The sequence below is a fragment of the Haemaphysalis longicornis genome, unplaced genomic scaffold (assembly GCF_048455015.1).
Source record: "Haemaphysalis longicornis isolate Haplotype H1 unplaced genomic scaffold, Haemaphysalis longicornis Haplotype H1 scaffold_7, whole genome shotgun sequence".
NCBI classification, from domain to species: Eukaryota; Metazoa; Arthropoda; class Arachnida; order Ixodida; family Ixodidae; genus Haemaphysalis; species Haemaphysalis longicornis.
In genome coordinates this window covers 94,726,808-94,797,853 of record NW_027526422.1, presented here as the reverse complement: position 1 = coordinate 94,797,853, position 71,046 = coordinate 94,726,808, and the positions used below count along the sequence as shown (strand labels likewise).

General features: G+C 47.4%; 2 protein-coding genes and 2 non-coding genes across 4 annotated transcripts; 2 read left to right on the top strand and 2 right to left on the bottom strand.

Moving 5' to 3' along the window:
• Positions 1-3,191: 3,191 nt before the first annotated feature.
• Trnaq-cug (transfer RNA glutamine (anticodon CUG)) lies at positions 3,192-3,263 on the bottom strand. Its single transcript has one exon. It is a non-coding gene; the product is annotated as a tRNA-Gln (tRNA).
• Positions 3,264-3,269: 6 nt separating this feature from the next.
• Positions 3,270-3,341, bottom strand: Trnae-uuc (transfer RNA glutamic acid (anticodon UUC)). Its single transcript has one exon. It is a non-coding gene; the product is annotated as a tRNA-Glu (tRNA).
• Positions 3,342-31,594: 28,253 nt separating this feature from the next.
• On the top strand, positions 31,595-40,830 carry LOC144146116 (EEF1A lysine methyltransferase 4-like). Its single transcript, XM_077678065.1, has 3 exons — positions 31,595-31,960; positions 33,791-34,074; positions 37,006-40,830. Exons 1-3 carry the CDS (start codon positions 31,792-31,794, stop codon positions 37,288-37,290), a joined length of 738 nt encoding a protein of 245 aa, XP_077534191.1. The 5' UTR covers positions 31,595-31,791; the 3' UTR covers positions 37,291-40,830.
• Positions 40,831-43,316: 2,486 nt separating this feature from the next.
• Positions 43,317-66,809, top strand: LOC144146115 (ceramide-1-phosphate transfer protein). Its single transcript, XM_077678064.1, has 4 exons — positions 43,317-43,549; positions 44,457-44,693; positions 49,659-49,800; positions 62,524-66,809. The coding sequence occupies exons 1-4, from the start codon at positions 43,440-43,442 to the stop codon at positions 62,656-62,658; spliced, it is 624 nt and encodes a 207-aa protein (XP_077534190.1). The 5' UTR covers positions 43,317-43,439; the 3' UTR covers positions 62,659-66,809.
• Positions 66,810-71,046: the final 4,237 nt, after the last annotated feature.

Genomic DNA, 71,046 nt, shown 5'->3' with positions numbered 1-71,046 from the left:
CTCAACGTTATTATTCCCCCTCCCATGCAGACTCCAGGGGTTGGCCAGTGAAGATGAAAGCTGCCGACGGAGGCCCACGGCCAATTCGCCATTCCTATTGGGTTCGCCGTTAACACAACCCACCCACACATACGCTTTCGCACATCACACGTGTAAGTAGTTTTGTGCCGATTCGTGTAAGCTTGAAATATAAGTTGTCTTGGACGGCGTGCTAGGAATTCAGCGGTGACCACTTGCCGTCGCAGAGGGGGACACACAAACGTAGACGTTTGTTTTACAACGTCTCGCGCTTCGGAGACACGTGGACCCTCAGGGGAGTGAGTGAGTGAGTGAGTGAGTGAGTGAGTGAGTGAGTGAGTGAGTGAGTGAGTGAGTGCTTTATTAAAATAGAAAGTGGGAAAGAAGTGGACTGCGGATATTTTTAACTCACTTGTGAGTTAACCAGCATAAAACCCAGTCCGGGGTAAAGGGAGAGGGGGAATGAAAGAGGATAGGTGAGAACAAATGGAAACAGAGAAAGAGGAAGAGAAAGAAAGAGATAAGGAGTGCGTAAGGCTGGCCGGCAGGCATTGGGCTACAGCCGTTTGATGAGGTCGGTATCCTCGAGGAAGGCTAGTCGGAATGCCTCCCGCCGGATGGAGTGGGGTCCTGTCAGGAAAAGCAGGTCTATCAGGGTGTGGCTGGGCAGCCCGAGACTCTGGAGTGCAGCCCGAAGCTCTGCTCTCGGGGTGTCGGGCTGGCGGCAGGAGCAGAGCAGGTGCTCCAGGGTTTCGGGTTCAGGGCAGTCAGCACATGAGGGCGACAACCGGTGGCCTTGTCGGTGCTGCCGAGATGCCAAGTTGCAGCAATCTAGCTGCATGCGGAGGAGTATGGAGCGGGCTTTCCTGCTGATGCGGGCAGGCAGCACCTGTGTAGCTTGGCCGCTGATGACTCTTGGGTCCGGGTGCATCGTCTCCACCTCCCGCGCCAGGATGGGTTGTACGGCGTCGAAGGGCCTCAGGTCGCGGAAGCCTCAGGAGTCCCGCCAGCGTACGAATCCCTCTCTTCTCAGGTCCTTAACCTTATTTCTTGCGCACAACTCTGTGTGAGCAGTTTGAGTGCTGAGCGCTTCAGGCTTCGACTTCAGCGTAAGTCTGAACTATCAGAGCAAACCATGTCGTGCGCTTGAACTCGCAATAAAAGTCGTGGTTCTGAACAAAATCAAGAAGAGAGAAAGAGAGAGAGAGGGCTCCTTAATATGAACTGGGGGGGTGACGTGACGTACACCCCCCCAGGGTACAATGACGTGTGGTGTACTAATTGCAATGCTCTTTTCGTGCTTACCATTTATCTAGAAGTTCTGTTCGAAGTCTTTCGAGGTCCCCGTGGACTTTGTGTCACCGGGAGTCGACAGCATTGCGAAATTGCGATTCAAATCGCGTATGTAATTAATTTCGTAACTTCATTTTCATTGGTACCCAGTCGAAAATGACAAGGAAATTTCCTGTAGTTTGTCGTATTTTTGCGTGTCGTACTGTCGTCTTGTCGTATTCTTCTGTCATGATTCTGGCAGCTGGCTATGTCACGACAGCATGATGGCTGTCGTAGCGGTAAGGCAGTTCTGTTGTGACTACAGGAATGTTTGTCGTTGAGAAAATGTACTTTGTCGTTAGCGCATAAATGTGTGTCGTAACAACAGGGCTTCTGCTGTAACAACAAAGGTTTTTGTCGTACAACAGGAGTCCTTGTTAGATTTCTGCAGTATTCCCGTTGTCATTTTAGACTGGGTATTCAGCTTCACTGACGAATCATTTGAGCAGGACTGAGGGTCAATTTTTTCTCCCGATCGAAGCTGCCGTATTTGGTACCAAGTAAGCACAGCGCTGCTAAGGTTGTTCGTTCTGACTTTCTGCGTTCTCTAAATAGACGCATCCAAAAGGTTAAAATATTCCTGCTAATATTCAAGAAATAAACAGACGTTTTTTGGTAAGGCAGCATAACCATCCGCTGGCCTAAAATAACGCAGAATTGCGAACAAAAACATTGTAATAAATAGGTACGGATTGCGTGCGTGAAATAGCGCGCGCCGCCTAAAGCGCTCGCCTGAATTCGGTTTTCCGTGTCCCGAAAGGTCCGTCACCGAAACGCCCTGTACCGAAACGTCCTGTAGCGAAAAGACCTATTGTAATCGGTTAGTTTGTGCAATTAAATAATTATATCCGGTTACTTTTTAACAGCAGAGCTGTTTAGGCCGACACAAATCCGACCGGAGTAGACTGAAAACCCTGAGCGCACGTGAGCGCGTGCCTCGAGGCGACCGCCTGGCGTCGTCCAGGCTTGCGCGTGGGCTTGCGCCACATGATGTGCTCCCGCCTTCGTCGTCATCGTCGTGTAGCGACCAGCGCGCCACGGATCCGCTGCGCCGAAGAATATGACGACGAATTTTTCAGGCCAACCTTTCGCAATCCACACGTGGTGACGGCCACCGGACCAGCTGATGAAGAAGTGGAGGCGTACCGACGCGGGGACGCGGTACAAGAGGATTTGCCTACACGCCTGTACTGTCGGGAGACGACGACGAAAGGGATGACGGCTATCGCTACTGCATAAAACACTGTACATAGTTTAGTGGTTTTTGCTTTGCAGTGCACTGCTGGGTTCTGGCTGCTTCCTCTCTCCTAGGATCCGCTGTCAGTTTGGGAAGAAGCTAGGTCGACCCGCAGCTCTGCTGTTTCTCCAGCCTTGCACCACTGGTGCAAGCTGCCTCGAATTTCTTTCAGTAACGTGTACAAACCTGTTTTCAAGACCGCATAAAAAAACGCGTGGCTCAATGGCCCTTCAAAACTTTTCCAGAGTTACCCCCTCTCTTCGGGCGCTCAAAATTACTGTTTAAAATCCTACCAATCAGCACAACGAGACATCAAACAACGCAACTCGAGAACTGCCCTGCATGTGGCTTGAAGGACACCCCCATTCATACTATGTGGGCATCTAACAAACATCCTTTCCCATTAATCCGTACGACCGAGCAAGGGGAGGTGGCGCGGGGTATAGCTCTCACCCACATATTCGGAAAAGTCTGATGGAGCGGGCTGCCTTGGTCACCGGCGAGCTGCAGCTATCGGTCATCGCCCCCTCCTAAATGTCATTTGCAATAAAGTCTATTTCTATCTCTCGCTTTCCCCGTAAAAGGCCCAATGAAGGTAAAAAAAAGGTCTCACCGAGATTTGAACTCGGATCGCTGGATTCAGAGTCCAGAGTGCTAACCGTTACACCATGAGACCAAAGCGTTCCGACGCCGGGAATCGAACCCGGGCCTTCTGGGTGAAAGCCAGATATCCTAGCCACTAGACCACGCCGGAGACACTCGTCGGCCGCACGTGGTCTGCATTAGGTCTGTCTTCATTGCTAGGGTTCGCGTTACTAATTATGGTCTATACAATTATCGCCGCAGCATTCACACATAACCCCCTCCCTTCCTATGCAATGATAGAGCTTATTACAATAAAGTTATCCGACAGCCTGCAGCTCCGTGTACGAGGTGGGGCCCAATCGTCACACATCGTTATTACCTCACGATTGTAAGTGGGCCGAGTGGTACGCATTCATACTGAAAAACAATCGGCGCAAGAAAGACAAGGACGAGGAAGGGTACAAAGACAGCCGTGTGCTTGTACTTTTTTCCGTTTTTATCTTTCTTGCGCTGGTTGTTTTTCGGTACATCTTTATTACATCGCCATTACATCGTCATTACATTTCGCCTTACATCTCTCTCAGGCGGCGGATCAGAATAAAAAAACGTTTATTGGAGCGACAATCAAAGAAATGAAAGAAAACGAAGCGGTAAAACGTATACGAGCAATTATCTTTGGCTTCGGAATTATTCGCAAAAAAATCATAATTCGCTCCGTACGTATTTCAAAGCCAAAAATCAATATGGCACACTCCTAGCTATCAGACTGTCTATGTCTTACGGCCATCAGCTAAACTTTTACAACAATCAATATGCCAGTCCATACAGGTTGCACTGTTCCTTCAAGCCTTTGTCAGCATGTCCTGGCTTGTTTCAAATTTTTGTCACGAGGCTTGGGGTCCTGTTTTCGACATTGCTAGCGGGCCGGAATACCTAGCGCGTTCCCGAAAACCTGCCCTTACTTGGGCCAGGAACCAGAGCAAAACATTTGGGTATCGTGATCCCGTTCTGTCCCTGTCCAGAAAATGGCCGGATTCTAGGCTGTTGGCTTTTGGCTGGTGTATTCTGGTGCGCGCGCCTTCTTTATCAGTGCGTTTTGGGCGAAACAGATTCCATTAGCACACGTTTCTCCTGCGTGAAACTACCTTTATATTGTCACGTGTGGAACTGCGATCCCTCCTGGTTCCAAACCCCCAAAGACTACTGCGATGCCGTGAGGACCAGTCTGCTACCCTCCGTGTGGGTACGAGTCATGTGAAGTCAAAGAACAGACGGCGACGAAAAAGCGCGCTGGGCAGGCAGCAGGGCTGGCGTGCTTGGCTCTTCGCCATTTTACAGCTAGCTCTATATCACCAGCTGGTTAGTGCCGTCATCAACGGTCTTTTTTATTTGCTTCGAACAGTTCCTGGGCAGCCCAGAACTTCTCCCGCCATGGTAATTCTATGGATAAATAAATTACGGAACTGCTCTGGAGTAGTTCAGAGCTGTCCAAACTGAGAAATGAAAGAGGTCTAGTAATAAATAGTGCCTTTCCAGCGCCCATCCAATATGCGCCATTGTTAGGCAAAACGCAACAATATGCGCATAATGTCATCTAGCCAGAGTGCGTTTTATCTGCCTGAAGTCGTCAATCAGTTCCGCTCTAACATCCCCTAAATTGCACTGACTTAATTTAATAGGAATATGGGTCTGGTCTTGCGCACAGCCATCGTGTGGCCTCATCTCAAGCGGACCAGTACATACCTTAATTAAGCAAAGTCAAAACACAGATTGTTCTACCTTAACCTATACACACAAGTGCCACCTGTGGATGCAAGCGCATGTGCAGAAAGTCTTGTGAACTGTAAATGGTTCAACATCACCACCGCACCGTACTCTCTTTTTTTTCCGACCCTGGCGTCTGTCGGTGACAGCACTCACTGCGTTTCAGTTTGGGCAGAATAAGCTTACAAACAGTGCAGCGGCGCTGTCGGGGGAACTCGAAAGAAAGAGCTCAGAGTAGTGTTCACTGGCGCGTGCTGGCGTACACAAAAGCGCAGTCACTGAGCCCTGGACTTCAAGCGTCGGCGTGTCAAGGCACTTTCACGGCCGGCTTCCCAGCGAAATGAGGCGGCCAGGCACGTGCGAAAGTGAAGAAAGACAGTCGCCCTCAGTTCGAAGTCGTTTTGGCGCACTGTGCGCGCACACACGTTCGGAAACAAAGTAAAAAAGGGGCCACGCAAGCGAAGATCAGAAGATCAAAACATTGTAAGAAATGGATGTTAATTTTGAAACGCAGGAGGAAAAGGAGGAGGAGGAACAAACATTTATTTTACAGATTTAGAGCAGATGGAAAAGACAATTTTTTCCCGAATTGCTACAAGTCTTTGCCAGGCAAGAAAGGAAATAACCGCGTTAAGGAGACCAAAGGCACAAGAATCAGAGGTACATAGAAACCCGAAAGGGACACTGAAACCATGGGCAGCTTGAAAGAAATCTTTATTGACCTGATCATCGTAATGCGTAAACAAATTGGCATGGTAGGAAAGCAGAAGCAGACGTAATGCCAGCGGAAGTTCAGAAAACACTTGGAAAAACTGGAGCTGTGTTCCCACCCGTTATGACTGGAACGCCTACTAACCAAAGGGAAACCATCGTATACAAGCAGATCTCAGGAAGACGAAGCTTTTGCGCTACGCAAAGCGAACGTCATTAAAACTACCAGGCTTCCTGGACATGACTGCATATGTACTTATTTTTGTCCGGACTGCCATTTCGCCAAGGGACCTCGATGACGAGCTCAACAGCTCAATGATGCGCTTTGGAAGATGCCTTTTCTTCTAGACGAGCAGAAACAAAAAAAAAGAAGGGGGAGTTGAGTGGTCAAGCATTTCTCAGTCTAGACAGTCGCGAGCTGTCGTTGCTTGCTCGGACCCGTGAGATCAGGTGTTCTTGACCTCCAAGCTGCGAGTTGGTCACACATATGCTCCGAGGAATAACGACAATGTCTACGCGCATGAAAGAGGCGAACACACTTCCGCTTGTCGAGGCCTTTGTGATATCCCCACTGTCTTACACCACTCCATATGCCATACTCAACAAGACGGAAACTACTAAATTGGATGCAATAATGCGAAGGCATATAAGCAGGCTCAGGGACTCCTAGACAGCATCTGGAATGATAAACTTTTAAAGCTGGGTATTCAAAACACAGTGGCCGAGATCATCGAGGCTCCTCTATCAAACCTGCGACAAAGATTGGGGTCAACTATCACTGGGAGAAGCCCACAAGACAGACTAGGAATGACGTTCCCGTAAGAGAACCAGTATCGGGATGTGCCAATTGAACTGCGAGAGAAGATTGCAGTAGCGCTCATATCGCGCAACATGCATCCAATACACCACGCAGGCAGAAGAGAGGCAAAAGCTCGTGCACTCGGAAAGGCCCGCGACAACAGGGACCGCACGGTCTATACTGATGTGGCAGAGTACTGCAGAAGGGGATCAATGACTGTCGTTGTGACAAACGCAACGTCGCATATTACCAGCATCACCTTACCCTGCACGATTACTGATCAAGCAGACGACGCTGCCATTGCCCTGACCGTCTCTCAGACGAACGCAGATACAGTTATAACAGATTCGCAACAGGCATGCCGAAATTACCTCCATGGAAGAATATCGAAATGTGCCTTAAGCATTCTTCTTCAACGTCCGCTTCACCGACGAGTCAAAATACTCTGGACTCCAGCCCATTCGATTCTCCAGGGCAATAAAACCGGCCATAATAGGGCCCCAGAGCTATCCCACCGGGAACCACGAGGGATAGAGGCTGTGTGCCCACTACTCACCTACCACGAGATCAGTCAACATTACAAGCTCGAGTGCAGGATTTACCACCCGGCCCACGAATGCTTAGGCTGCTTTAAAAGAATACGTTTCCCCAGTTCACGAAATTGCGCCTAATGTATCCGACCCAGCATTCCGCTATGTGTCAGTTTTGTAGCGAACCTGGCACGCTCTACCATATGGTGTGGGGTTGTCAGAAAAACCCCAAGTTAGAAAGAATTCCTCGTCCGTCTTATGAGCAGTGGGGGAGCGTGCTGCCCAGTTCCATTCCTGAAGAGCAGCTTCGGTTGGTTGAAAGGGCAGTCGCAGATGGCACCAGGAATGGGGTCCTGAAAGGAGGACACCACTCCACTTTTTTTTTTTTTGCTAATAAAGAAGTTTATTGTCTCTCTGTACCCATCCCACTGGTCCGTGGACGGGGCGCGGAGGGGCGCTGTGTGGTGGGGGCATCCCTACACGTGGGGGAAAGAAAGAGATAGAGATAGAGAGAGAGAGAGAGAGAGAGAGAGAGAGAGAGAGAGAGAGAGAGAGAGAAACAACTATTTGGGATCGAATGACTGAGATTTGGCTACGGGCGGGTCCCTCTGTCCAGGGCCCCGATCTCCTCCGCTCCTCTCCAGGCTCGAAGAACCAAGTCCCTCTGATCCCCAGGGTCGGAGCTGGTCAGAGCCGCCTCCAATAGCTCGAGAGTGTTTGTGGTCCCTGAGCCTTAGGAAACGGCTGAGGTGGCGTATCGTGGAGGCGGCTGCACCGGGGCACGCACGCTCGCACGCGCGCACACACACACACACACACACACACGCACACACACACACGCACGCACGCGCACACACATGCACACGCGCGCACACACACACACACACGCACACGCACGCATGCACACACACTCACACGTACATGCACACGCACACACACGCACACATACACACACGCACACGCACACATGCACACGCGCACACACACGCGCACACGTACACGCATACGCACACACACGCACACACACACGCGCGCACACGTACACGCACACACATACAGAGAGAGAGAGAGAGAGAGACGAAGACAGACAGACAGACAGACAGACAGACAGAATGAATGAATGAACATGTAATCGAGCAAACGGCAGTGGCTGAGCCGTCACACGGGCAGTGGGGTGGGTTGGCCTCAGTCCAGGTACCCTTTGACCTTGGCTGCAGCCCTGACAATCTGGTCAGCGTGATGGGAGCTGGTCAGAAGCCTCCCCCCCCCCCAATGCTTGGGGATGGGTTGGGGTTGGGGTGAGTGATGGGGTGTTTTGACAAGCCCACACCATTCGGCAGGTAGTTATTAAGAGAGGGGCGGTAGTCACCCATCGTTGAATTTTCTACTTTCCCCTCTTTTTGTGAATTACCCCAGAAGGAACCTTTAAATGTGCTGTTTTGTCCTGGTAGACGCAACCACAAACAGCGGAGTGGCGATCTGGCGATGCACCTATACATTAAGCGTGGCGCGTAACTGGAAAGGCCAGGCAGCAGCGGTACTCGAACGGCGAGTCTCAGCAAAGAAGGTGGTGGTACCAAAAGTTATGGCTCATACCCACTCAAGGGGATTGGCCATGAAAGGGGCGCTCATCGAGAGAGAGTGAGAAAAAAAACTTCCATTGACACGACTAGCCTAGGGGGCCGCCATCGGGCCGCCACCACCGCTTGTGCTCGGGCGACCAGTGGGCGCCGGAAGTCTTCGTCCGAGCGGCCCAGGGCCTCCGTCCAGTGGTCAGGGGAGGTTATGGTGGGGTGGGGATCAGAAGGGCAGGCCCACATGTAGTGTTGCACTGTAGATTTAGCGCCACAATGTAGGCAGAGGGGATAGGGGTAGGTGGATGGGTAAATGTGATACAGGAGGGCTCGGTTGGGGAGCGATTCAGTTTGGAGGCAATAGCTTAATGTGGGCCAGTTGGTTCGACATGATCACAGGGTTTAAAGGCGCAAGAAAAAACGCGGACACTAGAAGAGAAAAAAACAACCAAGACAAACGAAGCGCCTTGTGATCCTGTGATCAGTTTGGAGGAGGCGCCACAGTCGTTCCTCCGGGGGGTTAGGGATGGGTGAGCCGGGAGCAGCGTGCTGCGGGAGAGGCGGTAGCAATTAGTAAACTCCGTGACGGGAAGTGGTCTCGTCAGGCGCACGGGTTACGAGTGCTCATGCCGCCTTATGAGCCCACTCAGCGCCGTCTAGTCCCGTGTGTGCCAGTAACCCGAGGAGCTCGGTTGGATGCTGGGGTGCTTAATTTTTAAGGAAAATTTTGCAAGCTAGCGTGAAGATTGTGCCGCTAGCAAAAATTTTGATGGCCGTTTTTTAATCGGATAATATTAGATCAGGGGGAGGCCGGTGTGCGAGAGCCAGAGCCAAGGCCACCTCTTCCGCAATGGTGGGAATAGTGAGGGACGTGAGAGTAGTAGTAGTCGGCGGGGAGACGACAGCGACAGTGAAGGCCGGCTTGGGCCTGTGTGCTGCAGAATCTACGTCGGAGCTGTTTGGCGAGGGGGCGCACGAGGGCAAGTGCTCGAGCAGCTTGTCGGTTGTGGGAATGCTGAATTATTCCCGCATTCCTCCAAGGAGGTCCCGCTCTCGCGACGGGTGTCGCGGCGCGCCTGAGCGGCGGGAGGCGAGACACGGCTGTTTCGTTTTCCCGTGCGCCGCGTAGCCCGCGGGGTGCGCTGCTGTCCGTCGAGGGAGCGGAGGAAGTGGGGGGTGGTGTCGTCTTCTGTTTTCCGCCAAAAAACCCGAGGGGACGCCCTCTCGGGTCCTGACCACGGAAGAAAACGGACGTAGGCCACCCCCGCTCCGTCGACCAGGGTCTTTGTTCTCCATTGGAGCGCCCCCAGCCCGGGTAAGCCTGACCGACCTTTTCTCTCCTTTTTATATTAGCCTAATAAGATTAGCCAGTGTATATTTTCTTGTACCTTTTAGTTTAATAAATGTGTTTGATAGAGTTCAGGTCTCCGTTTTCGCCCGAACCCGCCGTGGCCGCTGTCAAGCGCGCCGCGGGTTGGGATCGCTAAGTTTTTCGCGCGGGAGCCGCTAGGCGAAGCCCGCTTATCAGGCTGAGCGAATAAGGCGATCCCATACGGTCAGTATGATAAGTAGGGTGTGAGCCGGGGGGGGGGGGGGGGGGGGGCGTTGATTTCAGAGGAGTATGTCCAGATGTGTGTTTAGCCTGGCGATGTATCTGGTCCGTACGGTGCGCTTCAATAATTTCGACAAGGGAGTTGTAGGTGCCGATGGCCCATATTTTGGCAGTGGGTGCGGGAGGAGGCAAGCTGAGAGCAGCCCTGTAGGCATTACGGATGGGTCCGTCCATTTTGGTGACCTCCGTGGTAGAGAGGGACAGACATGGCAACAGGTAATCCGGCTCAGTAGAAATGTCTGGATAAATCGGCAGCGGTCCTTCTCCGTCGCGTCGTGGCCCCTAGCAGTTACGCGCCTCAGGAAGCCTATGATCTGCGTTATATGTGAGGCAAGGGTGTGTAGGACCGATGTGTTTCGGCAATTGGATTGGATGACTTTTTATGCGATTCACAGTTGGCATAGGAGCATTGTCCAGAAACACATGCACGCTGGGTGCTGTTTTAGGGGTGGTAGCGTGTGATGATAGCAAGGATTTTGATGGCGAGCATGTTAAACCAGCTTCCTGGGCTACCGGTTGTACCGCTGAGACTCCTACTTGAAGTGTTGCTTCTATATTTGCGTTGTTGGCCCCAATTACCCAAAGGGTGATGTCATGAGGGTACATACTATAGCATAGCCGAGGGACATTGTCCAGGATGGGGGAAGATGGGAGACGGCGAGATTAAAGAGGAGGGGGAGAGGACTGAACCTCGTGGAGTGCCGATTGGACGGGAGCTGCTAGGTAAGCGATTGAACGTCACTGAATTCGTAGCGTGTCGTGCGATTTGAGAGGAAAGCCTTTACGTAATTGCATTTACGATCACCAGGAGCTATGCTGGCAAGGCCTGGAAGTATGGCTTGATGAGCCACCTGATAAAATGCTTTTTGTAAGACTAGGGCCAAGATGGCGGAATAGTCGTTTTTGGGTGGTTGCTGTAGGAGATCAGTTCACAGACGGAGGTGTACGTCATTAGCCGCAAGGCATGCGTGGAATCCATTCATGTGTGGGGAAAGTAACTGTTTGTCCTCAAAATAGTCATTGAGCCGGGAAAGTACTATTCGCACCATCAGTTTTCCTAAGCAGGCAGTTGTGGTAGAGGGGTTTCCCTGGTTTAGGAGTGAGAGTGACCTCGGCGTGAGTACACTCGGGAAGGGGGGGGGAGAGAAGTGCCTGCTCACCGAGAGAAACTGTATGCTGACTCAGTCCCACGAGCGCAGGATGTGGGTAGGTTAACGTCTTCTTCCGGAAGAAGACAGCGTACCAGACACAACACGTACCCTCAACATGGGGATTGCATGATGTTGACATTACGTTAGGTACATACCCACGGAGGAGATTGTGCTACGCACGCGACAGTATATAAACGATGATGATGGTGGTGGGGATTGTGACGTCACCCATGCTCACAAAAATGAAAAGTATCTAACGTATTATGTTTCAATTGATCTGCTCCAAACGGACTAGTATATCTCTCGTAGCCACCGCACAACCATTCATTTGGGGCTGTCCCAGTTAATCGCGCGAGTTTTCTCCAGTGCCATGGCGGCAGTGCAAATAAATCCAGAAGCATCTTTAGTAAGATATTTCCGCATTAGTATGCGGAAGCCTTATATGTACCATTACAAGGCAAGGCGGCGGCATCGTTGCGACCGAAAGATGGTCGCAAAAATACGTCATCACACACGCGCCGTGTCTCAGAAATGGAACACAAACAAAAGAAACACGAGGCTCCGTTGCTAGGAGACGCCCGGGAATGCGCATAGCCACGTGGAGGAGCGGAAAGTTCCCATCTGGTGGTGGTAACGCGCATTTATTTTATTTACAAGGGATGCAAAGACGCCATGTTACGCTTCAGGAAATTTTGGTGCCTAAGGGAGAGGGATTAGTTAATGGACATCGGAAAAAAATTTGATTCATCCAATGGGTACGAAACTAATGGAAATGGGGGAGGCCAGATGTATCGAGAAAGTTCCGTAGAGAGGCGAGCAGACGTCGTTCTTCCCATCCGTCGAGGGCGGCGGAAGCGACCAGCCGGGCTGCGCATGCTCAAGTGAACCCATAGATGGCGCCACGCGTTATGGGCCTCCAGGGGGTACGGTTTGTGATTGCGCAGCCGGGATGGCCTGCTCAGCAAGAAAACGCTATTCTTTTTTCATTCCCCGCGACGACACCTGTGAATAAGCCGTTTCGACCCGGCTACGTTGGTTTCGAAGTTACAATGGAGTTTCGAACGGAATTTAAGCCCGCCCGCTTGATGCGGCGTTTGCGAAATGCTCTCGCTAAATCATGAGGAATACCTCGACAAGTCTTGCTGCCACGGATTCCGGAGCACCTGTGCAGGTAATGCATGCAAAACATCACTCGATAACATTTCACCAGCAGGACTACAAAGCTTTCGGATTCCTTCTCGCAAGCCGTTCTGCGAGCCTGCTACAGATTTTAACACGACAGTGTTTTATTCCGGGATTCACGAAAACTTTACTTCCATCATATTCGTCACCGAAATTACACCAGTACAACGAAGCAGGCGGCCTGTAAAGGGTGCACCCCTGCACACAGGGTATCCTTGCGGGCAAGCAAACCTAAGTACTAAAGAGTGCGTTCTACTTCACTGACGTCATATCCGTCATGGAAATGACGCCAGTACGCCCTTGCCGAAGCGACCCGCCAGCAGGACGTTGCTAGCCAAGCACACCCACAAGAAAGCCGCCGCCCCGCAACTCATGCTCAGCTGCTAATTTCCCTGAATCAATCACAGTTTTTTTTTATATAGCCCACCGAGACAAGCAGTGCCCATGATCATGAGGATGATGATGATTAATGGCTCTCCCTTTGAATCGGGACGTCGGTCCTCAGCAATCGACTTGCCTGTTTTATTCCACTTACTTGCCCTACTCTTAGCTAACCTAATATATTTGCCCCACCCCAGCTCGCCCACCCCTGTTTTAAACTCCCATCACTCACACCCCCTTTCTCCCTCCCCCCGCTGTTCTAAATTCTCATCTGTATGATTACTCCCCCTGCGTACCCATCTCTTCCTTGCTTTTCTTCCACCCCCCCTCCAGTCGCCTCTTCGTTCCCTCTATGGCCTTGAAGTTGAGGTTCCCCCTCACCCCAAATCCCAAAGCCTCCGCCAGCGTCGTTTCCCCTCACCCCGCGGGGGTCGTATCTCTGTGCAGCCCCTGCCAATATGGTCTATAGTTTCCCGATCACTGCCGAAGCATGCACATGTTTCGTCCTGCTGCCTGTAGATACCCGTGTATGCCCAGGTTCTCAGGCACCCCGCCCGTGCTTCGAAGAGCAATGCACTGCCTCTCGTATTGCCATAGAATCCCTCCTTCTTAATTTCCCGTTTCTCTGCTCTATAAGTCTCCAGGGTTTTTTTCTCGCTTCCATTGATTGTGCCCACTTTGTCGTCTCTGCTGCCTTTACCTGCTTTTTAACTGTTGTGTAAACCCAACTTTCCCATACCGACTTTCCGTACCGCTTGGTCGGCTGTCTGGTCCACCGACTCCACCACTCGTCCATGCTCCTCATGTACAGGTACTTAAATGCCCTCGCACCCCATTTTTCGTCCTCCATATCACGAAGTCACTCCTAAAGCTTTATCTTGCTCTGCGCCTACCTTGCCTCGAAGGACGACCAGTCTATATCCCCCTGTACCGCTACGTTTGTAATCTTGCCTACCGTCCTCTCATTTACCTCCAGGCCCGCCTGGGTCTCTGGTTTAATCCAGAGAACGGAATTTCCGAAAGCCAATCCTAGTACCATGACCCCTTTCCAGGCTCTCTTTACCACGTCGTGTTTGTTGTAGCCCAACAGTGATCTACGCTTAATAATAGCCGCGTTCCGGCTTCCTTTCTTCTGAAAGTGAGCCTCATGCGCATGCGTGTAGTCCTCGCCGTTGTTAAGCCATACCCGTAAATATTTATGCTCTATTACCCGTGCTATTTCTACTTTTTGCTCTATTACCCGTGCTATTTCTACATAGACCATGATCTATGATTTTTCTCTGCTGAAGGATAGCCCCAGGTGCATCGCTAGCCCCGTGACCGGACTAGTCGGGACACCTTTTGGAGGGCACAAAAAGTATTCGCTGCGGCGGAAAATACAGGTTGGCCCCGCTAAGTTTGAACACCCGAATATAAGTTCAAACACAACGGCGGGAATTCGTTGTGTAGTCGTAGTGGTGTGGGTACCAGAAGCAGCACCGCCGAGCCAAATGCAGTTGTAGCTGCTGCTTTCTTCGTCTACGTCCAACTTTTATACTGGTATGCTTGCTGGGACTATTACGTGAAAGAACAACAGCTGCAACTTTTCGCCAGAAATCCAACTGTGATACGAGTTCTAATAAACTAGTTTTGATTCTTGCAGCTGGCATTATTATGCATTTATGCTGGCGGTTTTCTTCTGACTACAATGGGAATGATGGTTTTGGCCAGCGCGTCAAGCCTACGCCGGGTTCGTTTTCCGTCCACCTCCCGTATGCACCGTTCGTTCATGACCGGTTATCTCCTATTTTTGCCAGTATCCCTGAGAGAGAGAGAGAGAGAGAGAGAGAGAGAGAGAGAGAGAGAGAGAGAGAGAGAGAGAGAGAGAGAGAGAGAGAGAGAGAGATGGACATTTATTTTTGAAAATTTTGGGATGCGGTGGAGGTTAAGCGGGCAAGGGCGGCCAGCCTACTCCGGTAGTCCGCGTGCCACTACCGCTGACGTAACACCTTGAGCTGACCGCTGAGCCGGTACGGATTGGATTGGATTGGAAAAACCTCATTGGGGCCTTCCAATAAAGTCCAATGGCATTCTTGTCTTTACATCAACACCGCACAGATGCGAAACCCCAGAAGTCTGCCAATAAGCACTATCGCTGCGCAATTGTGGTGTTCAAAAGAATCGAACTGAAAAGAAAATTGGGGAGATTTGTGACTGGATGAGAGTGCAACCCAGGACCACCGGAATGCGAGTCGAGCGCGCATACCCGGCGCCACTGGGGGCTCCAGCTGACTAAGAGGGGACAAAGCGAATGCGTTGTTCCTTGACTTAGAAAGCATCGGCCACCGGCACGCGCAGCTCCATGGGCAACGAAAGCGACGTTGCGTTGCAAGGTGTTAGGCTCGAGCTTTGGTTAAGGCTGAATAGGCATAACAAAATACTCGCAATGCAGGTGGAGGTTGGCCAGTGACATGACGGCTGCCGTAAAAACCTCGCAGCCGCTTCACCAATCCCCATTTGTCTGCGGCGACGTCGTATACCTACTCCAGGGGATAGGCAAATCACGGTGGCAGCTGTTAGGAGCACACGTCCGACTCACCACTTCTTTATTTGGCTGCGATGTCAACATGAAGGATTAGAATTCTCACACAAACGCTCAGTGGGATTAGCCAGGGACAATACCACTGCCAGCAGACGCTCAAAGCCGATTCTCTCATTCTTACTGGCTGCGGGTTCAACATACGCACTCGGAGGAGGATTGTTATATCGGACATAAATGCGTTCGCTTCAAAACTTGTTAAAAGGGCTTAGGTGTCCTCCGTAATTTTATTTTAAGGGCGAAGCTCCTTAAGGCGTGGGTCTGTCCATCCTCGACGTATGTATGTAGCCACCTCTAGTTTAGTTCTTGTATTGTTTACTAGATGGCGTGGCTACCTCTAGTTTAGTTCTTGGATTGTTTACTAGATGGCGTGGCTACCTCTGGTTTAGTTCTTGGATTGTTTACTAGATGGCGGGGAGCGTTGTAATAAAATCCGTTCGCTGTTGGCGCGCGCTCGGAGTCGCCCCCGATGGATAAGGCTGCAGATGTGCGAGCCCGCGAGGCAGAAGCGCTCCGTGAAGCTGCGCGACGCCGCCGCCAAGATCCTGCCGTACGAGAGCGGGAGGCCGAAGCGTGTCGTCTGGCTGCGCGACGACGCCGCCAAGATCCCAGCGTTCGAGAACGAGAGGCCCAGGCGTCACGGCAACGGCGCGAGGACCCTGCCGTACGCGAAGCGGCACGGCTGCGGCGCGAAGAGGATCTCCAAAACGTCAGAGAACGGGAAGCGGCGAGAAAGCGCGCGTATCGGCAGGCAGACCCCGATGCAGTGAGAGCTCGTGAGGCGTCTGCAAAACGCATCAGGCGAGCTCAGCCCCAAGGTGCCGACGCGCGGTTTAAGCGAGACTTTCTAGACGTTACGTTCGGACACAGATGTAGTGGGCGAACTTTCACTGAAGAGTCACGGTTTTACCGATGATTTCCCCTCAGGAGCTTCGCCCACTCATCATCATTCACCCCGTGGATATGCTGTGAATTTTTTTTTTGGCGGATGCACCTCCTACCAAGAGGTATTGTGCAGCTTGTGGTTAAAATAACATCATCACCCAACGTATTTCTATAAAAATATCAGCAACAGTAATTCGATGGAACCATAAATAGCGCCATCCTTATGAGCACGCAAAAGAGTTTCGACCACCCCTCCCCCTCTACCCTCACCACGGACTTCTAGCAAGGAACACAGCTTTAATCGGACGTATCTACCCATTTATCTTGTTCTAATAAACTATTTCATCAACACTACTGCTCATTCCACAGGGACTAAGCCATGAAACCTCGGCGGCATGGACCAAGCGGGACAGGAGCTTTCCTCGCTACAAAGCAACGTTCGTTGCATGTAGTCCCCAGTGTTTTCTTTTTTTTTTCAATAACGCGTGAATTTTCCTTAACAACAACATTTTGAATCGGGTACCGATGAAGTTACCAACGGTACGATGTGGAAGACATCACCAAAACTTCGAGACCGCAATTCAGCGGCTGATATACGAGGGATGCAAAACACCAAAGCAGGTGAGAGTAGATATGCATTGGATAGCCACATATACACCCGATTAGTTTTGTGCTATAGCTTCCGGAATTGCACGCTGACCTCCATCACTCACGTCGCTGACGACACCGAAAGAAATTTTTACGACAGCTACATCACCGCCTCCTTGCAATGGTAAAATAATCCAGAGGACATTGTGCCATTCCTTAAAAGCATATACACACAATAAGTACAATGGTGCAGACGTTTTTACAACTACAACCATGTCCCATCAAGGGCACGTTTCAAGCTCTTGAAACCATCAACGTTCGGTTTTGAAGGAACACATAGCAAATGTCCATATGAAAATCAAGGCGGGTGGTCCGTCGTCAACACTTCATCGCCTTCAACTCACGGCAGCGAAATGCTTTGGCGAATTCCAAAGAGTACGAAGTCTTGAATCGACAGGCGCCCGCCAAGGTGCTCTGGTCCCCGCACAAGGTATGACAGAAGCTCAAGTAAAACAGTTTGAGGCTGATTATCCGCGGAGACGAGTCGTCGGTGTCTTCGTCCGTAGCGTCACCACTACGCGCATCGGCACTGAGATTTCGCCGATGCGCCTCAGCAGACATCCAGGCCACGTCCAGCGCCCAGTCTGCGAAGGCCAGAATCCGTCCTTCTTCGTTGCCGACGTGTCTGCCAAGGACCGCAGCCGCTGCATCGGTTACGCAGCGAACTCGTCGTCCCAGGACTGCCGACTGATTGGCTGACTCGGGCTGGGCGGCGAACTTGGCGACGAGCCAGTCAGTCATCAGCCGGCTGCCGACCGAGGGGTAGTCGAGGCTCGGTACGGACTCGTCGGCGACAAGCGCGTCCACGACGAGAAAGTTGGCCGGTACGGCGACGAATTGGTGGTCACCGTGTTGGTAGAAGGCCATTTCACCGCTCAGCTGTCGCTCGACGGCACCCTCATCGTAGTCGACGCCTACATGCTCTCGACTCGCCCGGACAACGTTCAGGAGGAACTGGTCGTCGTAGTTTGTTGGAGGCGACGCTGAGTGCTGAGCTTCATCGCCAGCCGAAAGGCTGCTCTCGCCTGAGATAAAGAAAGACTAATATTGTGATTCTACAAAAACATGATCAGGCACATGTGTTGGCCTCTGAAGAATAATCATGTCACTTAGACTGACGCCATGACATACACTTTTTTTGCCGATAGTTCGTTTAACAAGCTACCAACGCGAGCTACAAAGGCTACACAGCTCTCAGTTGTAAGAATTCGCTGTAAGAATTCTACAAAGGCTGAGGAAGAAAAGCGACTATAGACGTTTATCTCTAATATTTGCGGTCCCTTGTGTGCAGGTGAACGCCCACGGTGCACGGCGGCCTCGGTATATACTGCGAGAGAGTTAGACGCGTATTACCTGAGAACTAACTCTATAGCTGCTGCATGCAGTGTGTGAAATTAACAATATTCTGCATGCCTGCGCCTTTTGTTATGCCCAAATTTCACTCGGCGTCGTGTGTAACTTTGGCATGCACTTTCGCTTATCTTTTCTTATCTTAGAAAAGCGACTTGGAGAGACGGACGAGGCTATACCTCCAACAATAATTTGAGCACGTTGATTGCAAAAGTAGCGATTAGGCGAGTAGCGAAGTACGCTATCTCCAATTATCCTCATTTCTTGGCGCCGCAAACGCACCTATGGGCTGGCCTGACGCTAAGCCTAACAGTAGGCTTAGAGCTTGAACATCGTGCCCGCAGCTTTCCTTGTCGTTGCTTGGCACGTCGTAAGTTACGCCTAACGTAAAGCATACATATAGACCCAACAAGGGCGGTCATTCAAGACCCTCAGTCATAATAGAGAGAAAAAACACAAATGAGAAACGACAGCAATGACGAGAGTATATGCGATTTCAGAACGCGCAGCGCCGAGCTTCGCATTCACACCGCTGCCTCGCCCCGTGGCGCTGCAGCCACCAGAGATCTAGGGCGCTGCGATGGCGCCCACATACTAGGATACCCGCTCGCCATGCATGCAATTCCACACTTATGCTTCCGTATTTGCTACATCGTAAGAAGTAGTCCTTAGGTGGCCTCGTACTTTTGAACACAAAAATGCGTAACCTATAACTTTTCAGTTGCGTCAATATTCGTACGCATTAAAGGGACACTGAAGTGATATGTAAACATTGCGGGATTACTAGCGCAAATTGTAGTCCGGAGTCCCCAGGCCATGTTTCGACCACTCTAGGCGCGTTTACGCGATTTTATTTAGTAGAAAAACTAATTCGAAAATGCTGTCCTCCTCTCTTTACGCTCTCCCATTTTCTGTGGCGTTTTCGTGTGACGTCAGGAGGGGATGAGCTGGCAATTGGCTGCGCCACGGCTGCGCTACTGCACGGCTCCCCGGCCGACAGAGTCAGTCGGCCCAGCGTTTCGTCCGCCGGCCGCCGGCGGGTCGTCGCAATCAAGGAGGTTTAAAAAAAATTGCTTGGTCGCAATTCGTTCGCTTAGTTGAAACGAAGCCAGGACACGTTTGTGAATGGAAGAATGTGCCTTTCTTTACTTGGTTTGTTTGTACACTGTATCTAGCTCCAAGTCAAGGTCGCTTCACACAAGCGCTGCACAAGCGCACATGCGACGCTTCGCTGACTGGTACGCCAGTAGGAAAATATAAGGCCTCTTGAAGGCGGGAGAAGAGTCAGCGAAGTCAATATAGGTACTAAGGAAATAAAATCAACTGATATTTTTACCTTACAGCGTAAAACTAGGGCGCGGGAAGCACTTTTTTTGCGCTGGGCGAACAAGCACAGCGGTCAGCAGCACGACTACGCATCTGCGAACGCTTTTCCGTCTACGAAATGCAATTGCTAGACGAGCTACTGTGGAAACTCGGGCGACGCTTACTGCACGATCTCAGTACAACAAATAGTCACCTAAGCTGCTTGAAATGCCAAAACTAAATAAAAGTGTAAACTGGTTGTACAATATATACCCTATATTACCTAGGCCTCCGCGTCCCGCTCCGTGGCTCAGTTGTCTGGGGCGCTAGGTATGTCACCGCAAATGTTTTGCAAGTCATGAGTTCGAATCCCCGTGGGTACGTGCTTTTTTTTTTGTGAGTTAACTTTTTTGTTTTCCGCCGATGTTTTCTATATTGAGTTCACCTTTTTTTGGGCCGCAACGTTCATGGCTACACGAACTAGTTCACAAAACGCGCGCAGGCTGGCACTGGCGCGCTAGCGAGTTCTCGTTGGCGTGCTGTTGCCATAAGCACCGACTGCTTGCAGGAAGTGGGCACAGGCCAGAATCAACAGACCCTTGGCCTGGTGCGAACCCGCTTTTTACGATACAGGCATGAGGGAGGCAAGCTCCAAATATGAGGGAAAAGCGCATGACATTTGGGCGTCTGTGGGTACGCGGAGGGCGTTCATGCACTGCGTAGGTCTCGGCTAGTGAATGCTACGACTACAAGCCGTCCTGGGAGCTTATCTTGTGCATTTTACAGCCGACAACATGGCAGAAGCGCGGTACGATGATTACTGAGATATTGAGAATGCCCATCCAACAACACCATTGGTTATGTTTTACAGAACCGAAACCGAAACCGAAACTTGTGTGATTGCTAACCTTGGGCATCGTCCAATCACGGCGCCCCTCCTCCCAACGTCACAGCCTTAGTTGGTGCGGCCGCCGCAAACCGCGCATGGTAGTTTTTCTTCTTTCGCGCTTTGTAAAATAATTACCGATTTGTCAACCGTATAAACGATGAAAAGTGTGCTAATTTGAGCCAGTCTACGCAGTGCAAGCAAAAACGGGAGCTTGACAAATTCACTTCAGTGTCCCTTTAAAGGCCTACGCCCGTATACTTCCCTTGTTTTGTTTATAAGGCCCTAAGAAAATGGCGCGTATGTAACGGTTGCAACAAAAGTTCAATCGCTGCACCGGAGCCACAGCTTGCCACAAAACAGATGTAAACTTCCCTAGTTAAAGTACTTACCAACGATAGTCACGTCGAGTGAAGAAAAGTTGCTGGCGTTGAAACCTATCATTTCGGCCTTAACGGGGCCGTGGGCAGCCGTGTCTTGCAGGTTCTCAACCATGTCCCGGAAGGCGCTGACCGTGCCGTTCGGTACCAGGGCAGTCTTGATCCAGCGCGGGAGCAGGTCCTTGAAAAACGTCCCCGCCACCTTGAGGCATGCCTCAATGCTTTCGATCGAGGAAGCACCCGTCCGGTTGCCTGCTTCGAACCTTCCTCGAAGCAGGTAGGTGTATTTCATCACCTGTGCCAGCAGCACTGCGGACACGTAGACGTGCGCTTGCTTCAATCTGACGTTGGAGAGCAAGGCCATGATCTTCGAGAGCTCTTCCATGCCCCTAACATACACGACACTTTGTGGTGTGTACAGTCGGCCATTGCTGGAGGCAGCCACGTTCAGAGCATTCACCCATTTGGCTCCGGCGAACGCCGGCTGTACGTCGCCGAGAGCAGTCCTGGAGAAAGGCATCGACCTGCTCACCCGCGATCGGAATTCTTCAGCGCGGAGATCCAAGCCCTCCAGAACACGCACCATCGGTTCGTCATCGCTGAAGTCTGGCGCAGTCGCGGTTAAGAATTCCGTTACCAAGTGGCCCGAACCGAGCGTAGAGTTCAACGTCTCTCCCATGTCCAGGTATGTCCTGCCGCCCCTGGAAGTCACCGAGACTACAGACGCCAGGCCACTCCTGAAACTGCTTGCAACGATAAACTCCAGCAATCCCTGAACACCCGCTTCTTCCGGTCCGTAGTTTCTAAGCGCCCGATGCGAATACAGCGACATGAACTTAATGACGTCAGCTGCAGTCGTGTTCTGGCCTTCCCTCGCTTCCAGAAAACCGTGGCAGCTTCTGTAGAATGTGGCCATATCACCCGCGTCACCAACGATATCGCTATTCCGTCGTGCTCGATTGCCGGGCGCAGCAGGTGTTCTGAAAACCAGGGCCTCATGGATGCTATGCATGTAGTTTTGCAGCATCTCGACGCGGTAGCTGTCTCTTTGGGGATTCCTGGCGCGCCAATTGCCGCAGGCGAACCTGTTGAAATCGGAGCAGGGGTCAGCCGTGAGGTCCATTGAGCCTGCTATGGTGTTCACAGCTCGGATGCACGCAAAATTGCTTCTGCAGGCCGAGGTGAGGGCTTCGGGCAAGCGTGTCCTGTTTCGGCTGGGCTTCTTCGACAGGACGAAAGCGACGAGGAAGGACACGAGGATCGTGGCGGGGATGGCTATCACGGGAGCTACGTAGTACAAAATCTCGACACCACGGCCTCCTCGCGTCCTGGGTGTGAATCTCGTAGACGCTTGCCTGGAAGCTGAAAAAAAAAAAAAGACAGCATACACCTTCTTCATACGCAACTATAGGCAGTAATATATATACGGTTTAGCTTGCCCGCATCGGACGTGTCAGTGCATAAACAGTTCATAGTTTCTGCGTTGCGGAAGGTTTTTCTCAGTTGAGGTACGATATGTCAGCGGAGCACTGCAGCCACTGTGCTTCATCAAAAGGTGCGAAATTAGTCGTTTTAACTTAGTCATTTAATCATGAAGATTTTCATAATCAGCTGTAGAGTCGAATCTACTACCTGATTGGTTACACACAAAATGCGCAGCATAATACACTCTGATACAAATTGAACGGCTTTCCGAGCCCAGAACGGAGTTTCGGTACAGTTTCGACCGTGTTCTCTCTCTTGCAGCCAATTCATAGTATAGCCCTTGTCTATTCAGCTTATAGCTACAGGCTAGGGCAACTACACCCAGGAGTACCGCTAGAAAACCATGCATATAGGCATTAATGGTATACGATTTCTGCTAATATTCCCCACAGCGATGCTGGGCGTTTTACCTACTTGGATTTATTTATTGCTGCATATATTGCTATGCAAGTGACCTTTCGTGGCTCATATTATCACCTGGTCAACAACATCGGATCTTACAAACAAAAAATAAACCTGAATGCGTGTTTTAACTGCAGTACCTGAACAAACAGAATGACAGTCACTGTCCGAGTTAAAGCAGAAAAAGAAGTTCCTGCTGTTATAGTATTTCTGTTGAAATACCGTTTCTTTAAGTAATCCCTGACGAAACCCACTTTCGTAGAACTCTTTGCTACAGCTGCATAACCATAACGGCTTTTTATAAGCATGATGTCTATTCTTTACAGGTCTTCCCAAACACCCGCTGAATTGAAAGGCTATAGCGCCGAATAAATATCCTCGTGGCCACCTTCAATGTCGACTGTACACGTAAGACTCCATGGTCTCGCAGCATTGAAGGCTCGCAATCCCAACAGCGGGAAGCGAAAATGGCTCACTTACATCCCGGCTGTAAAGATGCGACGAACCGCAGGGGCACGTCGGACACGTCGGTGGTGTTGTGGGACATCGGTTTCGTGACCTTTGCTCTCGTGTCTTCGGCCTTTTCGGCTGGTTCCTTATTTCCGTACTTCTGCGAAGACGGCTGCGTCACCAGTGGCTCGTGGCTCCTCCCGACCGCTGTTGTAGGCTCGCACGCTGGCTCGTAATTGAGCCAGGAGACATCAGACATGGTCTCCAGGGGCCTCGCGTCTTCCACGCCACCGCCTGACGTCGGCTCTTCGGCCATCGCGTACGGAGGACGTTTGGCCATTTGCTCCTTGAGCTGCGCGAGGACGCCACTCCGGCGGGGAGTCCAGTCATCCGCCATCTCGTTCTCCACGTGAGAGATCCACGATTGGCCGAGCGACCTCAGTTGAGACAGGTTGAGCGAAAATGCCGTCGCGTCCGCAGAGAGCGTCCGACGCGCCTTGAGTGCGGCCGCCGTTGAGGTGTTATCGGAGCCTGAAACGTCGGAGTAGTCATTCTCGGCTGCAGCATCTGCCGCATCTGCATGGCTTGCGTCGTCTGAGGATGGCTCCAGAGCAGGCATGCCTGGTGACGTCGTACCGGCTATTGGGCTGTACGGCGGGGGACACGCTGTGTCCTTTCCCGGAAGCTCGTTGGGCTGAACGATAACTGGACGAGAATCGGCTCGCTTTGCTCTGGCTTGACTGGGTGATGGGGTCATGGCCTGGACTTGGCCGCCCTGTGACTGTGCTTCCTGTCGTAGTCGACCCTGGAGCGCACGTCGAAGTGCGTGCTTTCCATGTCTCCAAGAGGCAAAGCGAGAGCTGCGTCCACTTGGTGCTACGTCTTCAGCAGGCGGTTTCTTATCACGAGAAGAAACTTTGTGTACGGTGGCTGGTGGGCTTGAGGTGACGGCTGGATTCTCTGGCCATCTCGGTCTCGAAGCGGGTGGGCCTTCTCGTTGCTTGCGGTGCCTCGAGCGATCCAACTGTTTAATCACTGGATGCTTCGTCGGCGGCGGTGAGTACGCGACGTCCGATGGGCCGGCTTCGGCGGAGGGCACGAAGTTTTTGTCAGAACCCATGAGTTCGTTCTGCCCAGCCTGAGAGTCCGACAGGGACGCTTCATGGCTCAACGGCGCCGGTAGCGAAGACTTGGTAAGGCTAGATTTTTTGGACGATTGTCGACTCCTCTTGCCTTTAGAACTGTGCCTTTTCTTGCGGGAATCCATGGTTGGTTCGAGCAAGACGACCGCGACGAAGAGGACCAGTGCTAGTTCGGAGCCACAACACATCGAATGCCGCGAGTGGATCTTTCTTCTTCTCTTTGGCCGGTCGCGAGGCACGCTCCAACATGAAAATATAATACACTTCTATTGACAGGTTATCGATGGAAACAAAAGGGGAAGAATGAGCGTAATTCTCTTTTTTCCAATACGGAAAAGACAGCAAAATAATGCGGTGTCGGGAAAGCGCTCTCTTGGGATACGGCGGGGAATCCTTGATGTTAATCTGTTCAGGCACTGCGATTTTCAACGCTGCGATTTTCAACGTTGTTTCACGGGTATGCCGTGTTGAAAATCCCATTTATTTTCTATAAATACTTTTTAGCTTAAATCATCAGTCTGCTTCCCTGTGTTTTTTTTTTTTCTTTTCACTAAAATTACACTCTGTCTGGCACTTGCGATCCCCGTGTTCTTGCTGCTGTGATGACGATGCCCTCAACGAATTTGACAAGCGCTAGCAAAGACAGAGAGAGAGAGAGAGAGAGAGAGAGAGAGAGAGAGAGAGAGAGAGGAAGGGAGGGGGAGGGAGGGGGAGGGAGGGGGAGGGAGGGAGGGAGGGGGAGGGACTGGCCAGTCTGGAACTTTGTGGCCCGGTTGTAGCTGGTAGATAAACTTTAAGCGATTATCTGGCGACCGGCGTCTGTAGCTGTGGAAAGGCTGCTAAATCATTTAGTGGCTGTGAGGCGAACCCATACCCGCAAAGGTGTATTGGCCAGCGCTTTCTCCCAAGATTGATAAAAAATCACAAAATGGAGCACGCCCATTGGCTGTGAACGTGGGTATGTGCCGGCAATTGACATCGCCATTGGCTGCAGCGACGCTCCATGCATGTGGCTGTGAACTCGACACAAAGGAGAGGCGCGCGGCGTTCACTAGGACCCAAAGCGGCATGGGTTCGCGCCACGCCACACGAATTCGCGCTACTTCCGAGCCTCATCAAGCGGCGCAGCAGTTACCAGCGGTCCAGGGTACACACTACCGTCATATACGTTCACCTAGTCACAACCGACACAAAGCGCTGAGGTTTCCTCGGACTGTCTTCTTCCGGGTGCTAAACGGAACTGGCCATGATTCGCAGGTACTGTGGATACGAGGGCATGCCAAAGGTTGGGGCAAGAAAGGATGCGAAGAAAACGCAGAAAGGCAAAGGCTATACAACCACAAGGCCATACACCCACAAGTGTAGTTCAATAAAATGAGACTCCTCAAGTCTCGGGTAGTAATCTTGGGTAGAGGTAGCGAAGGCATACGGCCCTGGGACCCCTTTTGATATATATAAATGATTTGCCGTCTCACATTTCATCTTGCATTCGTCTCCTCGAAGACAATATGACACCTGTACTCTTCAAGAAGACCTTAATGCATTCAATATCGGTGTGACATCTGGGCATATCTACAAATCTCCATACAGCAAAACAAATATATTTTTGAACATCGCCGTATTTGTGGGTTACCAAGTTATTTTATCGACTTTACCGATTACCTTGGTGTGCGTATTTCATGTGATCTAACTTGGTCCACTCACATTAATAGCACAACCAATCCCGGTAACCGTACTCCTGCCCTCACGTCTCCTACTACTCGCATACATAACTTTTATCCTACAAAAGCTTGAATATGCTAATGGTATTTTCAATTAATACGAAATTAACTGGATTATGGTATCGAATACGTCCACAAACGCGCAACACGATACTCTCGTGATTCAAGCATCTCGGCTGTTAAAGCCACTAAAGAGACATAAAGGCTGAATGAAATTTTGTTTTAGCTGAAAGATCACATGTTTCATAGCTTTCTCGGCTTTTGTTCGACGAGCAAGGATGCGTTATTTGCTGAGAAATAAGCATGGAGTAATAAGTGAATAAAGATGGCGTTCCCTCCCCTGCTTCCCTTTCATTTTTTCCGTGACGTAGCCATTGCGTCACAAAATAGAAGCGAAGCCCTGGTGCGGTCTAGAGCGTAAACGCTGGCATCGGTAGCTTTTACGTCTCCAAGCTCTGGCCAAGGAGGCTTGCTTTGACTTTTAGGATTTTTCACCGACGAAATGAGAAACGCGTTTAGATGCTTGAGTGGCCGGTGTGCCCGCCTACTCCGGCGTCCCAGACCAGACCCCATAGAGCCGGCTGCGAGCATGGAGGGCTGCGGGGAAGCAGCTTTTGAAGCAACAAGCGCCGTTTCGAATATAAAGCGCGGCGTCCCAGGTTGCGGGCTGGCGCCGTTCAGGAGCTCGGGCGCCTTCACTTCACCTCGTCTGGCGATTACAGCCATCTCATATTATCTTCTATCGCGCGGCGAGAACCTAGCGTGAAACAAACACTCTTCACAGTAGCCGTGTCGAGTAGTCGTCGTGGCCCGCGCTCCCCCTGGCTCAAACGTAACAAGGGTGGAGCGACGCACGCTTTACGGATTATCAACTGCGGTAGGGTGGCTAGAATGTTTCTAGCCACCCTAACTGCGGCTCGAGGGGAACCGACGGATCGGTCAGCTAACCACTCGCAGTGAGTTTATTTATCGGGCGATCATGTTCCAACCGGGCGCGCTTTACGAAAGCAACATTTTAAGTAAAGTGTGTCTCCTCCTCCACGGGCGCGGAGATGACGATGATGATGGTTGGATGTTTATGGCGCAAGCAAGGTCAACTAGGGCAAAGAGCGCCAAACAGTGGTTATTAGCGGTGAGCGCGACCACGGGCGTCGTTGCAGAGCACGCCTCCGTGACGTCACCTTAGGGATTCTCGCATTTGTCGTCTGCTTCACTCCCTGCTGTTTCTTTGCGCTCGGTTGACGCCTGATGCTTGTCCGCACCAGATTTTGCGTGTGCGTAGCTTTTTATCATAATAATAGACTTAAAATCGCATACACTAGCTCAATGCTTGAGTTAAAGTATAGTTTTGGATACCGCTACGGAAGAAACATCGCCGGCGTCGCCCCATTCCTTGCGAAGCCGCTCCTGTGCGAAGCGCGAAGAGTCGGAGCTATAGGCGTCAGCTTCTGTATTAAGCCCTCTTTCGAACAAAGGGAGCATCCAGCTGCTAGTAACCGACAAAAGCGAATATACAGGATCAAAACAAATTCCAGGCCTTCGGGGCTGTCGGCTTTGGCAGAAGGCATTACTATTCCCGGTAATCATATGTAAGGTAAATCAGTTTTGCAACCTCGCCGAACGCTCCAAAGTATAGTATTACATGGCATGAAAGTATGCCGGCATGCACTATGGGCTGCAAAAACTGTAGGTTAAGTTCCAAATAACCCACTCTGTGTATCCTCGGTATTCAACGGCGTGGAATGCATGCAGGCAACCAAGTGTGCGCCGCCATATCTGTGGCCAAGCGTCTGTTGCTAGGCGATGTTGTGCGCACGGCCCGCAGATCAGGCACCCCTCTCCTCCTCCATGCAACCGTGTGAGTAGAAATATTCTGGGCACTCTAGTGTGAGTGCGCCCATGGCCTCCGCGATCACCCCGCGCGCGTTCGGGGGAATCTCGGAGGCCATAATGCGCCGTCACTCGTTACGTCGGGCTCCGCGGGATGGCGGCACTTGTCCGTGCTAAGCACGACTGTGAAACACATGACTGTGTTTCACATTACGAACTCTTCATCGAACACAAAGTATTGCGTCGAATTCACTGTGAGTGCGATTAATAACACCTCTGTTGGCGCCACAGCTTAGAATCGGATTAGAACGGAGCAGATGACGAACGCCGGTGTTTTTTTTCTTCGGCGTGCGGCCGCAGTGGCCCAGGCTACGCCGTGTCCGTGGCGCATCGGTCATGTCTGTGGCCGTTTCCAGTGTTGCCAAGCGAATAAATTGACCGCTAAACTTTTCAACGAATACCGTCTATAGGCGCGTGCTGGTTTTATACCAGACTTCTAACCAGTATGAAGAAGTTTATTGAGCAAAACGAGTCACGTCTACGGTAAAGATACAGTCACACTCTGCTTGTTCAGGCCTGAAGGAATATTTTGCCACATTTCCCACAGCAATGTCTTCCCGATATTCAGATATGCGATATAGGAAAAATATACTCAAAAGGAGGAGGAGGGGGTATAAAAAAATTATTTAACAGTAAAATCGAGCTGATTAGTGGGCCGGTTCCTCAGTCCAGGACAAGAGAGTAAGAGTAACTTTCTTCAATTCATAGACCGCCACCCCGAGTAAGCCAGGATTTGTTCTGTTGGAATACAATAAAGAGCTGCTTAGCAATATTCATAGGTTTCGATTCTTGTAATATACACACGTATAGTATTTATTGCGTTCGTTAGCGAGTATATCAAGCCTTCAGCACCGTAATCATGTCATAAATGTTCGGGTTGAGAGCCAGTTAGTTATGATAACGATAGTTACGCTAGAGGTTCGGAGCACAAAAACCACCTCCAAGTACACTCGACAACGTCTGGGGCGTGATCGCGGTGGCGTAGCACACACCTTCTCGTTGTATTTGCATGTGAATGAACAACGCACGTTGCGGATACGCACCTTCTTGCACACAGCCATAACGAAAGCCAATTTGTGAAGAAGGGAATATGCCATACAGCCTGAAAGAAATATCCACATGATCTTAGTGAGCCTCCCAAACATTTCCTAACCTACTCGCAAGACGTTTGTGACGGTGCAGAAAAATTAATGCGTTGGGAACAAAAATAAGGTTCACCTGGTACAAGTAAACAACAACGAAAGAAGTATAAGACAATCGATTTATTTCCTGATTTGCGATGCGCGTGCAGGGGCCGGCTGCTTGGTACGTAACATTAGACTGTTTAGTCTTCATAAGAGTATCTCAAATATGCTGTAGGGAAGCCTACGCATTTTGACTACTTGTCGAGGAGCTCTGAGGGCTGAACCTAGCGAATAAGCTAGAAAGGACGAGTTACACACGATTTTCTGACAGATGCTCTGAAGAAAGTTGTTCTCTCTCTCCTCGTGCGTTGCAAACTTGTGGGGGATACAGCTTGAAATTATTCAGATGTGTCAGAAGCTGGCAAAAATAGATGAATTACTAGAAATACGCTTTTTTATGCACTAAAGCATCAAAGCGGGTGATTTCAAGCACAGGCACTGCTGCCCTTCACTAGCGGAGTGTAGCAGACGACAGCAGCGCGAATCCCCAAGCCCACAGAGTTCTGACGTCTAAGCTCTAAGCTCTGACGTCGGCTTAGAAAGCGATGTCAGAGCCAGGGGGCGCCACTCAAACGTCTCACCGCCAATCCCCGCGCGCGTACAACGGGAGCTTATTGAAGGTACAACGGGAGCTTATTGAAGGTCAGGCGGGTCGCTTAACCACCTGCCTTTCTTTTGCCGCTTCTAATTAAGGGACTTTAGCGGCTTCATGCCAAGTATATTGCTTGCAGACGTGAACCAATTGCGAACCAATGCTTTTCGAAAACGAAACAGAAACAGGCTGACTGAATAGTGAGGGGAACAGCCTGCCTCGCAGTGTATAAAAGCTGTAGTCAGTGTTTTTTAGATATGATGAGCTCACGGAAAGCTTTTATTTAGGTTTATTTCACGTGCTCAACCACTTGGGAACTGTTTACTTCAGGTGGTGAACATCTATAGATGGTTTTCACCACTTGTGACGTCCCAAACCGTAGTACCCCAAAGAGGTCGTCGTGCATCGTCTCCTGATTTCACATTTCTGGCTTTTTCTGCCTTATTAAACAACTTCTTGTTGCGAGAACAGTGTATTTAGATTATTGGCACCGTAATACATCTGTTCAGGCCAACTTGTTCCCGCCCTTTAGTGTAGCTTTAACCTTTCCACTCTTGTCTCCCGACGCAGGATAGCGCTTCATCACCAGATTTTAGCAGCGCAGCTGTTTAGGCTTGAGTTCCACCCGTGTCTGGTGTCGCTCAAAACTCGGCGCAACAAGGACGGAAATGCTATGCCAAGAAGTGTGAGGCGAAGTGGCGAAGAGGCAAGGAGCCGACGAGAAGGTGTGGGTAGTGCGGGTTGCGGCGCAGATGTACGGGTGGGGAGACGCGCGTTGGGTTTTGGCTGCGCCTAGTAATGACGTAAGCTCTGACGTGCAGGATTTCTAGTTGGGAGAGGTTGGTCAATTGGTATCAATTCATTGGAGTGGCGTGCCCTCGGCGGCATCAATGTCCGATCTACTGATAAGATGGGCAGACCTAAGAAACGCAAAGTTAAATCTAGCGAAGACCACCAGTTCCGCTGTTTCCTCAGTTTTCGCATCTCAACTGCGAACGGGGCCGATTTTTTTAATTTTTTGCCAATCAAAAATCAGCTCACAGAAGGGCCCATTGCAATTTTTTTTGCACCAAACAACTCAATGCAGTGTATACCCTGAGCATGTACACACCACTACTTTTCGGCGGCGGTTTTTTCTGCGTACTGCTGTAGATTGGATTGGCCTGCCTGCCTGCCAGAGCTGCCATTATTTTTGGTGAGCCATCGAAGCGCGCTTATGTTCCGGGATTTCTGCGATGTTCTGCGATAGTGTCCCCACCCCTCATGCAATTCCCCATGCAATGCCCCAAGCCGGGGCCCTCGAAGGAACAATAAATAAAGTTAAAATATAAGGAACGGTATAAGGAATTTGTGAAAATTGTATATTTTATTTCAAAATATTCATTATTTGGCTGTTTAGCGGAAGTTCGCGGCCGCCGCCCCACCTACTGCACTGACGGCACACTGGTTTGTAATAAGTTTGCATGCTATCTCAGCCTTCAAAATATTAACTTCACCATTTAGTGGTTTATGTGGACGTTTCGTTTGTTGGCGTACGAATTGAACTGTAGTTATACAGCAACTGCTACTACGGTGCTCTAACCCCACTCCCTAAACGCGCTGATCCGTTCAGGGAAAATTCATTCCTTTAAACATACATTGAAATGTGCGGATTTAGACATATTTTTATTGGATAATTTGTTTTATCACTTTATGCTACTGCAGTTTTAGCAAATGGGGAACCTGATTAGTGGTAACATGGCTTTACGCCAGCGTACAGTGGCATAGCCAGCGTAAGTGTGTCACAAACATGGCAGTCAACAATGCGGCAAAATGGCGGCAAAACAAAAAGCAAAAGGAGTTTCAAGTTTCCCGGCGCCCAAAACTTGTCCGTACTCTGCAGCTGCTGTATACCATGTTCGCGTGCGCGCGTGGCACGTGTTGTCTGTCAGCTGCGGTTGCACACACGTGTTTGTGGTGTTCAAGTGTTGTTTACTAAGCGAATTCGCAACGCCAGCTTGAGAAATTGTAGGGCAGTATGACGAGCTTATCGGCCATTCCGAAGGAAAACACAAGCTACTCCGACGTCGCTTATTGGGACGACAGGTATCGCAATGAGGCCACATACGATTGGTTGCTGCCGTACCATACTTACGACCACCTTTTAAGACAGCACGTCCAGAAAACGGACCGAATACTCATGATAGGTGAGCGATTTTCGAATACTTTTTCTTCTTTACATTTCATCCTTTTGGCTGTTGTGGGCTTGCATCGATCGGGCAGCCGGGTTTTTAGGGTGCCAGTTGAATTTTGTGGCATCAGTATGTTGTGCAGAAGAAAAAAAAAATTGAAACCTTACTGCATCTCTTTACACATGGTGATAGGAAACATGAGTACCGCTGCGGAGAACGTAACATTTAAATGTGAATTATTATGCAAACAGTGATTTCACCTCAAATTTTCCACGCGGCATGTATTAAGGGCTTGTGCTACCTGCATAATAATCTGCATAATACTTTTGAAACATTCCAGCTAAGTTGAGCGTATTCCATGTTTGGAATGCACTTCCGAAGGTGGCTGAACGCTGAGCATTGGGCGGGGTACCGGGAAAAGCCAGTGAAGGCTGCTGGAACAGGTCTGTTGCACAAGCTGTAGATTGCAGCCCAAAGCAGCATGAATTGTTCCAGCACCTTGCGCCAACCAGCGCTAGCCCCAGCTGCCAATTATAAATCTAGTTTGTATCGAGATTAGAATGCGAAAAAACTTGCGGGCATCAATTCATATCATGGCAAGCAACCGAACTTCCAGCGCAGTGCCAGCAGCAAAACCGTTCAATACGATGATCTGGGCACAACATATTTTTTTTTTATCGCGGCATGGCCATTAATAGCTTGTTGGCTGGAAATTATGGCGACTGTGTTCTCATTGTCGTATCTGTAGACAGATAGCTTTTCCTAGACTTGAGCGACGAGCAGTCACATGACACAACTCAGCCGCACTCCAGGAGAGGGAGTTATGACCTGCTTTTCAGGACGTGGACGCGGATGATGTTAATAAGGAGTGAAGTCATTGTCGCCATATTTTTTATTTTTAGATGCACTCCTCCTCATTCAGTCTCTCCTCTCTTCTTAAGTAACACATTGAGCATCCCTTGATGCAGTAGCAATGTGCACAATGTTTTGTTTGCTTACAAAACAGCTATCGTTTATTCAAATAACTCGTCTAAACTTGCTTGCATAATCGTGCTATCTTTGTTTCACGTTGGAGGTGAAGTGACCATACAGTCGTCCATGGACGTAGCTGAAAGATCAGATTCGACTTTAGCGTGAAATATCTCGAAATTTCTAACAAAAGGCCGCTCAAAAAAATTAAGCCCATCTTCCCGCGAGGGAACCCTGATGTGATGCGACGCATCAGGGGGGAGCGTTTGGACTGACGCTGGTGTTGGATTGCGTCAGTCCACTCGCTGAAGGGACTGTCGCTTCCATCACGTCTTCATCGGAAGATCTTGCACGGAGGTATCGTCAAGCACAGTCAAGTCAAGTGCGAGAGCGAGCGCTGGACTGATCCGGCGCCGTGCGCTCCTCCGCTTATATTCCCGCTTTTGAAAGGAGAGGAGCCGGGGGGAGAGTCGCACACATGCGCGCACCCAGAGCAGCGAAGCACACACGCGCAGCTGTTGTTATGATAATGAGACAGAGTGAGAGTGTTGCGCACAGCTATCGGAGAGAAGAACGGAGGAGAGTTGCGCATGTGCAGTGATCATGCGGACAACGCCGCGGCAACGACGCTGGAGGGACATACCCGCGAGCAAGAGATGCGTCGCATCAAACAAATGTGGAGGACTTAAGTGCCCCCTTGAACTTGAGAAGGATGCATCTGTTGTGACTAAATTACGTTACACTGAGGCAGGAGGAGACAATAAGTGGATAAAGTGTTGCTCCAGCTAAGCAGTGGACGGCTGTACTAAAGCATTGTGTGCTTTTGGGTGGGGCATCTGAAACTTAGCAACTTCCGCATTTTCTTTTCTTTTGCAGGTTGCGGGAACAGTCCCCTGAGTGAGCTGCTGTTCAGGGATGGCTTTTGGAACATTGAGAACATCGACTACTCCCAGGTGGTCATCGACAGAATGGCTTCGCACTGCGGCGACTGCAAGCAGATGAAGTGGCACGTGATGGATGCCACAGAACTACAGTTTCCGGATGGCTCGTTTGATGTGGTCATCGAAAAAGCCACCATTGATGCGATGATGGTGGCCGAAAAGGACCCGTGGACCATTTCGCAGCCGACCCGATCAATTGTGACAAAAGTGCTCAGAGAAGTAAGTTGCCCGGGGATGAAGCTTTCTTTATTTCTAATTTCTTTCCTTTGTTAGGTATGCCTGTCACCAAAAAAGACCAATAACCCAGTTTTGAAACATCTGTATCTAAACAGCAAATTGCAATTGAACGAGTGAAGAGACACCTTTAGAAGGGGCACAATTTCAGTTTATTAGCATTGGGCAAGGCCACAAACGTGAAACTGGTGATTGAAACGTGACATCTAAAACGCTCCGTTGGGTGTTCAGACTCACACATGCAAACTTCTATCAAAATAACAGGTTGGCAAACTTGCTCTCACGGTAATGATTTTCTGACTATCAGTCACAAATTAAAAACTTGAATCAGGCTTTAAATACCTAGCTTGCTATAACCACTTGCTACATTACATCAGAGTTTTCCGCAATTGAAGTGCACAATCACCAATGAGGCCCAGTCACTGACTACTTTTAGTCTCCTTGCGTGTGCATAATTCGATGCTACGTTGTCTCCCAGTTTCATAGGGAATAAGAAAACATTCCAAACAGGTCGACGTGCCTTGTTGACAAAGCCTAGAGGACACCAGCTATAACAATGTGTACTGACAGTTACTACAGCAAGTGTATGGGATGAATGAAGCCTGTTACGGGCTCCAGGACCGACCCTTTTTGCTTCCTCTGTTGACGCTTTAGCCATCCATAACCTGACACTACATTAACTTTTCTCCTCCTGTTTCATTCCCTAGTCGCATTCCCGTTCCCTTGTCGCGCACAGCAGAGGCAGGTGATGAAAAATTGAAGTTGCTAGTCCCATTCTTAGCCTCTGCCTCTGTTATTACGACCCATTTCTCACCATCCCTATTCTTGAACGTCTTCGAACAACAGCGTGAAAACACAGGCACTAGGTGAAGAAAAGGACAGGACGACGCTGTACTCACTATTTTTTTTCCCCTGTTCTGCCTTCTTTACACTGTTATACCTGCCGGATCTCCAATGTGCATGGAACACTGTTACGCTTTTAACCACTCTGGCAGCACCCAAGGCCTGCTTTCTATGTGCATCGCGGCATCTCCATCGTCATCAATATCACCTTCCATGAACACTCCTTGTTTGATAGGAGGAGCATTGTTATAAGCAGGACCCCACCACAGATGAGAGGCAGTGGGGCTTGAGTAAACAGAAGTAGAAGTATGACGTGCATGTCTTTGTCCCAGTTGAAGAATGGTACCGCTAGAGAGGTAGAAATTCATCTTCCAGTAGAATGAGGAGCTGAATCACAATTCCTCTCGAACTCGAGACAGTTAATGGGGGTCTTTCACTGACCACGTTAGTGGGGGTAGGTTGAGGAGGTGTGCGTTTGCACGTGTACAGACACATTATCACCTGCTGTTGTTCTTTAAGTTCTTATTGGCTGCTTCGACGAAGGAATTAGCCCAGGTTTTATAAAATTCTGTTTCAGTTTAAGTGGCCATTTTTAAGGCTTGATGCTAATGATGGTCGCATCAGAGCAGATGTCCTGATTACTGTGAGATGGATGCACATTGCATCTGTTGTTGTGAATGGGATGAGGCCTACTGCAGCTTGCCTGCAGATATTTGCGACAACGCATGCAACGTATTGAGCAATCCCCGAGTCGAAGCCCTTGTGGCGAGTAGCATTCTTGCCGGATCCACTCTTCACTTGACTGTCACCTTGTTTTTAAACAAAATGGGAAAAAAGAATATTTTGCTGACACTTATCAGACCATGCTCTGAGCGTAAATGTTTCAGCACTGTATTCGACAACAAGCAAGGTTTTGGTTGAAAGAAGGGTACTACCATAAATACAGCTTGGATTTGATCCATGGTAGCCATTTTCCTGATCGAGGAGCAAAATGAACAAACCCATATGTTGAGGTTTTGGCGCATGGGGAACTGGTTGAAATTAATTCGGAGCCCTCCACTATGGCACGCTTTGTAGCCATAGTAGCTTTCACACCAAAACCCCCCTACATTTTTGAAAACATTTTAAGAATGGATGACCACAGTTACGTTCAAATATGGTTTTTTCGTCTCAAGATTAGTGGTTAATGCTTTGTGTGGGTTTTATGAGGTAATGCAAAGGTTAAATTCAAATAATTTTTTTATGAATGTGTGCCTTCCTTGTTATTTAATAATGTACTTTTCTAACCTGATTGGTCATTCATGCATCAATACTTTCCCACTTCAAGAAAAAGCCTCTGGGCGCCTCTGTAACCATTGAAACATTTAAATTATCTTTATTAGGGAATGAAAAAATAACTGAGTGCAGCACTTAAAGATGTGCCTCAGCTTTGCTTGTAATTTGGTTATCTCTAATCGTTTGGGTTGACTATTCCTCCAGAGAACAACGTCATGGCTTGAGACAGGCAGCAGTAAAGAAAGGCTAAATATTGTTTGGAACTTTATTTTAGGGCCAATATAAAAACACAAAAATTAAACTGCTCTGTACTTCAGAGTGAGTGGCAGACGGCAGCAACAATTTTTGGCCATCTGGGCACCGTGAGTTCCCTGTTTTTTTCTTCTGGTCATTGTTGTTGTAACCAGCGGTAACTTTCCTTGTAAAGGTTCATTTACTTTTATGAATGCAGAGAGTTAGAAATAAAGTGGTAGAATAAGCACACTTTGAGACTTTCAGCACAGCTAGAAGATGGTGCACGTGTGAATGCTGAGCAGTGAATTGCAGCAAACACAGTCTCAGTAATTCCTGGATTCGCTGCAACTATGATGCCTAGTTTTACGCATCGACATGAAATGGGAGGTGTGGGTAGTGTTTGATAACGACTAGTAGTTACCAGTTCTTTTTTCAGAATCACAAAAACGAAAAGCTGAGTTCCTTTTATTCCTTCATTTACCTTTCCCGTGAAAGGCCTTTTTTTTTTTGGTCACCTGTGAGTATTACTTACTCACAAATACTTACGTGCTCATTTCATTTCAGGTCAGCCGAGTGCTGTGCCACGGAGGCCGCTTCATCTCCATCACATTTGCCCAGCCACACTTTCGCGGTCCGCTGTACGCTGATGCCCAGTTCGAGTGGTCTCTGGATACGTTTGAAATCGGCAACGGCTTTCATTACTTTTACTATATCATGACCAAGGGCCAGGCACTTTCTTCCGACGCCACACCCCGCTATCAGTTGCCCGTCTTCCGCAAGAACTCTGGTGCCAGCCAAAGTAGTGAACCAGAAAATGAAGACTTCCTTCTAAGGATTTTAGCCTCATGACATTAGCAAAAGCTAGCTGCGTTTACTTTTGTTGTTAATTGTAACGAGTGCAATGTTTTTAAGCTGTGCGAAAATTTACGGATAGAGCTGCCTTAATGTCACTTGATATCTAGATTGCCGTTTAGTAAAAGGGGCTGATGTGACGAAGGATTCCACTGATCTGTGGCTTTAAAAGAGATGCTGGAAAGAGTTTGGGGAAAGTATGTTAGGGATCTCTTTTTGTAAATGGAGTGGTGGCCCTGTCCAAAATTGTTTCGTATCTACCGGTTACTTTTCAAGAGAAATATAAACACAGGTGGGACGTGCCTTTCCGTCCAATGAAGAAAACTGTCATAGCGGCGTATTGGGTGTGCATTTTACTGTCACTTTGTCTAGTTCTTGTTGCATCAACATGGGACGAAAAAAAAAGCCACATCAAGCATGCTTCAGTTTCAAATGTTGTATGCTGCATCAGACTACCTGAACGACAAAAAGTGACAAATGATAACATTTTTAAATGCAAATTTGTGGTCTCGTATACAAGCAAGAAAAAAGAAATGGTGCTGCCTTCAAAGTTCCTGTGCCCTAGTGCCATACTGCCTTGGCTATAAGACTGTTGTGCGCTGTGGTTTTATGCTCTGACGTACGGTTATGTGCGGATGTACTAAATTAATTCAATGTTCACTTACCATCTGTCTGCCACATCCAGCATCTTTGCGAAATTGTTTTGATTGCAGGCTTGGCAGCTTGCTCTCTACTACAGGTGGCTAGGTTAGGTAGTAGTCATGTTAGCTGGGTCTTGCCAAACCTAGCCGTTCTTCAGCTTTGCACTTAATATGACTTCAGTTCTGTCACCATATATACTGAGAAAGTAGCTGACAGGAAGGCGGCACTTTGTGTGCAACTTTTCTCTGTCATAAGAAGCACTGAACATGTAAAAATTTTGAGACTGGATTGGTAGCCCTGACCTTTGATTAGGTCCATCAGTTACCAAATGTTTAATTTCCATTTTTGCATCCCGTTGCATTCTTTCTCTGGTATTGGGCCACTGGGAAGCTGTCTGCGCATATTTGTGCCAAATGCACCTTATGGGACCACTTTTTGTGAGGGTAGTCCTGGTAAACATATAGTGGAAAACAAAAGTGTGTGTGTTTATAAAATTGAGTATGTCTGATGTAAACGTACCACGTAGAGTCAAGACAGAAGTATTTGAGACACGCGTTTCACCTTCTAACAATTCATTTGCTGCCTGATGTGGCTTAACACTCACTAAGGGTAGAAATAGGCAATATTCGGTGTCATGCATCTCACCCAAACACAATCCGAGCTCTGAACAACGACAGAGGTGTCAGTTTTTATGGCCAAAAGCACCTCCCGTAGGCATCTCACCCCAAATTTTGCACTTGAGGACTCTTAGGGGACGTGACCTAGGTGCATTTTGTCAACTAAGCATAACATGTTTTAATTTTAACTTTGCTTATGTACTTTTACTTACAGTAGAACTGTGATGATACAGTCTTTATGAAAAAACACCGTAAGATTCAAACACGTTACGTGAACACACACTAACCTTAGAAGCAACAGCAGGACTTCGATTTCAGTGGGCCACAGGCAGGAAAGCGGTGTTATTATTATAACTATTAGTGTGTCCTCCATGAATGAGTCATATGTGCAATGAATGTATTTTCGTGCTTTATGTATCTTTTAAGTTGTGGCTTGCTGCTTACAGTTTGCTAGGTTTTGACACTGCCTCAGGAAGACAAGTTGAGGTGACAACTTTCTGCGTAGCAAAGATTGCCTTTATTTCTTATCAGCTGTGTCAGGAGCACCTTTATGCGAGTTGCCCTCACGTGAAGAAGCTGTCGACAGACTTAAGTGTGCTTATGATACAGTGTACTCTACTCTTGACATTGTTTATTGCCACAAGGGTTTTTCTCAGCTACTTAGCGAACATTTGATGTTCATGCTCACATTTGCATTTTCTTTCTTGCATCAGGGTCAGGATTAAAACCTCTTTCCTGATCCTGCGGTTGATGTCAGTGAGGGGTGGGATAAAATGCCCCCCGCAGCAAAGGGAATTATTCTTTCCTCTCTGGAACTCGTTTGAGTACTATGTAGCCATTTTGCTCTCAGAGATGCAGAGGCCAGTCTGTTTAGTGTGAGGGCACTAGATCTGGCATTCCTGAAACGCTGTGTTTCTGAAATTGCCTGAGCGAAAAAATGTGAAGCTGGCAAGCAAGCAAGCAGCTCAAGGAAAACGGCCCTATCGTTTGCTTCCAGTGGCTCCCTTCACATGTAGAAGTGCTAGGAAGTGAAGCTGCTGACAAGTTGACCCAGGAGGTGACGTTGTGTGCTTGTTTTTTGAAAGTGGCTCCAGATGAATGGCGAATTTCAAAGACCATTATTATAGACCATTATAGACCATCATTATAGACCCCTTTGGCTACCACAACACCAACCTTGTGTTACCAAAGGAATGGAGAGGACAGGGGCATCATTACTGTCCTGTATATGGACGAATTCAGCTTGAACACCGGCATGGCTTCTTCATAAGCTAAATTTTATCTCCTCACCTCTGTGTCCAACGTGAGGTGTAACAGGTGATGTCGGACATTTTTTTATGGATAGCCGAGAGTGTGCGGTGAAGTGGTCAGCTTTGTTTAAAGAGCTTCGAAAGAAAGCTGCCCCGCAGGCCTCTTTGGACGGCGTCATATTCCCTAACTGGCATTGGATTGCAAGGAGGTAATTTTGCTTTGGTCCTCCAGTTTTTGACGGACAGAAGCCTGAGTGGCTTTTGGTGATTTGCCGCACAAGTGTTAAGAAGTTGCTGATCGGGGGAGAAATTTTCAGCAGACCATGCAAGGCTAGGTCCGCCGCGGATTAACACAACAAGCAAACAAGAAAGAGTAAAGTTTGTCTCTGTTGCTAGGCGATGCCCAGGCTTGGTGGGCATGCACAGAGTGGTTCACATGGTGCCAACAAAGACACACCTCCCTTTATTTCCTGTTCTTCCTTCTCGGTATTGTTTGTTCTCTACTGTTCTGCCTGTCGGTTGCCTCTGCTCACTGCTGTCGGTCATTCTAGTGTGAACGTGTGTTTTGCTGCTCTTGCACTGCAAAAGCATTCCCCAGTGAAATGGCTCTCAGTTTTCTTTTTTGCCTGTGTTAAAATTTGTGATTTCTGTGCTCACGTGCATTTGTCATCGCTATTTGTAATGTTCCGATCCTCACATGCATCCTTGTGTGTCCATATGGAGGCCTGTGTTTGCATCATTACAATCAGTGCACTGCCCTTTAGGCTTTCTGGCTGTTTGCGGGAAAATTAAAACAACAAATGGAATCATAAGTATATGAACGACTGCACGCATTGTGACTTGAAATGTTGCGGCTCTGTACGTGATGGTTATTGAATGAAACATGTTTTATGAATAGTTTGTTTCACTTTCGGAACCCTGTTACTGCATTACACTGAAGTTAACTGGAAACACTCATATTCCTGTGACAACTTACTGCAGAGGTGAGACTTCAGGGTCTCATTGAATTAAGTTTTATTTTTGCTCTCTGTTAGTTTTGCCATGGTGGTCACTTATTTAAAAGAAGTTTTACGGAAGCATGATCGAGCTTGAGACTAAATGTGGGAACAATTTAGAATGGCACTTCGTTTTTGTGCTGTACAGTTTAGTACATGTTTTCTTAAAAATGGCACATGCTCACTGCATGGTCAGGAAATTTTGTCAACAGGTGTGGTAGCTGTCAAATCAAGCAAAAAAAAAAAAACAAGGTAACACATAGAATAAAGAAGTCGCCTCTCTTGTTTGCTTCACCCAACATGAAAATTTTGTGTAAATTATGAAAAACTTTGTACATTTCTTTTTTAAACCAAAGCTTTCTACCTCTACCAGTATACGGTTCCTTTGTGGCGTGTGCTACAAGAAACTCTCAACGCGGCTGGGAGGACGGCTTTCACTCATGGAGCACAGTTTACTAGATGGCACGGCGAATGGTTACCTAGCGTTCCCCAGACGCTGGTGCCTGAACACACCAACGGGCACGTTAGCAGGACGGCCTTGGTGTCTGCTTTAGTGACGGTTGTTTTGGGCCTGTTTTGGCACAACTTCGTGTCCATTGCGCGCTTCCTTCGCAAGGCTTGATTAACTTGTTCAACACCTCCTCACTAACCCAGACACAACGGAATTAAGTGGTTGTACAGCAAAGATACGTTAAGGATTGGTTTGCAGGGCGGGAAAACAAAATGTACAAACCATATACAGACATCTGGCCACTAGAGAAACGCCACTTTTTGCGCAGTGCTTGCCACGAATGGGACTCCCTTTTATAAATTGGTGAATACCAATTCGGTTGTGTTTTAAGAGGTATTGCAAAAGGCAAAAAGAGCAACTGGTCCTGATAAATTATGATTATAAAAGTTCCCTCAGCTTTTTTGCAATTCTCAAGCGTACCAAACTAACTAGTTTCAATCGGTATAAATGGGAAGCACTAATCTCGCATGCCGAATTGTTTCAGTGTCAGCACTTATGTCGCGCGGTGGTGTAGCTCCGAGCTAACACATCAGGATGGCTAGGTTCCGCTGTCTCGCCCTTTGAAAGACGCTCCTCTCCGTTTCCTTTCTGCTGGCACACAGCTGGGCTACAACGGGGGCGTCCGTGGCTCTAGCTTGGCCGTCGCCGATGCTGCTGCATTCGGGACGCCGCCTCTGTGAATTCGAGGTAATGGCTGGCAAAATCTCTGGTTTCACTCTTTGTAGGGCCATGTGTGTAAATTCAAGTGACGTCGCTTGGGCAGTTGTTGTGGGTGTCATTTAAACTTTGCTTTCCAACCACGTTCACAGTGGATTGGAGCCAATTTTTTTCTTGCAACGTGGAACTCTTATGACGGCATTGGTACAAAATTTTGACAGCAGGCAACTACTGGTTCTGATGTCTGCCACCTTAGCTTAGCCAGAAATTCCCTTGTTACAGATAGGAGACTAAGCTATAGCCTACGGGGCTGTGGTAAAAAGGGGAAGAAAGCAGTTGACACACCTAATGAGGCACATACCTAACGTTGCACAACCACCACAGCTTGAGCTCACTATCTAAAAAAAAAAAAAACGAACATACGGCACACATAAGGTGGGCGATCAATCAAATAATAAAAAGTGCATGAAAAAAATGTTTCGTGTGATGCCAAATTCATCACGGAAGCTCCTGTAAATAAAATTCAGTAATTGGTAGAAACAAAGGCTGGGTAAGATGCGAACAAGGGGTCTCCGGAATGTGAGGTGAGAGTACACATCCAAACACCACAGTACCGGGTTAACAGTACCTGCCAAAATATGAACTCTGAAGTAAATGTGTTGCGGCGTTCGACTCACAAACATGTTAGAGAAATGTACCGATGCCTTCATTGAGTAATTTGAGAGTAGTAATGACGAAGTTAGCACGTCCCCGGCAAACGTCTCTGCTTTATGCGAACGCGGGTATGTGCCGAGTTTAGCAACAGAGAAAAGAGGACAAAGTCGCAAAAGAAAAGGGTGATTATATCAATGAGAGGACACGGTCGATAATCGGTCACTAATACTTTCGCAATCACTACATCATATCATAAGGGAAGCTGCGCGGGTTTTAGGTACCATCCCACGGAGCTTTTCTTTCAGAAAGCTTTTCTTTCCTCTAGAGTACTATCCGCTGTTTGCGATTCCGGGGTTGTAGCCTTGTGAGCACATAATGCCTTCGCATTAAAAGATAACATCGACGATATATATTGACATTATTAAACACCCCCACCACCGTTTTTTTTCGGAACGCATGTTACTTCAGCGCACCTAATTTTTTTCAAATTTCGCGCCGAATGACTGAAGCAGCAACAACAACAACAAGATATCCCAGCCCAGGCTACATCAGTTTTTCCAGGCTTCAGTTTATTCATGTCTGCCTCCAAAAATTTTATGGGCACAATTTTGTCCTGCAAAAACCTTTCTTGCAGCACGTAGCTCCCCTTTCGGCTTTCCTTGGCCCGGGAGGAATGCGAATGTGGCAACCATGGGCAGCATGTTTGTTTTGTTTTCTTTCGCTGGTGCAATTTGCTGTCGACCGACGGAGCCCGGGAGCCACCACTCAAAACTTTTTTTTAAAACCCCGGTCGCGCTAGGCGAGTGTTTCAGGACCTTCAATGTCCGTGTTCAGTCTCAGAACCGTTATAGAGAAACTTCAGAGCAGCCTCGAAGATGAAGACGACCTCGACATGGACTCCTACTTAGCGGCTTACAAAGAGCTTTGCAAGTAGGTTGTGCTCCAGACGTTTCGCGCAGCTGTGATCTCGTCGGAAGTTTCACAGTTGTCAAATGCGGAACTCCTTTTGTTTGGTTAACACTGCGCAGTTTCGTGCTGCTGGTATCCTTCTTAACGCGTTCGGTGCTGTAACACACAGCTCGTAACGATGTTGTCTAGCCCCGTTGAGTCCTGCGATGATCGTAGATAACAGTAATGCATTGATGTTTCGGATAAGGAAATATATAACGCGTTATCTTCGGGTGCACTTGGGGCCGCTGTTAACATCAGTGGCACGTTCTTGCCACCTTCCACTGTGTACGGACCGACATAAGGAGGAAGACACTATTGAAGGGTTTCGGTTTCAGTCGCAAACTTGTTTAGCGCAGATTTAGCCGCCCACATTCTCCTCGGACGCGTTTTAGTGGCAGAAATGTCGCGAATTTGCAATATTTTTCTTAATGCTCTGTATTGCCTTCACCACGCACACACAAAACGGAAGTTACTGTTTGTACTGTGTTATTTTGAATGCACGCGAACACCTTTGGGTATCGTGACTTTCGAAAAATCGCACCTCTGTGTGCCCTTACATGAAATACAGTAAAGTCTCGTTATAACGAAGTTACGGAGCAGAAAAGAACTTCGTTAAAAGCTGGGGATGATTTGTTCTGTATGCACAGCGGCAGGGTCTGTAAAAACGCTTTGAACGAAGCGATTTTGTATTCAGAAAGGAAAAGGTGTGGGCATGTTTGTTCGCAGTGCAGCATACATAGCACAGAAACGGCAGCGGATGAGGCGAAGATCCGTCTTTGCCTCATCCTTTCTTCGCTATGTGGGCTGCACGATTTCGTTGTAACGAGTGTTTGTTGTGTATATTTCAAGTCCCAACTTGTGCGTTTTGTTGTCTTCCTGCGTTCAGGTTCTTCCAGGGTCTGGGCTCCGTGTTCGGCTTCATAAACTCTGACGTAAAAAGCAAGATCGAGATCCTGGAGGAGTATCGAAGGTCGGACGATGTGGGCGATAGCTACGCCACGCTTAACTCAATGATTGAGTATGAGAAGGAAGCGGGAACCATTGCGGACGAGAAAAAACCTTCGGGGAGCCGCACGTTACTGCGGCTGCACCGAGCACTCGAGTTCATCGCCAAGTTGTTCAGGTAGTTGCTGCAAATGATTTGTCCTGCACGCCACAAGGTCTTACCAAGCATGACAAGGCGGTTTTACACCACATGTGACCGGTGTTGCCTAAACAAGGCACTTCGGTTTCAAGCTCCAACTGGGCATTTCTTCGCTGCGTCTACTTTGTGACATGCGCGAGCACTTAGACCACCTCATTTGTGAATGTGCGTGGCTTTCTGCGCCAGAAGGTACCTTAAGTTTACCTGGGACATCTGCTACGTTTGAGGTTAGAATTGGGCAACGTGTTGGGCCCCTGGTCGTGTCCTAAAAAGTACAGGACTCTATAAAAAACTCTATGCAAGCACGTGAATTACTGTCATTATTGCCATAATATTTTCATTATTATTAGTATTTTTATAAAAAAATTATTTGGCATGGCACATGCATCTTTGCCAGGCTAACATCACCAGTCACATGAAACACTGTTCTCTGTCTTGTCCCGTATGAGACCACCTAATTGGAAATTAAAATCGTTTTTGAAATTATTCTTGAATACTTGGTTTCGTGAGATTGTGAGGGGCATGGAGAAGACTCAAAAGAAAAGGTTCGCACCTGTCAATTTCTCAATACGGAGGGGCTCTTAGCACTTTGTTGTTTGTTTTCAACAGCTGTAGTAGGCCATGAGCTGTAATTCAGCCTGTTAAACCAAGTTGCGGAACTGCAAGCTTTCAAAGTGCTCGGAAAAGTGATGTCAATATTGGCTTGTGACCTGGCATGAGGGCACGAGCTAATTTTTAGATGCACAAAATCTTGAAGTGACATACAGACCTGCTGTATACAGAGTGACTAGATTCTGACGGGATGTTTTACCGCAAAGCTGCCTTGTTCTAGATTCTGACCAAAATTGCATGCGTGTATTGGGTCGCGTCGACAAAGAATCGCAAGCGCTCGCTCTAGAACTGGTGCAATGTTCTCTGTCGCTCTAAATCTAATACAGGTATCTTGGAAAAAATCATGCTGAAATTGGCCATAAGACAATTCTGCCGTTATGCCAAATTTTAGTTGCTTGTCATATATAGTTGGAGAGCCATGGAAGTTGACCGTTGTCGAAAGTAGCTCCATAGCAGCAGGCACTCTATTCTCATTTCAATGCTCATCAGTTTCCCTGACCATTGTCTGGCACAAGTGTCACCTAAAACTGGGGAATTCAAGGAGCTTTTTAGTTGTGTGCTTTTGTGTACTCAGTTTGATAAGGAAGTTAGTGCACCATCTGGCTACATGGTCAGTTTTCTTGGAACTTTCCATCGCAAATCTTTTTAGAACAGACTGGTTGAAGGATGGACCACCAATTTTTGTTGCGTATATGTTCTCTAGCTCATATGAAAATAAGTAAGGTTGAAGTCTGGGATAGTTGGTTCCACATGTTAAAGGAGCCATGAGGACAAAACACAAGTTCGGTTCATTCGAAAGATTGCCTCGATAGAATCGTACTGGCACCACCGTTAACGCACACTTCGCTCAATTCAGCTACATAACTGGGAAAAAACGGAATGGCCATGCGACCCACTAGCTCATTTCCCGCAACAGAACCTATGATGTCACATGAGCTCAGCTGTGCGATTGGCTGAGGACGGAAAAAGCAAACGCAAATTAGGCACGGCTTACAGGCTTTTCGAACGAACTATTTGCGCTTAAGTGTAATGAAAACTCATTTTACAGCAGTAAGAATGGTGCGGTAAACAATGAAAGTTACAAACACGCACCTAAGCATAGAAGTACCGATACGCACTGCTGTTGGTACTGGGTGCACTATGCTTGTTTTAGCTGCACTGCACTCCACCGCTTTGAAGTTGTTTTACAGCACACTGGCCGATTGGCGTAAGCAGCGTTGTCTTACGTGACCCTATTTGTCGAGAATACCCCAGGTTTCATGACACGATCACTTTTTACAGTAACAAAAACAAGCCAGGTGCAAATACGCTCAAAAACAAAGCAACGGCGGACAACGGTTCGTGGATGACTATAGCAGCGCCATCTGGGAGGGCTGACGGGCAGCAGGGCCGCAAACCCAAATGATGCAGTGGAAGTTCGCTTGAATACACGCCCTTCTGACGTCTTTTGTAACTACGAAAACCTACGATTTGGCGGGAGAATCAAAATTTTAACCCTAAATTGATCAATTTCTCAGTGAATACGGCATCATTTGCTGCCGGACAAGCGCTGGGGGCGCTATAAAACGCGAAATCTTTCGAATAAAACAAACTTGTATTCTGTCTTCATGGCTCCTTTAAAGTTGCAGCGCATAAAAACACACACAAGGACAAGTAAGGGACAAGAAGTAAGCGCTGCATATGTCCCTTACTTGTCCTTGTGTGTGTTTGTTTTTATTGCGCTGTAACTTTAACTCATTTGAAAGCCAGCATTTTAGATAGCCCGGTAACCACAAGCAATTTATAACCAAATTGGCAGAAATAATTTTAATTTGGGACCAATCTTTCTAAAATCAGAAGGGTGGCGGTTCGTAGTGTAGAAACCTGACACTACATCCCGCTCATGTGACCTGCGAACATAGCAGCTATTGTAACTGCTGAAACGTTTATTCACTTATTGAAAACATTTTAACACTAGTTAATTTGTATAAGTTTAAATTGTATATGCACTTTTAAACATTATTTTGAAAATTTTTAAGACATGCCACCTGTCACCGCTGGGTTGCTCTCAGTGTGGCTAACTGAGCCTCCGTGCCCAGAATCAACGGCAGCATGCAGTGAACAGACCCAGTGAAGGAGCTTTGACGATTTTTCCCGACTCGGGGGCGTTTCTTCTGCCAAAAAATTCGATTTCAGTTTCTAAATACGCCAATCGCAGCTTAAAAAGAAAAAAAAAAGGATTCGCCTGGGGAGAATCGAACTGCCAACCTCCACAATGTGAAGCCAGATTTTACCTATCGTCCATCCCAACAGATGGCGCTTTCGTGGAAAATAGACTGGTGAATTAAAAAACACATAAAGGAATAGAAAGCCTGCGATTCATACTTTTTTAGCTGGGAACAAGTTTTTAAATATCGCTTTTTGTCTTGCATACAGACAAAAGTATGTTGCCACACTACTGTGTGTCATAGTTGCCAGCATTGTTTTGGGGGGGACACATACGGCTCGTAGATCTAAAAATTTCGATTTAAGAAGTTCTAGGGCGTTATCAGCCAAACTGTTCTTTGTTAAAGTGTTTTAAGGGATGCCCTTTCATTTGGTATAGAGAACATGTACAGAGGGCAACACCCTTGTCTATAACACAGGTTTTGTACTTAAAGCCTTATCTTGCCTCGGCCGAAAAACATTTGAAGAAAACTAGTGCGTCATTTTGAAGTCTAGACCATATATTTTGACCTCAGCGTTTCTTGTGACAAGTTTGAGTCCGCAGTTTTGAGATGTAATCAATTGAAGTTGAACTCAGTGTTATAGACAAGGGTGTTGCGCACCGTACTCAACAAAAATTGGTTGTCTGTCCCTTTAAGAATTTTCATACCGGAGTAGATTTGTTGTTGAAATTAGCAGACTCTGAAGGCAACGTTTAGGTCTGTTCTTTATGAAAGGCTGGTCCCCCTGAAGCTTTTTCATCTTTTATTTTGTGACCGTAAATATCTCAACTCCTTATAAATTGCAAACAATCATTTCGTGTCATTTTGCCTGACGTCAATGGGCACATCCAAAGCGAACACATTAGTGGCTCAGCTGAACCTACTGTAAACCCACTGCCCCCAAGGATCATCCTAAGTGCAAGTGCAAGATACACCCCAAAAAATGCATTTCAGGTATGGATAAAGGTTAAAAAATTGTATCTAGTGCGTTAAAATTTGTAGAACTGTGAATTTAACTTTTACCCGAGATAGCCATCGGTTAGCAGATTTTTTAACCTCGTTATGTAAGTTAACCTAGTACTAGTACATTTATTCCTCTTGTTATGCAAGTAAACCTAGTACCAGAGGTTTCTAAATAAAAAGTTAGCAAGTGTTCTGACTTTACCAATGAACATTTATAGTTCTTGCGCTCGATTTGCACAAATGTGCTCCACCGTGCCTTTGCAATGCTTTGTTTGAAGTATTACATTGCCAGTTGGCCTTCGTGCTAAGGTGATAAGGAAAAATTAGTGCCTTTACACAATGCCATAAAGTAATACAGTTGAACCCCATTATAAGAGACATGGATGTAAGGGACAATTGGGTATAAGAGACACTAGTCACCCACATGGTTGGCTGCCCTATCTTTCCCATTAAATTTACCTCTTTTATAACAGACATTGAATGTAGAAGATATTTGGTTATAAAGGACATGTTATCCTTGAACTTTGGTCATCAATCTCGCTTATAATGGACGTTTTAACTTTTGATGCGGTGCCGCCAGTCGCTATCTGCAGTTGCTTCTGTTGTGGAAACCAAGGGGGGCAACAGACGTGTGCAGTTGCTATTTCTTATAACTTCAGCAAACACAGAGTGGTTCACTCAGCTGGGAAATGATGAGAAGCCGGGACAATGGAAGTGCAACGTACAGAAGCGGTTAAAGCTTACCGCCACGCGTACGAGTGCAACCTTGGATGTGGGCTTCTGCGCAAGCCAAGAATATAGGGAGTGCGCAGTGTGCTCTCCCAATCATGTAGCTCCCAGTCGAGAAGCATCGCAGATGTCGAGTCCTGCAAGCCTGATGAATAGCCAGAGCACACAGCAGAAGAAGCTGCGCGCTCTGGCTATTCATCAGGCTTGGGAACTCGACGTCAACGATTCATCTTTCACAAACAGTAAAAGAAGAGAAAGCTTGTAGAATCTTTTGTAAAAAACAACGCACCTATGAAGCAAACAAAGATTCAGAACCACTTCATAAATTGGGGTGGCACAACATGAATCAGAGCAAACCTTTTGCAACATGCTGTAGGAACGCTGTTTACTACGCTCGAGGTTGCTTCGAGAGGAGGGAGTGTTTGCCAGTTGATTCCCTGTTGCGCCCTTTCAGGTCTTTGACCAGCGCCAACGACGACACGTCAGTTGGGAAGCTGGCCAAGGCGAGCTACGATGAGACGCTCTCCAAGCACCACCCGTGGTTGATTAGGAAAGGAGCGGCCATCGCCATGCTCACTCTGCCCAGCGTCAAGCAGGTAAATGGTCTCTTCGGCCTTTGGCTCGTCGCTGCCTCTCGGGTACAAGAGAACTGTGTAGAAGGGCCTGAGAGGGGGGCCCATTCGTAATTAACGGACTAATTATTGCAATGCGCCGGACACAACACGGTGCAGACATTTTGCAGAATTGTAGAGACAGCATATTCCGCTCTACCCAGCATTCCTTTTTTGCTGAAGATTCTATGATTCCACTTCAGTGCGTTTTTAAATATTTGTAAGAGATTAGATTTTTACAGCTCATTTCTTATCAGGCGGGCTCACAAACTGGCTTTGTACGCTAGCCGCCTTAGTCGTCTTTCAAGTATTTCACTTTGAAACTCTTTGATTTTAGTAGTTTTGTGCCCGACACTTTTGTCTATTTAGTTGTTCTATTTTCACACCTCACACCCATTTTTATTTAATACAGTCTACGCCCGTTGCAGTGGACCCTCTGAATCCGGAAAAAAATGTCCGCTGTAGCCGAAGTATGCGGTATCCGACGAGGGGGCGGGGGGGTATGAGCCCTAAAGTGGGTACTTTGATCGACATTGCATATGCATAGTACATACACTTTGGTCTTTCTAAATGCCTGCAACACCTCTGCACAGTGTTCGCGCGAGGGCAAAGAATCGCGTAAACACCGTTTCCAAAGTTTAGCCCCGGCACTTGGAGAAGGCCTAGCACATGCGGTCAAGAGTGTATAAAGACGCATGATAAGCTGAGCAAATAAAGCAAGAATATAACTAGGCGCAATTATTAACCAGCTATAAAACATCAATCGTGGCCATCGACATTAGCTAGGCTCTTTTAAATCCCCTCACGACGAGGCAGGTTTTCCCGAAACCGTTCGTCAAACAAATCGGATTGCTATCTGACGTTCCCTCAAGGCAGCTTCCACATTTTTAGCGATTTTAGTCTGGTCATTGAAACAGCTGTAATGAAATAATCTGATGACGTTCAACTGTAAAATCGAAAGTTAGACCAGTTGGACTGCGCACGGTTACTGGCAGAATGCGCACAATGGATGGGGAACAACCCCCCTACTTGAGGCATTTCTTACCTTTTTCACTGAACGGAATGGGAACGATGCATGCGTAGGAATAATAAAAGCCGACCTTCACTGAACCCGAGTTTTTTATTACATAAAAAAACTGACGAGGGCAGATTCTCCTCCGAGTGCACCACTTCGAGTATTCGATAGCCCTGTTTTCAAATTCACCGGAGTCGCGTTTATCCGCAGTGGCCTTGTTCTCGACGGTAGAGCGGACTGTCTGCTTAGACAGGCCTGTACTTCTGGCGATGTCGGCCCGTTTTTCCCCATGTTCAACAGCGTTAATGACGCTTAATTTATCCGACAGTGAAATCAGCTACCCTGCCGCTCATGCCGCTAGTCGCACAAAAAAAAGCCACTGGCACTGGCTTTGCTTCGCCAATGACCCGACTGCCAGCAGTGTTGCCAGAAATAACAGTTTTCTTGCAAAAATAAACAAAGAAATAAACAAAGGAAGCCCACTATAAACTTTCAGTCGAAACAATTATCGCCTAAAATTTAGTCTGTTGTAGCCGATAGTCTGCTCTAGCCGGGTCCGTTGTGAGCGGAGCGGACTCTATTTAAAATGCACGGGGACCAGGCAAACCAACAGAAATGGGTTGTTGTAACCGAAAGTCCGTTGTTGCCGGATCCGCTGTAACGAGCGTAGACTGTAGTAAGGTTTTTGGTGCTCTTTGCCCTTAATTGCGAATGTGTGCAAAACAAAGCAGTGATGGCTGTGGTCTTTCTGGACCTCAACAAAGTGATGCTCACTTAGTTTTGTGGACAGCATTGGAACAGCGAGGTGCTACTGTCGGGCAAAGCTCGTCAACTGAAGAAGCTAGGCTTTGCTTGCACGCTCGTACATACTCGGTGCCTTGTGCTAAGGACAAGAACGCATCTAAAACGGATGTTTTGGATGCGTTTGACACGATCCGGTCGTTCTTAGGCGCGCACAACTAGCAATGAAGCACTTGTAGCGTGAGAGCTCAGCTGTGAATTACTGTAAAGTAAGCTTGCAAAGTAATATATCCAAATTGTGGAGATAAATTTTTGGCTTGCAGGCGATTTTTCTGTCGTTTAAGTTTCATCCTCGCGGCAATGAAATTCCTGTAAAAGTGAATTTTTGGGCTTTCCGTGGTGGATTCGTTATTGCAGGGTTCGACTGTAATACATACATAGCAAAGAAAAGCTTTCCGTTTCTGCTTCTGCTCCATTTTGGAAACCTCCATATATTAGCACTTTTCCTTCTTGAGTAATATTTTAGTGTTGCGCGTAATCTGTTCAGCTTGAGACAAACGAACATTGAGACAACAGGGACACATAAGTGTAAAACAAATGTATGTGGGAATGTTCTCTTGTTGTGTACTTCTTTAAGCGGCACAATTTTTAGCTAGACAACATTATAAAAAAGAGTGCCTCAGCTGAGGTGGTAGGCTTTGTTTCAGTTTTGATTTCATTTCATTGAAATTTTTCACCTTGCTGTACAAGCATCATTAAAAGAAAATACAATGAGGAGAACTACAGAGAAGATTACACGCTGCTGTTGAAGTAAAGTATATCGGTTTGCCAGCTGTTAATACTTGTGAGCATACAATAAATTTTCCATCTTAGCGAATACCGTGCACAATGGCAGTACAGTTGAACCTCGATATAACGAACCTCGATTTAACGAAATTCGCGATATAACGAATTTTTTCAAGTTTTCTAACAAAATTTTGCTAAATGCATGTATTTTTGTCTCGATTTTACGAAGAAATTTTGTGCGGCGCTTTCGATTTAACGAAGTCACGGCAAGAAAGGAAGAACGAAATTCCGGTCGAGGCACGTTTTATTTTGCCTCTCAGGCCCTACATTGAAAAAATTCAGTGCTCAAATTGACTCTTGAAGGCTCAAATGAAAGAAAAGCGGTGAAATCTACGGTTAACAACAATTAAAAGCGAAGAACGAAGCTGCACAAACCGCTAGCGGTCATAGACGGTTTAATAGTGCAGCCACTATTTTGACGTCTCCATCGTTGCCTACGCCAGCGCCCTCTATGCTTAGGCTATCGAAGCCTATTTCAAGCTTTTTTTTTCAACGCGTCATTGCTCACGGTGCTGCTGCTCTAGGTTGTGCTCGCTGATAACCAAATTAATATTTTGTTCGTGCATCGTTAGGTGAGTTTTGTAAGCAGCATGAGCACTCCAAGAGAAAGAAAAGTGTTCCGAACAAGAGCCTGAGGAAGTTCGGTGAAACTGACAGCCACCGAAGTGTGATGGATGCCATCGATGTTCTGCGGAGGCACGCAGGTGCACACGAATGTCTTGTTAGCGCTGTCAGCATACGACCGTCACGTAAAGCCCGCCCTGGTCAAGATACGCCAAGCACTGCTTACGGACTTCTTCACTACGGCTTGAACATCGAGTGCTGGTGACAATAAATTGCTCTGTTTGAACGTGGTCATCTTCGTTTCACCAGCGTTCATTAGACAGCTGCGGTGCGGAGAAATCAGTTTCGTAAGGGCTCAGTGGGCATAAAAGTAATTGCTTAATCGAATTTGGCCGGAAGAATTTTATTTAATGTAAGCTTTCCGCTTTCCGGAGCACGTAAGCGCTGCTCCACACAGTGAAGCGGTCCGCGTGTACTCCGCTGAACTCGCAATCATGGCTTTATCTCGAGTGTTGTGGTTGCATCACGCGCCTATACTGCAGAGCCTTTGTACATGAAAAAAGTCTTTCGAAAGTTTCATAGCAGCCTTCCGCTGTTGGCCCGCCGCGCCTAGGCCCCTAAGCCTAGACGAAAAGAGGCGTAACTTCGAACGAGCACCTCGGCGGGGTGAAGTTCACGGGACATGGACGCGGGCGCGGGTTCAATTGACTATAACAGCGGCATTTATATAGTAGTGACCGAAATGAAAAAACAAAAAGTGGAAACCTAGTCTGCTATCATATTTAATGAGGCGTTGCGGAAAAAGCACCGGTTTTACTATGACACATGAACTACCGTCGGCTATCCGAATTCCATTGCCCAAGTGTTGAAACTCTTAATTCACACAATTTTCGCGGCCAGTTTTAGTACAAATTTCGCTTTATTTGGAGAGGTAACTACATAGCAGTTGTTGCCTGGCGAGGGCCAAAGTGTTAAAACCCCAATAACTGGTTAAATGAACTGTAAAATCGAAACCTCGATTTTACGAAATTCTCGATTTAACGAAATTTGCGGCCCCAAGTACGACTTCGTTATATCGAGGTTTAACTGTATTTGCACAAAAGTTTGGTTTCTCTGTATCATGCGCGCGTCTTCCGCAGCGTTTATAATGAAAATTCATGTGGCACGTAACACTCAGCCGTATGTTATTTCTGGCAAAACATGATTGTTTTTAAACAAAGGAGGAACATTTTTTGCCAAAAAAAAGCGGTCAAAAAGTCGAAATAGCTACTTCAATACAAGGTTTAAATTAAAGCAACGCGTGTGGGATTTTTGGGCTGCAAATAAATGTTTTTCAATAATACATACGTCGTTTTAACAAGAGTTCGCAACTGCAGCAGCAAGTTTAGATAATAATAAAAAATAAGTGGAGTTTACATGATGGGTAATAATATTTAGGGCCCTGCTTTCCCCTTAAAAATGAAGAGGCAGGCTTATTGCAAAACTCCCTTTTTGTTGTAAATGTATTCGCAGAAAAACAAGCGAAAGGCACAGAGGTTGCAGTCTTCGCTCGCTCCTTTTCTGCAGACCTATTTGAGGCAATTCTGTTTGTCCTTGTGCACGGAGCAAGAAAATGTTCTCGCTCCGTGATCTCGCGATAGAAAACGGGCCTGCAGAAACGAATTGCCGGGAGCATGAAGCAGGACGTGCTCTGTGAATGTTTGGCAATAATTCAAGTCATGAAATCGAAGATCGTTGTCAGTTGGTGCGTAGTTCTCGATGCTTCCCACTTGCCTGATCCCTTCTGGAGCTCATGTATTTAAGGTACTAATTGTACTGGCTTTGACAATGCTACCTACTAGCACGTAGCGCAGCGTACAGAGCATACAGTGCACCCAATCAGCTCTGTGAGACGGAGCACCGTACTTGCAGAACGGCAGCACTCTAATCCCAACTACATGAACAGAACGGCCTCTTTCCAATGCTATGAACAGATAATTAATTAGTGGTTTCTAGCAGAAACACAAACGCACTGAAAAGGCTATGTAGGAACGTGAAAATGCATGCTAGAAATTCTGCACCTCCGTTTCTACTTGGCATGGCACTGGGAGGTCAATTTCGCCTGCCCCCTCTTTCGTACGCATAGCCAACAGTTCAGTCCTTTTGCCTATCCCTAGCACGGTCCAGCATAATTACTGCAGTATGTTTTGATTAATTTAAATTAACAACTTGCGCATGCTACATTTCCTCCGGTGACGCCAAGCAGGAGCACACCTGAAACTTGACCGCGCTGGCCAGCGGTGGCCGACCCACTATTTTTCTTATTCCTCGATGGCGGCGCTGGGTGTTCTCAGTTAAAGCACGTAATTTTCCCCAAATCCTGATTCTTTTCATTAGGCGGGTGTTATGGAAAAATCTTCTAGAACAGTGTTTCGATGCCGGTCTAAGTTACCTATATCAACAAAAACCAGTTCAGATATACCGGCGATAAAAAAAATATATACCCGAAAAATTATTTCATGCGCTTTTCACTTCCTTCCGGGTGTAATTTAAAAAAAAAATTTCAGCAATATTGAGTTCGTACACTATAACCAGAATGTGCTCATAAAATTTGAAGCCGTTTGATCAAGCAGTTTGGCTAGGCTGTTAGGCCTTTTCAGCTTGTCAGGTATGTCATTTAAAAAAAAAATTGTTTGCCCCTTTTACCTGCGTCGCAAGCTAAATTCTTAAAATGTGTTTTGTGCATCTGTATGAGTAACATTTATCAGCAAAAACCAGTGGGATATGTCAATCAATAAGGCAGATATTGGGAAATCTCTGGAAATTTTCTCCGGAATGCAAATTTTCTCAGAATTTGCTCCGAGATGCAGATTCGCATTATTAGTGTTGCTTAGGGCAAAATCACGAAACGACTCTTAAACGATTCTTACGGGCTACGTGTATCAGCAAAAAAGCACTTCGATATCTGCCCAGCTGAGCGTGAAATCACAAAATTGGGAAAACACAGTTTGCCAATTATCATTTCTTAAAAGTGGAACTTTAAAAAATCCCCCCTTATCAAGCTCGTACGCCATGACAAAAACGTTCTCCCGAAATATCAAGTCCTGAGGGCTAGGAGTTTTGGCTGGGCATTGATGAGTCAGTAAGTCAGTGTATCGACACTTCTTTTTATAGGTATAGATAATATGGGCTTCTACGGGAGGCGTGTGGTTGCAGAAATTTCCAGCAGAATATGAATACTGTGCTACACAGGAAAATTGAACTGAATTACACTTCAAGAGTGGTGCAATTTAAAACCTCCCGCTCGCCTGTTTGTACACTTGTTAGGAAAAAAATGGCAAAATTGGTTTTTGGACAATTTTATGGGGAAGATTTATAAGTGAAAACGAACTGGATATATAAAGGGGTTGTGTAGTTATTCTGCAATGTGTAAAACAGGTAAATTTCAAGAAATCGGGATTGTTCCTGTTACATGACTGGTATTAAAAAAGCTTGTATAAAAGTTTTTACAATTGTATTGCTTACCTATTTCAAAAAAATTTGTTTTGATATCTGAGCGAGCCTACCAAAAAAGAAAAATTCGTGGAAAACTTTTTTAGTCTTCTTACTCTTTTGAGGTTGCAATCTTCTTAAAAGTTCCACCGTATTGAGCTCCAGCACAATGATAAGAATGTGCTCTTTAATTATGAATTTTTTACAACCAGCAGTTTGGCTTGGTGTTGTCATCAAGTGTTAGGCTTCTTGGCGTGTCAGGGGTGTAATTTTAAGAAATCATTTTCGACCTTTTAGTTTTGCCTAGGGGCCGAATCATTAAAGTTGGTTTAGTGCATTTGATGGAGTGACATTTACCAGCAAAAACCAATTGGATGAATCAAGCGGTAAAACATGTTGGGGAATCTTTAAAAGCACCCAATTTGCTGTGGAATGCAGATTCACACCATTAATGTTCGTTATGGCAAAACTGTAAAAATACTTAGAAATTCTTATGGGCTACATACATCAGCAAAAAGCACTTTCATATGTGAAATGGTGGGACAGATATGACAACAGTGCCCCGGGCCACCTACACCAGATCCCGTCAAGGTCCATTCAGCCTTTCTTCTGGCACCCTGAGACTGTATAATAAGTGCAGAGCACTTTAGGGGCTTGCCTTGTCGTCGTAGCTCGCTCGCTGGACCTAAGTAAAGCCCCACAGTGTTCTGTAGTAGCGACTGTTGTTGCGGCGTTGCCCAGAGGCTTCGAAAGCCAAGCGGGTTATATAGTCATAAGAGTTCGAAACTCCTGAACCGCTGGCACTTGTCAAACATCTCCCCGTTGTTTAGCGCAAAGAAAACTAGGTACATTTGAGGCAATATGTGCATAATTAACCGGCAGTGCCCGCGTTCATTTACTTAGGAATGCTCGTTGGGTTGGTTTTTACAATAGTAAGTGGAAAAAAGTGGCGGAGGAAAAGCAAGCACAAACAGAACAGCACTCCCGCTGGCGCAGTTTCAGGCAGGGCGTGCGCGAGCACTGCGAAGGCGGGAAATTTGAATTGCATTGGGTGGTAGCAGTGAGCGGATAATGGCGCTACAGCCCATTATGGCGAATCACTGCTCTGCACTTCTGGCAGCTCTCACATTGAGTGGAACGGCTTTAATTTTTTCAGTAGCTCCTTCCCTGTTGGCATTGTCTTGTGCTTGAGATGACTGGCCGGGAGCTTGCAACCAGCTGCTGTGCAAGTGAGCATTACAGTAGCTCACGTATTGTTGTTGCCGTCGGACTTAGCAGAAATTTGTGCTTGAAACGTTTTTTGTGCAAAATGAGAGACGAGGGAATTTCTAGATACACTGGCATCTGGTCGACATAGCGGATCTTTCCTGGCTGGAAAATCTTAGCCTTGCGCAACAAAATATAACGTGGTGCTGGAAAGCCACAAACAGATGCTCGAACGATCAAGCAGCTTTGGTGAAATTAACGTTTGCCAGTGTAATGAAAATCCAGTATGGTGCATGTAGCAAGAGGCCCACTGCTTGCTCGCTTTGAAGTTAGAGAGGGGTCTCTTTTTCTCTTGCAAGCTCCATGGCTTTTCCCTGTACAAGCTTATGCTCACAGCTTGGTGCACGGCTCGCTGTAGTTTTTTTTTTCCTGGTTCATGCCATACATCATATAAAAAGAATAAAAAGAGATTTAGGAAGGAAGAGAGAAGGAAGTCAGAAAGCAAGAAAAAGCTGTAGTACTAACTCTACCGCAAGGAATTTGGCCTTTAGAAAGTCCCCGTTATTCAGCCTTTGATTGTGTGCTGCGGTATGCAAAAAGGGCCTCCTTTTGTTGTTGCCAACTGTGAATGCAGCCCTCTATCGTGCGGAACTGACTCCTGGTGTCACAGTTGCTGTTGTTGTTTGTGGCTAAAACAACCTTCCTCTTGAAGGTAGCCGAGTACAGTAAAGGCCGACCACTGATCTCCACCAGAGTTGCTGGATGGCGCTTCGAGCTCTCCGGCGCACGGCCGCCGGAAGTTCGAGCGCTCGTCCCGGAAGTCGGGCCGTTCCAGCATAGCGCATGCTACGCATGGGCTGGTTTCGCACGCATTCCGCCAAAAATGCCTGCTTGTTGCGCCGTCAACTGCACAAGCAGACCAGAGAAGTCGTCTGGGAAGACGTTCTACTTGGAAGTATTACAATATTCTGAACGACGTGCGTGATACGCAGCGAAACGCAAATGTCATATCAGTGTCGTTATTAAGCTGGGGCTCTTGTTACGCAGATTCCCTCGCTCTAAGCCGGATTTATACCGGCGTTGGGTGGCAAACTTATACCCTAGTTACACGGCGAAAGTAACCGCAGTTAAGTTTAACCGTGGTTACTAAACTTTAACCGCGGTTATCGCAAACTGCGGTTTTAGATGTTGCACGCGAAATTGCAAGTTTGGTTACCGCAGTCACTTGATTATGAGCGCACCAAAAATAAATTACCACACTTTTAACTTCACGATAAAAAAAAAGAGAAGCAGTGTAGACAAAAAGAAATATCGTTAAAGCATTCGCTTCTGACACAAACGCAACGCACTCGTGCGCGGCGAGAAGAGGGGCTTCCCCAACAGCTCGAGCGCAACCGGCTTGGTTTGCTTAGGTCTGTTCGGTGTTGGGAACTTTCATCTTAGCATCGCGGTAGATATTTGACCACCGCTATCTCTACAACTGCGAATTACAATCCATAGCACAATTTTTCACCGCACTAACATCCATTTTCTCGAATGCGGAAGTTCTTTTCCGCGATCAGATCGATTTCGAAGAGCGGCGATGCGATAAGCTGTTGCTGCCGTCGTCTGGGGTGGTTCGGGCCGCAAGCAGTGCCGTGCGGGCAGGCGCGCCGGCGTGTTTACAGGCACGGCCGACGCGCGCACCGATCGTTTCCGTGTACTGAAAACGCTTCAAGATTGCCTGCTATATCCATTTTTGGCGGACGACGCGCGGAATTTACAAATTTAGCACGGCGTTTGTCGTAGTTGATCAGGCGGATCGGGAAACGAGCCGCTGCTGACGGGCAGTCGCGCTGATTGCGAGAGCGATGCAAAGAACGTAAGCGCGTCTTGGGGACAGCTTTTGGGCGCCCGCTATTTGAGAACCTTTGTCTCTTCCGAACGCCAGGTGATTTTTTTTTTCGCCTCCGCTGATGCGCCGCCACTTGCGTCCGAACTGAATTGTGCGATTTTGAGCACTGCGGCTGCAGAAAGTGCGGTTAGCGTGACCGAACTGAGGTGCCAAGCTCAATTTGCGCTAACCATGGTTAGCGACGTAACCGCAGTTTCCTCTGTCGTGTAACGCAGCAAACTGCGGTTTTGTCTAACCGCGGTTTGCTTAACCGTGGTTAACTGTGCCCGTGTAACTAGCTCTCCATCCCCAGGCAGCAGGCTCTGCAGTGACCACTTTGCTGACAACTGTTTTGACAGAACGGGCGCACGAACTCGGCTACAGCCTGTCGCCGTGCCCACGTTGTTTTCTTTCTAGCATAAATCCCTAGCATAAATTTCTAGCATAAATCCCGTTAGAGCTGCGTCGTCTCTCAAACCAAGACCCAAGTGACATTTTTGTTCTCCTTTGCAATTAAATTCTGCTTCATATTAACATCGCATATTTCGGTATAGCATATGTTGCGATCTGAACGCAGTGTGTATAGCCAAAATGCAATAAAGTGAGAACAAAATGCCAAAATCCGCCAATGGGGACGCTTATCAGCGGTTGAAAAGCATAGCAGACGCCCGACTTCCGGGACGAGCCGTTGAACTTCCGGTGGCCGTGCGCGCGCCCGGCCGCGACAGCGGCGAAGCGCCATCCAGCAACTAAGTGGAGATCAGTGAGGCCGACCTCCATGCAGCGAAATGTAGGCGAAAAGGCGGCGAACGTCGCCCGGCGGCGGCCGCTCCACCGCCGGCGTCGAAAGTACGGCTGTTCGCCGGGGATCTACGTGAGCTAGATGTCGAACGTGTGGCGGCGAACGTGACCGGAAGCGGCAAACTGCATTTTGAGGCTGCAGCCAATCACAGCCTTGTACTTCCTTGTACTTCCTGTCCTGTCTTCCATCGGCGGCGTTCGCCGCATCACGTTGCATGGAGGTTGGGGTGGACGAAAACTGAGCGGCGCGTCAAACCGCGGCGTCCGCTGCGCCAAGTTCGCCAAGCAACTTCGCTGCATGGAGGTTGGCCTTAATACCTCAATAAATCGGAGATAAGTGGAGTTTTGAGTTAAGCGAAATGCCGGAAATTTGTGGCCAGGTTTGGGCGGGACATCTCGGTACATATTCGGAAGTGTCCGATGCACCGACCGCACTGTACACAGCAAGGCTCAATTCAACATTGGTCGTCCATGTAGCGTGGCAAAAACAGAGAACAATCGGAACAACCTCATTCATGCACTTGCAAGGGCTGGGTCCACCCATGGTCTGGCATACCGAAAAAAACCCAGGATCACCCACGCACAAGTGCTTCACCTTGACGCACACATTATCACTCCCACAGTTGCTGAACACGCTGGATAAGAAACCACCGTGGCAGCAGGAATTTCAAATTTACCGTTCTTGACCGCGTTCGGCACGTAGTTGGAGCGCGGTGTTCACGAAGATTTTATCAGCTGCCTGTAGCTGAGTTTGCCTTGTGTCCTGTCTGTCAACATTTCGAGATATCCAAGGGTTCCCCGAAAATACGTTTCGAGATGAAGGGGGTGAATACATAGCTTCATTGGAGGTAAATGCACAGCGAGAAAAAGTTTCGACTTAACTGAAGCCATATTTCACAGCCCTAAAAGATGAGGGAAGGGCAGGTGCAGGCAAATGCCATGCTGAGTAGCCTCTGAGCAGATTTATGGTGGCACATAGCTATTGCCAGAAATCATGCGTAACAAAAATGTGAAGTTAAACTGTGAAAGAAATGCATTGATGGCTGCCCCTGGTGATACGGACCCATGGGATTCTGCCATTCGTTATACCTTTGTAGAAGCTTTGGACCACCTCCAGCTGCAGCTGCAATGCCACAACAGGGATGTGATTCTGAGTTTCGTCTACCTCAAAAATGTCCAGCTCACGTCCACTTCAGTCGTGATGTTAGTTGCACTTGCGAGCCCTCTGACCAATGACATGCATAGAAACGGATGCCCTGCTTTCCTTGTGCTGTTATACACCCGGTCGTCTGCTTCAGCCAACCAGGGCTCGCTCAAAGTGGGCACTTCGAAGCAGACATGAAATGGACAAAACTGAGAAATTCGCCCTTGGTCTCCAGCAGTGAGGCTGCTCTCTTCCTCAGTGTCCCTTTTTCATCTGTTTCATTGTCTCGCATGTCGTATTTCTTTCGACCTGTTGATGTGTTTGCTTTTTTTGGGGCAAGTTTTGAAAAAGAAAAAACAAAAAAACAAAAGTGCTCTCTTGTGGACGAGGTTGCTTTTAGATGGCTGGCGTCATAGGTCTTTCAACTGAAAGCTGGAGCGGCACCTCTTGTGATTCTTATTTTGTGGTCCAAGCTTTGATTCACGTGTTTCGTTGTGACATTGCAGTGCCATTGCCCAAGCATGTGTATGAAAAACAGATATGCTCTCCTATTTCTTGTTTGTAGCGTCGTGCCTAGCAAAATAATTGCGATTCTTCAAGTCGTTGTCTACCTTCAGCAGCCTGAATACGGTACATCTCACCAGTTGCATGCAGCAAGGCTAAAACTACAATGCACACGTCTTGTGCAGCAAGGCATAGCACCGAGGATGAGGCACTGACACGTTTCACTGCACATTATAACCCACCAAGTTCAGCCTTTAATGTAATTCGACATTTTTTGATAAACTCCGAGGGAGTGTTGCCATCTGTGAGAGTACTGACAAACTTTTTAGCACTAGTACTGACAATTACTTGTGGCACCAATGCCATTCTGGCTGCCTCTGGAGGCGAAAGCAGTGGAACAGGTGGAGCATTCAGCTGTTGGCTCTCTCCCGATTGGCTGAGAGGCTTGCATCTTCAGCATATGCAGCTTGTGAGATAATCTATAGGTCAAAACCATTGCCAAGGCACTGATCTGTGCTTGTATCTTTTTTTCTATCTTCACAGCTGTTCGCGAAAGCACTGCCTGAGGAAAAGGAAGACCTGCGCTCGCTGCTGGAGTCCCTCGCTGATGAAGCGGAAAGGGTGTACAACTTCACACAGTCGGTGTACGAGGAGAACAACATCCTGGAATTGCCTTGACGGGGGTGATTTTTAAACGAGTGGTGCCCCCCCTCCCCTCATCGCCGTCTATAGAGGTCTACAACTGTCGCGCTGTCAGGTGCAACTGTCCTGGGAATACTGCAATGTACAGTGCACGAGCCTTGAGTGAAGGAGCTAGTTCAGTTGGATTTGGTCAGTAGCACTGAGTGCTGCTTAATTTTGATTGTGATGTTGACGCAGCAGCAGCTGTCATTCATCGTGCTAGTAATTTAACCTGTCATGCCTCTTCTATTGGTTTCATATTCTCATTATTGTTATTATTACCTGTCTGAAAAGCAGGGCTGTGTGCTGGAAGACGTTATAGCATCCTCTTTGTCACTGCACGGTACTAATCCCAGTGGAGCAGACTGGGTCGAGGAGGTGCATTATGTCTATTTTTTTTTTACAGACTTGGCCACAGTGCCTGTGATGTGTCACATTCGCAAAGAACACTTTAGCCACATAGTTGCCTGATTAGCAACATTGTATTTTGACTGGATGAAAGTGGGTCCAGTTATTCTAAATTTAAAGCAGTTTGACGGTGTCGTCATACGACAAAGAAAGTGGAATTTGGGACGTTGGTGTGCTCAGAAGTGACTGAACAACAATCGCTCAGTGCTGCCGAGCGTTGTATGCGGGGTTGGTGGTCAGTGGCCTTAAAGTTGCTGCGGAAGCTTCAGGCTCACTTTTGGAAGTGGACATTTCACGTTCGCAGTTGCTCATACAAGAATTGCTGTCAGCAAAGGGCTGCTGGCAGTTGAATGTCAACGACTGAAAAATGGGATGCCTGAGGGGGGAAAAAGTTTGAATTGCAGACAAGTGTGCATTGCTCAACCTTTATCTTTTCCAAATTGTTCTCTTGCTTTCACAGTTTATGTGATGTGAAACAAACAAACAAGCAAACTCTCAAAGTCCTGTGGTCAGCAGAAAAACAAAAAAGAAAGCGCAGGCTTTTGAGGGAAAGTTATGAATGCCGGGAATAATGAAGTGAAAACGCATATGGTAGGCATGCCGAATCAGGTCCTCATTACAGTTGCTTGCAAAGCTTGTCAATACCTTCACAGACATTCAGAAGGTGTGCTGATTCGATGTGCACAAACCTAATCAGGTAGCTGACTGTCATCAAAACGCTGCCCAACCATCAGTCTTCTGGGCGCGGAACTTCTCTGCATAGTCTGCCCAGTCTGAAATGTGCTGCATGTGGCTTCCAACTTCTCTTATCTGCCGGTGTTCTGGGCTTTTGCTTCTGAAGGATTCTGCCGGTGTCGATTGGGCAAAGCACAGGCCGAAAGTGTCAAACTCCCAGATAGCAGAGGTTGCAGCCATGTGCTGTTCGTCGGGGCTTGATTCAACTCCCCTTCGGATTCTTCCACCTTGATGTTTTCCAACGGTGCTTCCATCAAGAGAACAAGCAGTGGGGACTTGCGACACTTAATAAGAAAAATAGTACAACTCTCCTTTTTATTAGGTTGCTTCAAGTAAAGGTCTCACCTTTGCTCATTTGGTGACTTTGAAAGGTACTCTGCCCACTGTGAAACTTGGGCAAAAAGAAGGTGTTTGCTGTTCTTGTGCCATTTATCATCAGAAGCAACTTTTTATAATGTGTTTCTTACACCGCAGTGATGTCAAACGAACTGCAGGCAATGGTTGCATGGTTGAGGGCCCAGTGGTTTATAGTCGCATTGAAGTAACTTCTATTCCCCTGTTCTCCACTTTTCTTGTGCAACGTGCACGCCTCTTTGCTACCTTTTTGGGCCAAGGAACAAAGCACATGACATTTGCAGACATACTTGACTTGTTGGAGCTCTTCATGTCTGCGTTCGCAGTACAATTGCTCTTGTGCGTTGTTGTTAGTTCATTAGTAGAGGAGGAGCTCTGGGAAGTGCTTGCACTGCATCGTACAAGTTTTATACTCAGTTACTCACTCTATTGTGTGTCAAGTGGTTTTAATCATTTCTCGGACACCAATTTGCTCAAGTTCTTGCACATTGCGCGTGGTGGTAATTAGCTGTGCCAGATTTGGAAGTTTGGCTATGGATTTGGATTTGGCTATGGATAATGCTCTTCATACACAGCTCATAATGACATGGCATTGCCTGTAACGTGGAGCTTATCCCCAAAGAACATTCCAGCAACATGCTGTGCTGGTATGACCTGCATGAGGCTACATTGAACGGGCACCTTACCTCGTTGGTTGTGAAATGGCTAAAATTACAGTCCTAAATGCTGTCTGAAAAGCTTTGAATTTTTTAGAAGTTTCATACGCAAACTGACACACTAGCTAGTTCTTATCCACCTACCTTATGCATTGAATAGAGGGCAGTTGTAGTACTATAATTTAGGTGGTACCTTAGTGCGTCTTTTGTTGGCAAAGCTAGTGAAGTGTAGCATGAGTGAAACTTTCCATTTTCATGCTTTGTTACTTACGTTTTGCAAGAAGAAAAAAAGCATATTGGGGAAAGTAAATGTTGAGCTTGTCATGTATCCTGTGTAAGCAGTGACAAAGGGCTGAGCAAGATTTTACACAGCATTGGTTCTGAATTTTTATCCTCTGCTAAATCTGATGTAATTTTTTTGCTTTGTTTCTCTGCCCTCTTGCATAACTCATTGATCTACTGCTCGGAAAACATTCCATTTTCTTTCTTTCGGCATATAATGAACCTATAAGAAGTCTAGAACCCTTTCTGTAATCAGCGGCAATCACAGATTGGGCCCCTTCTTCGTATTTCATCGGACCTGCATTGATTCGGTTTACATGTCTTGGGGCTCACATTGTGTCGCTTCGTACCACCTTGGACCCACAATGTGTCCTTGCAAATACACAGGCTGCTTTGAGAATTATCTGACTATATTTTTAAGTAAAACCCACGCTCTGTCTTGAAAACATGAAGCAGGGAAGTCGACTTTCAGGCTTAAACTTGCACAGTCTATGTCGGGACGAAATGGCAATGTCGGAAAGCAAACTGTCCATTTCTGTTGGGTCCATTACTTGGCCAGTATTAGTTCATTTTTCAGCTGACAATGTTTGAAAAAGTCACATTTTCTACATGTTTGTGGTTGTCATTGCAATGTTCAAGTACTTCTGCTTGACCGAAAATTAATGCCACAATGAGCAAGGGCTTTTTAGCTAGGCTCACTTGTAGTGCGCAGATGTAGCACTTGTAAATTCTCTTAACCACTGTCACCTTAAGCACCACTACAGCCACTACGTGTGCAGAATGGAAGACTGGAACTGTTTTTTTTTTTTGCTTTTTTTATTTATTTTTAAATATATATGGCAGTTTCGGAAATGTCGCTGTGAGTGATTGAAGAGTGTCTTTTTATTTACGGCGTTATAATGCCAAGCAGCATCTTGCCCACAATAGTTCTCCATCAGCAAACGTGTGGGTTTCTTTTGAAGATTGTTTATTTTTTATTTTGCATGTTCGTTTTAGAACTTCTCATATCATAACCTTATGGCAGGAACGTAGTGTTTTAGGGTCTGTGCGAGCTGAACCACAAACAGTAATTTAAATCATCAACCTACCCTGCTGATTATATGCAGCATTTGAGGTACGTGTTTACCCATCTACCTTTTGTGTATTCTTATAGCCTGCTCTAACTGCAATGAATGCATCGCATTTCTCGGAGCAACAGTTGGGCTCTAGTCACACCGTGCCTAGCTTGACAGGAGCTAATTTTATGTTCTTTTGGTTCCACATTATCGTTTCATTGTCTTTGTTTTGACACGTGTGAGATATTTAAGTGTCGCCCATGCCCTCAGCTCACTGGTAGCATCCACGGTACCATGTCAAAGAGAAATGCAGAAGCAACTCTTTCGTGCTTCTGCTTTCTTTTTTTTTACTTTGTTCCGCATTGTGCCCTAAAGATTATGCTTTATGCCCTTGGTGTTGTCAGTTATTTTGAATGTAACGATATAATATAAATTATGTGGCTGTCCTCGCTGGGATGCCTCTTTGCCTTTGGCTACATGTTTGTTGGCTTGCGATCCACTTGTGGTGGCACGCAGTTGTTTGTTTTGGTGTTTAGCTTATTTTGCTTGCTTTGTTTGATTGCATTGTGACTTGTAAGTGTGCATCCTGGCATGGCACTGTCACTTTGCTCTATTGTTATATGACCTGAAGAAAAAAATACATATTTTCAGTATTTTCTCTCACTTGTTGTTCTTGCTGTAGCTGTGGGAATGGTAAATGCCATGCATGTCTATTACTCTCCTAGAAATTACACTTCAAACAAGATCTTAGGATGGTTGCATGGTTGCACTTCTTTTCTATGGCAATGCAATGTACCAGTCATTATAGTAAAAATAATCACTAGCGTGAACATTGATTGCTCAGGTGTGCGGTGCAAAAGCAGGAACTCACAATTACACAGCCATCCCAAAAAACAAAGAAGTACAGTCGGACCTCGTTATAATGGACACTGATATATAGCAAATTATCAGCTGTAGCCAACTAAATACGAACTTTGGTTGGTCACGCTTTATTTCAGTGACACTTGTCCTTTTTATAATGAAACCGAAACTTCGATAGCCGCGCGCGATATTGGCCATACAATGAAGCAATATTTGGTTTGCGCGAAGCTCAAAACTCTAAAGCTACCATAAAAAAAGTGGATTAAAAAAATTGAAGCTAATTTTTGTACAGTTTGTCGAAGTACAAAAGTGTAAAACGCCCTTTCATGCGTGGACACCATAGGTCGGTAGGCTCACTCACGAGTGCACTCGGGCACCCCCCGCTCACCACTCATGAGTGAGTGGAGCCTTGCCATCGTTTTGGACTGTCAAGTGTGAGTGCGAGCCTCATGCGCAGTGAGCCCCGCTCACCACTTGCTAGTGAGAGCGCCACTTGCGACGAGCCCATCTCACCACGCGCGAGTGCGAGAGCGACTCGCAGGGAACGCCGCTAATTGCACTCGCTGTGAGCCCCGCTCACTGCTGGCGAGTGCACTTGCGCTACTCACTCCATTTGCAGGGCTTACTGCACTGAGCGCGGCTATTGCCTTTGTACTTGCTGTTGGCTATTAGTCGCAGGAGCCACTCGATGTGGTGGTTGTGAATGGCGGGGTTCTCTTAGCTTCGGAAATACGTCGTCACTGAGCTTTTGCTCTGGGGCACCATAGAATTAATTCTTTGGTGGCGTGTTGATTTAGGAATATGATTTGGATGGCCTTCTGACGCCGTAATGCACTAATACTCTTCGGCTTCATGAATCATGGAGGGTCTGCTGCACACACCCGCGTGCGAGGAAAGACGACGAGTGGTGGGCGCGAGTGAGTGTGAGTGGTGACGGTGAATGGTGAGCGTGAGTGAGTGCAAGTGGTGATGGCGAGTGGTGAGCGTGAGTGCGAGTGGTGACATCAAGCGGCGAGCGTGAGCATAAGTGAATGCGAGTGGCCACGGCGAGTGGTGAGTATGAGCTCAAGTGGGTGAAAACAGGTGACGGCACGTAGTGAGCGTGAGTACGAGTGGTAAGGGCGACTGGTGAGCGAGAGTGTAAGTGACTGTGTGAGGAAAAATACATTTTTCTGTCTGAGTGTGAGTGGGTGGAGCCCAGTTTTGCCGAAGTATGGTGGACACTGTGGAAAACTTCATCGTGCTCAGTGCTGTGGAAGGCCGCCAGACAAAGATCACGTACTTCTTTTGTCAAATGAACTCTGTTCTGTTGTAATTTCACGTTCTCATGCTCCAGTCGATTAGTGTGAAATGCCATTAGGAAACAGGTAAGGATTGCCTCACTTATAGCAGGTTCGAAGCCTAGAATAATGCGTTTTAGCATCTAGGATTTTTGCACGTGCAATATTGCCAATCTGTTAGAGCCTATTTTTACCTCTACTGTTACAAGGAGTATCAGATATAACGAACTAATTTACTGCCCTGATACTACTTTGTTTTAACGAGGTTGGATATGAAGTGGAAAGACATTGGAGACCTTTGAAAAGAGGCAAGTCAGCTATGCAGGTAGAATAGAGTAATACTGTATAAATAGAGTACGTCACTAGTTTGAGCTGGTTGAAATGTGGCTATAGAAGCATTGTGTGCAGTGAACCTTTCGTTTGGTTTCTTTTGTACGAAGAGGACCTGGTAAATGCCAGAGGCTATAATTGTTCCTCTGGTACCCTTTAATAATGTGTGGGCACGGTGGGAGTCTTGAAAACACTAAAAAGTATTGTGTGGCGTCCATGGTTTTGAATACAGGGAAATTTGAAATCTGCATCCTTGGAAATCTGAACTACAAAAGGCAGTCTCGTGTTTAACCAGCAAAATTGTTGTAGGACGAATATTTGGTCCGCAAGGTGAGTGTTAGCAAGTAGAGGCCGTTATTCATTCAGCGAACACTGGCATGTATAACCTGTCGTAACGCTGATTGGAGTGCCAGTCCGAAAAGTGATCAAGTCGGCATTGAAAGTTTCGAGCAAATTGGCACAGTCAGTCCTTTGGTAATGACAGTTTGAAGTTGGCTTAGGGTACGCAGGCCCTGCCAAATTTTTGCGGGACTGTGGAAGCTCCAAGGTGCACAGAGCGGTTGACAGTAGTGCACTGAAAATATTGTTCCAAAGCGCATTGTTTGATAGCTAAGCATGCAGACAGCAGGTACGGATATGCCACGTAAGAACACCATACCTACGTTGATTTATATATGCGCATATAGGGTGTAAAAGGGCTAAATGAGCATCTTTTCAAATTAAAAAAAACCTGGAATGACAACAGAAAAAATAACAATGATTTTAGCCTACAGGAGAGGGGCGGCCATCTGAAATGTTAAGACCAGCCTGGATTTGTCACCCTGCACGGTGACAAACTCCATCCACTGTCAAGGTACTGGGACACTACTCCCAAAAAGATTGAGGAGGACATGTCCCTGCCAACCAGATATTTAGTAGAAAGGCGAGCAAGTTCTTCAACTTACAAAACGTATCTCCAAAAAGAAGCGAGGGCGTAGAGGGAATGACCAGCGGAGACTATACAAGGCCCTCGTCATATCGCGGATAAGATATACGCAGCTCCATACACCAATCTTGCCAGGACAGCTTAAAATATGAGCACCCTAATCCGCAATACCATCAAGATATCGTTAGTCTGTTACGTCAGTCCTGTTAAAAGTGTGCGGCGTCATCTGGATAATCAAAGGCGTTGTCTGGATAACAAAAAAAGTATGAATCTTGGCGTCATCGCAGTTTATCTCATTGAGTGTTTTTCCGTGTTCCGCGATGGCATTGGAGACCGCGCTTTCTTTTCCAACATCGTACTGGTGTTGCTTCAGGCGTTTGCAAAAATTATCTGATTCACATTGTGTATACCGCTGGACATTCCGTGCAAGCGAAAGCTGGTTGTTAAAATTAGACATTTCACCTGGGAATTGAGTTGTAGGTGCGTGAACAAGTTGGAGGTTGCACTTAAGGAAAACACGTGCCCGGGCGTCGATCCCAGGACCAGTTGCGTTACATACGGAGCTATGGTGTGTTTTGGCTTTTGTGCTCTGGCTGGTTACACTTTCCTCGGAGCAATTCCTCGGAGCCTTGAGCCTTGGAGCAATTCTTTCCTGCGTGCTTCTCACGAATGAACACAGACAGCAGTTATTCTTGATACTTTTCAATTGTTATCGAATCTTGTAGCGTAACTTCATTTGAACAGGTTCCTCAGGCACGATTTGGTAACGCCATGACCACAGACCGTTTTGACTGAGAGGGTGTGTAGAATTGAAATCCAGGTACTTCACAGAGTAGACTGGTTTCTAGTAAACACAAAAAAGTTCTGTGTTTGCACCAAAAATTCAGGGAAGCTTGCACCCGCGTGCAAGACTTGAATGACGAAGCTGTTGCAGGTGAGCATTGTCGTACACAGTTAAATTTCAGTATCGTTGTTTATTTGCATAGTAGCGGTGACTAGTAGGTGGTGGTGGCCCGAAAAATGGCGCATACCAACTTAGGGGGATTGGCAAATCGTAGTCATATGCATCGAAAAGGTCGTCATCTTCTTCGCGGCGAGTGGTGTATGCAAAGTCATCCTCAGCATTGTAGACTTCCACCAGCTCTTCGTAATCGACTCGGGGCAGCGGTGGCGGGGTCAGCAAGTCGTCTCGGGGAAGGAGTGGCACACTTGCAGCCATGTCTCCAATCCGCCTCTTTCACAACGCTACTGCGCATGCGCATGGACCTGGCGGAGGAGGCCGGAAACAGTCTGGCAGGGGCATGGCCGGACTGGAGGAGTGGCGCGCGCTCGCCGCTCCTCCAGTCCGGCCGTGGCAGGGGTCGGCTGGTCTGCTCCGTGGTGATTCCACTGCTGTCTGCGGCTGTAACTGAGCCCGTGTAGTGAAAGCATGCGGCCGGGTTCGGCCCCCATCGAGAAAGCAAAATGCAGTACATTTTAAACGGATGGCTCAGTCGATC

Coding starts and splice junctions, on each gene's coding strand:
- LOC144146116 (XM_077678065.1), top strand. CDS start 31,792: ATGACGAGCTTATCGGCCATTCCGAAGGAAAACACAAGCTACTCCGAC. Junction 31,961..33,790: donor GGACCGAATACTCATGATAG/GTGAGCGATTTT, acceptor TTTCTTTTGCAG/GTTGCGGGAACAGTCCCCTG. Junction 34,075..37,005: donor TGACAAAAGTGCTCAGAGAA/GTAAGTTGCCCG, acceptor ATTTCATTTCAG/GTCAGCCGAGTGCTGTGCCA.
- LOC144146115 (XM_077678064.1), top strand. CDS start 43,440: ATGTCCGTGTTCAGTCTCAGAACCGTTATAGAGAAACTTCAGAGCAGC. Junction 43,550..44,456: donor GCTTACAAAGAGCTTTGCAA/GTAGGTTGTGCT, acceptor TCCTGCGTTCAG/GTTCTTCCAGGGTCTGGGCT. Junction 49,801..62,523: donor CTCTGCCCAGCGTCAAGCAG/GTAAATGGTCTC, acceptor CTATCTTCACAG/CTGTTCGCGAAAGCACTGCC.